Raw genomic sequence first — 72,089 nt, forward strand, 5'->3', positions numbered from 1 at the left:
CACCGTCACCCTAACCATCATCCTAGCCCTAACCCTCAACAACACACTAACCCTCACCCTCACCTGAACCCGCACCCTCACCTACACCCTCACCCTCACCCTAAGGAGAACACTCACACTAACCCTAACCCTAACCCTCACCTTAACATTAACTTAACCCTAAACCAGACCTTATCCCTACCCCTCACCCTAAACCTAAAGCTAACCCTGAACCTCACCCTAAACCTAATCCTAACCCTTATCCTCACCCTAATCTTAATCCAAACCCTCACACTCACTCTAACTTTCACCGTCACCCTAAACCTAAAGCTAACCCTCAGCCTAACCCTAACCTTAACCCTAAATCTCACCCTAACCATAACCCTCACCCTAAACCTAATGTTCACCCACACCATAACCCTCATCCTCACCAGAACACTCAGCCTCACACCAACCCTCACCCTCGCCCTAAACATCACCTTAACTCTAACCCTCACACTAACGTTAAGAGTAACAATCACCTAACCCTAATCCTCACCCTAACCCTAACTCTAAGCCTCACCCTCACTCTAACCTTAACCATAACCATAACCATAACCTTCATCCTAACCCTAATCCTAACCGTCACCCTCACCCTCAGACTACCCCTAAACTTAATCCTAAACTTAACACTAATACTCACTCTCACACTCACGCTAAACATAACCCTAACCCTAAACCTCACCCGCACCCTCACCCCCACCCTCACCTTCCAACTAACCCTAACAATGATCTTAATCCTAACCTTAAACCTAAGCCTAACCCTCACCCTAACACTAACACTAACCTTAACACTCACACTAAACCTAACCCTCAACCTAATCCTAAACCTACTCCTGAGCTTAACCCTCACCCTAAACCTAAACCTAACCCTAAGCCTCTCCCTATCCCTAACCATAACCTTAACCCTCACCCTCAACATTGATCTCACCCTAAGCCTAAACCTAAACTTAAACCTCACACTAACCCTAACCCTCACCCTAAACCTAGCACTCAACCTGACCATAACCCTCACCCTAACCGTCACCCTAACCCTAACCCTCACCCTAAACCTCACACTAACATTAATGCTAACCCTCACAATAACCCTCACCCTAACCCTAACCCTAAACCTCACCCTCACCCTCACCCTCAGCCTAACCCTTACCCTAACTCTAACCCTAAACCTTAGCCTAAACCTAAAGATCACAGTAACCCTAACCCTCACCCAACCCCTCACCCTACCCCTAACCATAACACTCATCCTAACCCTAACCCTAACCCTAAACTCAGGCTCACCCTAACCCTCACCTTAACCCAAACCCTCAACCTCACCCTCACCCTCAGTATAACCCTCATCCTAACACTAATGCTTACCCTCACCCTAACTCTAACCCTAACCCAAACTTAACCCTCACCCTAACTCTAACCCTAACCCAACCCCAACCCTCACCGTCACCCTTACCCTCACCCTAACCCTAATCCTCACCCTAACTCTAACCCTCACCCTCACCCAAACCCTCAACCTAACCCTCACCCTAAGGCGAACACTCACCCTATCCCTAACCCTAACACTCACTTAAGCCTTAACACTAAACTTAACCCTTAACCTCACCCTCAGCCTAACCCTCACCCTAAACCTAAACCTAACCCTCAACCTCACCCTAACCCTAACCCTAACCCTTACCGTCACCCTAACAATAAACCTAACCCTCACCCTATTCGTAAACCTCACCCTAATCCTAAGCCTCACTCTAACCCTAACCCTAACACCCACTGTCACCCTAACCCTCAACCTAATCCTAACCCTCACCCACACCATAACCATCATCCTCACCCGAACACTCACCCTCACACTAAACCTCACCCTCACGCTAAATATCACCTTAACCCTAACCATCACCCTACCATTAAACCTAACCCTCACCCTAACCCTAAACCTCACACTCACCCTAAACCCAACCCAAAACCTAACATTAATCCTAATCCAAACCCTAACCCTCACCTTCACCCTAACATTAAGCCTCACCCTAAACCTAACCCTAACCGTCACCCTCAAACTACCCCTAACCCTCACCCTAACCCTAACCCTAATCACCACGCTTAACCTCACCCTAATTCTAACCCTAACCCTAAACCTCAAACTAACACTAACCCTAACCCTAACCCTATCCCTCACCATAAACCTAAGCCTAAACCTAACCCTCACTCTCAACCTAGACCTCACCCTAAATCTATTCCTAACCCTAACCCTCACCCTAACCTTAACCTTTAACCTAACCCAAACCCTCACACTCATATTGCCCCTAAATCTCACCCAAACCCTAACCCTAACATTAACCCTAACCTTCACCCTAACCGTCAACTTAACCCTAAGCTTAACCCTAACCCTAACCCTCACCATCATTCTAACCCTCACCCTAAGTCTAATCGTAAAACTAAACCTAACCCTCACACTAACCCACACCATCACCGTCACCCTTACCCTTTCCCTAACCCTTAGACTCATCCTAAACCTAACCCTCACCCTAACCCTAACACTAAGCCTCACCCTAAACCTAACCCTCAACCTCACCCTCAACCTCAGCCTAAACCTAACCCTAACCTTAATCCTAACCCTATCCCTCACCCTCACCCTAACTCTAACCATAACCCTAACCCTAAACCTCACCCTAACTCTAACAATACCTCACCCTCACCCTAGCCCTCACTCTCACCCTAACCCTACCCCTAACCCTAACCCTCACCCTAAACCTAACCCTCACCCTAACCCTAAATCTAAGCCTAAACCTAACCCTCACCCTAAACCTAGCCCTCATCCTAAAGCTATTCCTAACCCTAACCCTCACCCTAACCCTAACCTTCAAACTAACCCTAAACCTCAACCTCAAATTCCCCCTAACCCTCACCCTATCCCTAACCCTAAAATTAACCGTAAACCTCACCCTAACAAAAACCGTCATCCTCACCCTCACCCTCACCCATATTCTAACCCTAACCCCAACCCTAATCCTAACCCTAACCCTCACCCTCACCATAACTGTAACCCTAACCCACCCCTAACCCTCACCCTAACTCTAACCCTAACCCAAACCCATACCTCAGCTTCACCCTAAGTCTAACCTTCAAGCACACCCCAACCTCAAACTCAATCAAACTATCACCCTCACCCTCATCTTAAATCTCACCCTAAACCGAACCCTCACACTAACCCTAACACTAACCTTCACCAAAACCCTAAACCTCAACATCACCCTCACCCTCACCCTAAGCCGAACACTTACCCTAATCCTAACCCTAAACCTAAGCCTCAATCTAACCCTAATCTTAACTCTAAACCATAACCTAACCCTAAATCTCACACTTACACTAACCCTAACCCTCAACCTCACCCTAACCCTAATCCTAACCCTAACCCTCACCCTAATCCTAACCCAAACCCTCACCCTTACCCTAACACTCACTGTCACAATAACCCTCAACCTAAACCTAACCCTCACCCACACCCTAACCATCATGCTCATCCGAATACTCACCCTCATATTAACCCTGACTCTCGCCCTAAACATCACCTTAACCCTAACCCTCACCATAACATTAACCCTAACCCTCACCCTATCCCTAAACCTTACCCTCACCCTCACCTTCACACTCAGCCTAAACCTAAACCCAACATTAATCCTAATATTAAAACTTACCCTCACCCTCACCCTAACCATAACGCTCACCCTAAACCTAACACTAACACTCATCCACACCATAACCCTCATCCTCACCCGAACACTCACCGTCACACTAACCCTCACCCTCGCCCTAAACATCACATTAACGCTAATCCTCACCCTAACATTAAACATAAACCTCACCCTAACCCTAAACCTCACCCACACCCTCATCCTCACCCTAAACGTAACCCTAAACCTAATATTAATCCTAATCCAAACCCTAACCCTCACCCTCACTTTAACATTAAAGCACACCCTAACTCTAACCCTAACCCTCACCTTCACCCTAACCCTAACCATCAACCTAACCCTAACGCTAACCCTCACCCTAACCCTAACCCTCACCCTAACCCTAACCCTAACCCTCACCCTCACCCTAACCCTAACCCTCACCCTCAACCTAACCCTAGCTCTAACCCTAACCACAAATCTCACCCTAAACTTAACCCTAACCCTCACCCTCACCCTCACCCGAAGCCTACACCGAAGCCTAACACTAATACTAAGACCTAACCCTCACCCTCACACGAACCCTAACCCTAACCCTAACCTCACCTACACCCTAACCCTCACCGTAAACCTAACCCTCACCCTAACCGTAACCAACACCCAAACCCTAATCCTCACCCAAACATGCACCCTCACCCTAAAGCTAACGTAATCCTCACCCCACCCTAAAAATCACCCTAAACCTAACACTCACCCTAACCCTAATCCTAACCCTAACCCTCACACTAATCCTAACCCAAACCCTCACCCTTACCCTAACTCTCACCATCACAATAACCCTCAACCTAACCCTAACCCTCACCCTAACACTCAACCTCATCCTAATCCTCAGCCTATCCCTAACCCTTACCTAACCAAAACCCTCAACCTCATCCTCAACTTCACCCTAAACCTCACCCTCACCCTAGCCCTAAACCTAACCCTAACCCTAACCCTAACCATCACCCTCAACCTCACCCTAATCCTAATCCTAACCCTAACTCTCTATCTAACCCTCACCCTAACCCTAACCCCAACCCTAACCCACACCCTATGCCTAACGCTAACCCTAAAACTAACCTCAACCTCACCATAAATCTCACCCTAACCCTTACCCTCACTCTAATACTAACTGGAACCCTAACCCTAACCCTCACACTAAACCAAACTCTCCCCCTAACCCTAACCCTTACATTCACCCTAACCCTAATACTAACCCTAACGCTAAGCCTAACCCTAAACCTCAACCTAACCCTGAACCTATCCCTCACCCTCACCCTCACCCTAACTCTAACCCTAACCCTAACTCTAACCCTAACCCTAAACCTCACCCTAAACGTAAATCTAACTCTCACCCACTCCCTCAACATAAGTCTAAAACTAACCATATCATTAATCCTAAACCTAACCCTCACCCTCACCCTAACCCTAAAACTAACCCTAACCCTCACCCTCACCGTAACCCTCACCATAAATCTAACACTCACTCTATCCCTAACCAACACCCACACCCTAAACCTCACCCAAACATGTACCCTCACACTATTGCTAACGTAATACTGACCCCCCCCAAACATCACCCTAAACATAACCCTCACCCTAACCCTAACCCTAACCCTTATCTAACCCTAACACTCACTCTAACACTCACCCTCACACTAAACCTCAACATAAGCCTAACCCTAATCCTAACCAAAACCCTCACCCTCACGCTAATCCTAAACCTAACCCTAAACCTCAACCTAACCCTCACCCTCACCCTAACCCCAAACCTAACCCCACCCTAATCCTAACGTTAACCCTAACCCTAACCACAAACTCACCCTAAATCTCACCCTATACCTTACCCTCACCCTAACACTAACCCTAACCCTAACCCTAACCTTCACAGTAAAACTATCCCTCACCCTAACCGTAACCCTTACCTTCAACCTCACCCTAACTCTCACCCTAACTCTTACCCTCGCCCTCACCCTAATTCTAACCCTAACCCTAACCCTCACATTAATCCTAACCATGCCCTAACCCTAATCCTATACCTAACCGAAAACCTCACCCCAACGTCACCCTCACCCTCAGCCGAACTCTAACTCTAACCCTAACCCTAACACTCACACTGTACATAAGACTCACCCTAATCCTAAACCTTACCTTCAACCTCACCCCACCCTCACACTAGCCTTCACCCTAAGCCTAACCCTAAACCTGACCCTCATCCTAACACTAAACCTCACCCTAACCCTATCACTCACCCTGACCCTAACCCTCACACTAACCCTTACCCTCAGCCTAACCCTCACCCTAACCCTCAAAATAACCCTCACACTAACACTAATCCTAAACCCAACCCTCACGATAACCCTCACACGAACCCTAATCCTAATCCTCAACCTCACCCTCATCTTCACCCTAAAATTACCCTCACCCAAACCCTAAACTAAACCCTAACTCTAACTCTAAACCTAACCCTCACACTAACCCTAACCCTCACCCTAGCCCTCACCCTATTCCTAACCCTAACACTCATCCTAACCCTAGTCCTAACCCTCATCCTCACCCTCACTCTAACCCTAAGTCTAAACCTCACCCTAACCAAAACCCTCACCCTCACCCTAAGTCTAACCCTAAACCTAACCCTAATCCTAACCCTAACCATCACCCTCATCCTAACTCTAACCCTAACCCAACCTTAACTCTCACCCAAACTCTATCCCTAACCCAAACCCAACAATCACCCTATCCCTGATGCTAAACCACACCCTAACCCTGACCCTCAACCGAACTCTCACGCTCACCCTCACCCTCACCCTAAAGCGAACCCTCGCCCTAAGCCTAACCCTAACCCTAACCGTAACAATAAACTTAACCCTAAACCTCAACCTAACCCTAAGCCACACCCTAAACCTAAACCTAACCCTCAACCTCACCCTAAACATAATCCTAACCCTAACCCTAACCCTAACCCAAAACCTAACCCTCACACTAAACCTAACCCTCACCCTAAACCTAACCCTTAACTTCACCCTCACCGTAACCCTCAAGCTAACCCTTACCCTCACGCTAAACCTAACTCTAACTCTAATTCTAACCCTCACACTAAACCTAACCCTCAACCTAACCCTAATCCTAATCTTAACTGTAACCCACACCCCACCCTGAACCTCACCCTCAGCCTAACCCTAATCCTAACTCTAATCCTAAACCTAACACCACCCTCAGTCTCACTCTAAACCTAAACCTAACCCTCACCCTTACCCTCAACCTAACCCTAAACCTAACCCTAACAATAACCCTAACCCTCAGACTAAACCTAACCTTCACCCTAACCCTAAACAGCACACTTATCCAAACCCTCACCCTCACCCTCACCCGAAACCTAACCCTAAACTTTACTCTAACCCTCACCCTAATCCTAAACCTAACCCTAACCCTCACCCTAACCCTAATCCTAACCCTAAACCTAACGCTAACCCTCACCCTAAACCTAAGCCTAAACTTAACACGCACCCTCACCCTAGACCTCACCGTAACCCTATTCCTAACCATAACCCTCAACCTAATCTTAACTTTCAACCTAACATTAACCCTAACCCTCACCCTAACCCTCACCCTAACCCTAAGCTTAACCCTAACCCTAACCCTAACCCTCATCCCAACACTAACAATAACACTAACTTTAACCCTAACCCTCATCCTAACCCTAACCCTAACTCTAACCCTAACCCTCACCCTCACCCTCACCCTCACACTCAGCCTAACCCTAACTCTAATCCTAATCCTAACACTAACCCTCACTCTCACCCTCACCCTAAATCTAACCCTAACCCAAAACTTCACCCTCATGCTCACCCTCACCCTCACTCTAACCCTAACAGTAAACAACCCTAACCCTAAACCTAACCTTCATCCTAACCCTAACTCTCACCCTAATCCTAACCCTCACCCTGACCCTAACCGTCACCCTAACCCTAACCCTAAACCTCACCCTCACTCTAACCCTCACCTGAACCCTTACCCTCACCCTAAGCTCAACCCTAACCCTTAACCTAACAGTACACCTCACCCTCAAAAAACCCTAATGGTACAACTCAGCCTAACCCTCACCTGAACCCTAACGCTAATCCCAACCTTCACCCTAACCCTCACTCTAACCCTAAAAATCACCCACACCCTAACCTCACCCTCACGAGAACACCCACCCTAACCCTCACTCTAACCTTCCCCCTAACCCTAACACTAACCCTAACCCTCACCCAACGCCTCACCCTAACACTAACCCTTACCTTATACTTCACCCTAAACCACACCCTAACCCTTACCCTCACCCTAAACCTCAGCCTAACCCTTACCCTAACCGTAAACCTCACCCTACACCTCACCCTAACCCTAATGCTAACCCTAACCCTAACCCTAACCCTCACCTTAACCCTAACCCTCAACCTAACCCTAACCCTGATCCTCATCCTAACCCTAACACTAACCGTAACCCTCACCCTAACTCTCACCCTAGCCCTAACTCTAACCCTCACCCTCATCCTCAGCCTAACCCTAACCTTAATCCTATTACAAAACCTAACCCTCACACTAACCCTCACCCTAAAGCTAACCTTAACCCTAACACTCCCCCTCCCCATCAAACTCACCCTCACCCTAACCCTAACAATAACCCTAACCCATCCCTAATCCTCATCTTAACGCTAACCCTAACCCTCACCCTAAACCTCAGCTTCACCTGAAACATCACCCAAACCCTAACTCTGATCCTTACCCTAACCCTAACCCTAACCCAAACACTAACCCTAACCTACACCATAACCCTAATCCTCACCCTAAACATAACAATAACCCTTCCATAAACCTAAACCTCACTCTCTCCCTCACATTCACTCTAACCCTCATCCTCAACCTAGCCCTTACCCTAACCCTCAGCCTAAACTTAACCCTATCCCTAAACCTAAGCCTCACACTCAACCTCAAACACAAGCTCACCCTAAACCTAATCCTAAACCTAACCCTCACCCTCAACCTCACCCTAACCCTAACCCTCATCTTAACCCTAACCCTAACCCTAACTCTAACACTGACCTTAACCCTAACTCTATCCTTAACCCTAACTCCCATCCTAACCCTCACCCTAACCCTAACACTAACCCTCACCTTCACCCTCAGCCTAACACTAACCCTAATCCTAATCATAAACCTAACAATCACACTCAACCTCACGCTAAACATTACCCTAACCCTCACCCTAACCCTACCCCTCATCCTCACCTTCACCCAAACCCTTAGACTCACCCTAACCCTAACCCTAACCCAAAACTCAAACTAACCCTAACCCTCACTGTAACTCTAACTTTGCCCCTCACCCTAAGTCTCATCCTAACCCGAACCCGACCCCTCACCCTAACCCTAACCCTAACCCTCACCCTCTAGTTAACCATCCCCCTCACCCTAACCCTCACCATAACACTAACCCTCAGCCACACCCTAACCCTCACCTTCACCCGAACTCTCACCCTAACCTAACCCTCACCCTCAACCTAAACATCAGCCTAAACCTAACTCTGAGCCTAACCCTAACCCTAACGTTCACCCTGACCCAAACCCTCACCCTAACAGTCATTGTCACCCTAAACATAACACTAACCCTTCCTTAACCCAAAACCTCACACTCTACCTCGCCCTCACCCTAACCCTCACACTCAACCTAGACCTCACACTAACCCTAATCCTAACCTTAATGCTAACACTAAACCTAACCCTCACACTCACCCTCAAACTCAAGTTCACCCTAACCCTAATCCTAACCCTAATCCTAAGCCTAAACCTCACCCTCACCCTCACCCAAATCCTAACCCTCACCTCAACCTTAACACTCACCCTAACCCTAACCCTGACCCTCACCCTAACCCTAACCCTAACCCTCATCCTAACCCTCACCCTAACCCTAACACTAACCCTCACCCTCACCCTCAGCCTAACGTTAACCCTAATACAAATTCTAACCCGAAACCTCACTCTCACCCTCACCCTAAACCTAAACCTAACCCTAAACCTCACCCTCACCCTCTCCCGCACACTCACCCTAACCCAAAGAATAGCACAGCCCTAAGCTTAACTCTAACACTAACCCTCCCCCTAACCCTAATCCTCACACTGAAGCTAACCCTACACCCCAGCCCCAACCTCACCTTAACCCTAACCCTAAACCCAATCCTCTCCCTATCCCTAACTCTAACCCTCAAACTCAATCAAGCCCTCAACCTAAGCCTAACCCTAAACCTAACCCTCACCCTAACCCTAACCCTCACCCTAACCCTACCCTCACCCTGACCCTAACCCTCACCCTAAACCCTAACCCTCAACCTAACCTTCACCCAAACCGTAACCCTAAACCTAAACCTCACCCTACGCCTCACCTTTATCCTGACCCTAAAATTAACCCTCACCCTCATGCTAATCCTCACCCTAACTCTTACCCTGACCCCATCCCTCACCCTAACCCTAAACCTCAACATAAACCTCAAACTCTCCTTCACTCTCACCCGAGCCCTCACCCTCAACCTAGCCCTCACCTGACACTACCCCTAACCTTAACACTATCCCTAAATCTAACACTCATACTCAACCTCACCCTCAAGCTCACCCTAACCCTAACCCTAAACCTAATCCTAACCCTAAACCTCACCCTCACTCTCACTCTAAACCTAAACCTTACCTTAACCCTAACCCTCATCCTAACTCCAACCCTGACCCTCACCCTAACACTAACCCTAACCCTCACCATAACCCTCACTCTAACTCTAACACTAACCCTCACCCTCACCCTTAGCCTAACCCTAACCCTAATCCTAACCCTAACCCTAAAATTCACTCTCACCCTCACCCTAAAACTAACGCTAAACCTAACAATCCCCCTCACCCATCCCCTCCCCCTCAACTTAACCCTGACACTAACCCTAACCCTACAACTCATCCTAAACCTAACCCTAACCCTATCCCTCCCCCTCACCCCCACCCTCACCCTCAGCCTAACCCTAACTCTAATCCTAATCCTAACCCTAACCCTCACTCTCACCCTCACCCTAAATCTAACCCTAACCCTAAACCTCACCCTCAAGCTCACCTTCACCCTCACTCTAAACCTAACAATATCCCGAACACTAACCCTAACCCTAACCCTCGCCCTAAGACTAATCCTAACCCTAACTCTAACCCTCACACTGAACCTAACCCTACCCTCAGGCTAAACCTCACCCTAAACCTAACCCTAACCCTAATCCTCTCCCTAATCCTTACCCTGAACCTATCCCTCACCTACAACTTAACCCTCACCCTAACCCTAAACATCACTCTCACCCTAATCATCACCCTAAAACTAACCCTCATAAAAAAACCTTACCCTAACCCTCACGCTAATTTTAAACCTCACCCTAACACTCAACCTTACCCTAATCCTTATCTAACCGAAAACCTCACCCTCATCCTCACCCTCACCCTAACCCTCACCCTCACCCTAGCCGTCAACCTAACACTAACCCTAACCCTAACCATCAGCCTTAGCCTCACTCTAACCCTAAACCTAACATTAACCCTCACCCTAACCCTCACCCTCACCCTCACCCTGACCGTCAAACTCACCCACACCACAATCCTAACCCTAACCCTAACCCTAAACCTCACCCTCAACCGAACCTTCACCCTAACCCTTACCCTCACCCTAAACCTCACACTAACCCTCACCCTCAACCTAACCCTATCCCTCACCCTCAACATCTCCCTCACACTCATTCTCAGCCTAAAGCTATCCCTAACCCTCACGCTCACCCTAAAACTCACCTCCACCCTCACCCTAACCCTAACCCTCACCCTAAACCTAACCCTCATCCTAACCTTAAACCTAACCTTCACCCTCAACCTCACCCTAACCCTAACCCTAAGTCTAACCCTCAGCCTAACTCTAATGCTAATCCTAAAACTCACCCTAACCCGAACCATCACCCGAAACGTTACCCTCACCCTAACGTTAAACCTAACCCTAACCCTAATCCTCACACTAAACCTAAACTCATCCTAACTGAAACACTCACCCTCAACCTAAACCTCACACTAACCCTAACCCTCAAGATAACCCTATCCCTAACCTTCACCCTAACCATAACCATCATCCTCAACCTCAGCCTAACCCTAAAAATAACCCTAAACCTAACCCTCATCCTAACCCTAATCCTAACCCTAATACTAACCCTCCACCTCCCGCTCACCCTCACCCTCAGCCTAAACCTAACCCTAATCCAAATACTAAGGCTAACCCTCACACTCACCCTAACCCTCACCGTAACCCTTACCCTTAACCTAACCCTCACCCTAACACTTATGATAACCCTACACCTCACGCTAACCCTCAAATTAACTCTAATCCTAAACCTAAACCTCACCCTCACCCTAAACCTCACCATCACCGTAACCCTCATCCTATCCACAACCTTAACCCTAACCCTCATTACAAACCTAACCCTCACGCAAACTCTAACCTTATCCCTCAGCCTAAACCTCACCCTATCCATAACCCTAACCCTTACCCTCACCCTCACACTAGCCTTCACCCTAACACTAACACTAACCCTAAACCTCACCCTAACTGTCACCCTCACCCTAACAGTAACCCTCACTCTCACCCTCAACCTAGCCCTCACCCTAAACCTAATCCTAACCCAAACCCCAACCCTCACACTAATCCTAACCCTCACCCTAACCCTAACCCTCACTCTCACCCTAAACCTAACCCTAACCTTCACACAATCCCTAACCCTAATCCTTACCTCAACCTAACCCTAAATCTAACCCTAACCCTAACCTTCACACTAACCCTAACCCTCATCGTAACCCTAACCCTAACACTCAACCTCACCCTGACAATCACCCTAACCTTCACCCTAAGCCTAACACTAACCCTAACCCTAACCCTCACACTAAACCTAACCCTCACACTAGCCCTAATCCTACCCCTCAGTCTAACCCTCACCCTAACCCTAAACCTAAACATAAACCTCACCCTATCCCTATCCCTAAACCTAACCCTCACCCTCACCCTAGCCCTCACCCTAACCCTAACCCTAACCCTAAACCTCACCCTAACCCTCTCCCTCACCATAACACTAACCCTCACGCTCACGCTCAACCTCACACTACACTTAAACCTAACACTAATCCTAACCCTAAACCTCACCCTCAACCTCAAACTAACTCTAACCCTAAACCTAAACCTAACCCTCACCCTAAACTTAACGCTAAACCTAACCCTCACTCTCAACCTAACGCTCATCCTCACCATAGACCACACCCTAAACCTCACCCTAACACTCACACTAACCCAAACCCTCACCCTAAACATAACTCTCACCCTCACCCTAACCCTAACCCTCACCCTAACCCTCACACTAACACGAACCCTAACCCTAACCCTCACCCTATCCCCCACCCTGACCCTTACACTAACCCTCATCCTCAGACTACACCTAAACCTAACCCTCACCCTCAACCTCAAACTAACTCTAACCCTAACCCTCACTCTAAGACTAACCCTAACACTCACATTAAACCTAACCCTCACGCTAACCCTAACATTATCCCTCAGCCTAACCCTCACCCTAACCCTAACCCTAACCCTAAACCTCACCCTAACCATAAACCTAACCCTTACCCTCACCCTCAAACTAGCCCTCACCCTAACACTAACACTAACCCTAAACCTCAACCTGTCACCCTCACCCTAACAGTAACCCTCAATCTCACCCTCAACCTAGCCCTCACCCTAAAACTAATCCTAAGCCTAACACCAATCCTAAAACTACTCCTAACCCTCACCCTAACCCTAATCCTAACCCTCACCCTAACACTAACCTTAACCCTAACTCTAATCCTCACCCTCAGACTAACCCTCACTGTCACCCTAACCCTCACCATCACCCTAATCCTCACCCTAACACTAAGAATCACCCACAGCATAACCCTCACACAAAACCTCACCCTCACCCTAAACCTAGCCCTCGCCCTAACTCTAACCCTAAATTTAACCCTAATCCTAACCCTAAACCTAACCCTAACCATCACCCTCACCCTCACCCTAACCCTGACCCTAACCCTAACACTAACCCTAACCCTCCCCCTCACCCTAAACCTCAACCTAAACATTACACTCAACCTAACCCTCAAACGAACCCTAACCCTTACCCTAACACTAACCCTACCCCTCCCCCTCCCCCTCACCCAAACCCTAAAGCTAACGCTAACCCTCACCCTAACCCTAAGCCTAACCCTAATCCTCACCGTAACCCTTACCCTTACCCAAACCCTCACACTCACGCTAACACTCACCCTCACCCAAAACATCATGCTAAACGTAACCCTCACCCTAACCCTAACCCTAACCCTCACCCTAAATCTAACGCTCCCTCTAACCCTCAAACTCAATCTAATCCTCACCCTAACCATAACCCTAACCCTTGCCTAACCCAAACCCTCACCCTCAAACTAACCCAAACCCTCAACATAGCACTCACCCTAACCCTAACCCTAACTCTATCCCTCATCCTCATACTCACCCTCACCCTCAGCCTACCCCTAACCCTAAACCTAATCCTAACCCTAAACTTCAACCTCGCCCTCAACCTCACCCTAAACCTAAACCTAACCCTAACCATAACCATAATCCTAACCCTAAACCTCACCCTAATCCTAAACCTAACCCTAACCCTACCCCTCACACTCACCGTAACACTCACCCTAACCCTTAACCAAACCCTAATCCTCACCCTCACCATCACACTAACACTCACCCTAACCCTAAACTTCACCCACAACTTACCCCTCATCCTAACCCTAACACTAACCTTCACCCTAAGCATAACCCTCACAATCACCCTAAACCTAAGCCTTACCCTAACCCTAACACTGATCCTAAGCCTAACCCTCACCCTAAACCGAACCCTAAACCGAACCCTCACACTCACCCTAACCCTAACCCTAAACCTAATCCTCACCCTAACCCTAACCCTAAGCCTAACCCTCACCATCACCCTAAATCTAACCCTAAACCTCACCCTAAATCTCACCTTAACCCTCACCCTAACCCTAACGCTAACCCTAAACCTCGCCCTCATCCTAACCCTCACCCTCACCCTTAACCTCAACCTAATCCTAATCCTATCCCTAAACCTAACCCTCACACTAAAATAACCCTCACCCTAAGCATAACCCTACCCCTCACGCTAACCCTCAACATATCCCTAACCCTAACATTAACCCCAACCCTATCCCTTACCTAACCGAAACCCTCATGCTCACCCTCACCCTAACCCAAAGCTCACCCAAACCCTAACACTTACTCACCCTAACCCAAAGCTCACTCAAACCCTAACACTTACCCTCACCCTAACCATCACCCAAACGCTAATCCTCTCGCTAACCCTAAACCTAAACCTTATATTAACGAAACCCTCACCCTCACCCTCACCCTTAACCTAACCCTAAACATCACCCAAAAACTCACCCTAACCCTAAACCTAACCCTAACCCTCATCCTGTCCATAACACTCACCCTCACTATAACCCAAAACATAACCCTAAACCTCACCCTAAGCCTAAACCTAACACTCATCCTCACCCTAAAACTCACCCTCACCCTAACCCTAACCCTAACCCTAAACCTCACACTAACCCTTACCCTACCCCTGACCCTAATCTTCACCCTACCCCTCACCCTAACCCTGAACCTCACCCTCATCCTAAATGTTTCCCTAACCCTAACCCTACCCTAACCCTGACCCTCACCCTAACCCTAACCCTCACCCTCACCCTCACCCTAACCCTAACCCTACACCTCACCCTAACACTCATCTAACCCTAACCCTAACACTCATCGTAACACTAACCCTAACCCTAAACCTCACTATCTCCCTCACCCTCAGCCAAAACCTAACCCTCACCCTACCCCTTACCCTCACTCTACCATAAGCCTAACCCTAACCCTAACACTCACCCTAACCCTAACTCTAAACCTAACACTAACCCTAACCCTCATCCTAACCCTAACCCTAAGCCTAACATTCACCCTCACCCTAACCCTAAACCTAACCCTCACCCTTACCCAAACCCTCACACTCATCATCACCCTCACCCTCAGTCTAACCCTAACCCTAACACTAATTCTAACCTTAACCCTCACCCTCACCTTAACTTTAACCCTAACCCAACCCTAACCCTGACCCTAACTCTAACCCTAACCCAAACCCAAAACTCACTGTCACCCTAATCCTCACCCTAACCTTAACCCTCAACATCACCCTCACCCTCGCTCTAATCCGAAAGATCACCCTAACTCTAACCATAACCCTAATGCTCACCCTAAACCTACCTTAACCCTAACGCTCATCCTAACCCTAACCCTAACCCTCAACCTCACCCTAACCTTAATCCTAACCATAAGCATCACCCTAATCCTAACCCAAACCCTCTCCCTCACCCTAACCCTCACTGTCACCCTAACCCTCACCCTAAACCTAACCCTCACATACAAACTGACATACAAACCCTGACATACAAAGATTCACCAGAATCCTCAGCCTCACACTAACCCTCAACCTAGTCCTAAAGATCACCATAACCCTAAGCCTCACCCTAACGTTAACACTAAACTCAGCCTAACATTACCCTAACGCTCACCTAACCCTAAACCTCACCCTCACCCTCACCCTAAGCCTAACCCTAAACCGAACAATAATTCTAATCCTAAACCTAAGCCTCACCCTCAACCTATCCCTAACCCTAACCCTAACCATAACCCTCACCATAACCCTAACCCTAATCCTCACCCTCAGCATAACCCTCACTGTCACCCTAAACATCAACCTAACCATAAGCCTCACACTAACCCTAAACCTAACCCTCACCCTAAAACTTACCCTGAACCTAACCCTCAACTTCACACTACCATTAACCCTAACCCTAACCCACACACTAACCCTAACATTACCCCTCACGCTAACACTCAAGCTATCTCTAACCCTAACCCTAACCCTCAACCTAAACATCACCCTAACCCTAAACCTCACCCTAACACTCACTCTAATCCTAACCCTAAACTTAACCCTCACTCTCACCCTCTCCCTCACCCTAACCCTTACCCTGACACTATCCCTCACCCTAAACCTCACCATAACCCTAACCCTAATCCTAAGCCTCACCATCACCCTAACCCTAACCCTAACCCTCACCATCACCCTAACCCTCCCTACACCTAACCCTAACCTTAACCAAAACCCCCAACGTAACCCTAACCCTAACCCTCAAATAAAACCTAACCCTCATATTAATCCTTGCCCTCACCCTAATCCTCTGGCTAACCCTAAACCTAACCCTTACTTAACAGAAGCCCTCACCCTCAGCCTCACACTAACTCTAACCCTAACACTACCCCTCAGCTTACCCCTCACCCTAACCCTAACCCTCACCCTCAACCTGACCCCAATCCTTACCCTAACCCTTAGCCTAACCCTCTCCCTCACCCTAACCCTCACCCTAACACTTACCCTCATACTAAACCAAAACCTAACCCTCACCCTAACTCTCACACTAACCCTAACACTCACCCTAACCCTAACCCTAAAACTAAACCTAAAGCTCACCCTAACCTTCACCCTAACAATAACCGTAACCCTAACCCTAACCCTAACCCTCACCCTACCACTCACCCTGACCCTAAAATTAAACCTAAACCTCACACTCACCCTCAACCTCACCCTAAACCTTATCCTCACACTACTCTAACACTAACCCTAACCCTAACCCTCACCCTCAACCTAACCTTAAACCTCACCCTAACCCTCACCCTAATGATTAACCTGCACCTTAACCCTAGACCTCACCCGCACCCAAACCCTAACCGTAACCATCACCCTAAAACTCCCCCTAACCCTAGCCCTAACCCTAACACTCACACTAAACCTAACCATCACCCTAACCCTAAACCCCACCCTAAACCTTATCCTCACCCTAGCCCTCACCCTAACACTAACCCTAACCCTAACCCTCATGCTAACCCTAACATTCACCCTAACCCTAACCCTCACTCTGAACTTAACCCTCAGCCTAACCCTAAACCTATTCCTAACCCTAAACCTTACCCTCACCCTAACCGTAACCCTAACCCCAACACTCACCCTATGCGTCACCATAACCCTAACCCTAACCCTAACCCTCACCCTGAACCTAACACTCACCCTAATCCTTACCTTCACACTAACCCTCAACCTAACCCTAACTCTAACCCTAACTCTCACCTCAAACCTCACGCTAACAGTAACCCTCACCCTAACCCTCACTCTAACCCTAACCCTAAACTTAACCCTCCCCCTCCCCCTCTCCCTCACCCTAACCCTTACCCTGAACCTATCCCTCACCCTAACCCTAACCCTAAGCCTAACCCTAACCCTCACCCTAAACCTAACGCTACCCCTCACGCTAAAACTCAACCTATCCCTAACCCTAACTCTAACCCTCACCCTAACCCTAACCCTAACCCACAACCTAAACCAAACACTCACCCTAATCTTCCCCCTCCCCCTAATCCTATTGCTAACACTAAACCTAACCCTTACTTAACCGAAACCCTCACCCTCAGCCTCACTGTTACTCTAACCCTAACCCTACCCCTCAGCTGAACCCTCACCCTAAACCTAAACCTAACCCTCAACCTGACCCAAATCTTTACCCTAACCCTTAGCCTAACCCTCACCCTCACCCTAACCCTCACCCTAATCCTTACCCTCACCCTAAACCAAAATCTAACCCTAACCCTAACTCTCACACTAACCCTAAAACTCACCCTAAACCTAACCCTAATACTAAACCTAAACCTTACCCTAACCCTCTCCCTAACAATAATCGTAACCCTAACCCTAAACCTAACCCTCACCCTTACCGTAACCCTCACCCTAACCCTTATCCTCACCATAATCTAACCCTAATCCTAACCCTAACCATCACCCTAACCCTAACACTCACCCAAACCTTGAGCCTAACACTAACCCTAACCCTCAGCCTAAACCTCACCCTCACCCTAGCCCTAACCCTACCCCTAATCCTCACCCTACACCTCAACCTAACCCTAATTCTAAACCTAACCCTCACCCTAAGACTCACCCTAACCCTTAACCTCCCCCTACCCCTCAACCTAACCCTAACCCTAACTCTAACACAAACACTCTCCCTAACCCTAACCCTAACCTTAAACCTCACCCTCACCCTAACTTTAACCTTCACCCTCACCTTCACGCTCAACCTAATACTAAACCTACCCCGCTCCCTAGCCCTCATCCTAACCCTAACCCTATGCCTAACACTAACCGTAACACTAACACTAACCCTTACCTCACCCTCACCCTCACCTGAAGCCTACCCCTAACCCTCAAACTCAACGTAATCCTCACCCTAACCATAAACCTAACCCTTACCTAACCCAAACCCTCACCCTCACCCTAACCCAAACCCTCAACATAGCCCTCACACTAACCCTACGCCTAACAGTATCACTCACCCTCATACTCACCCTTACCCTCAGTCTACCCCTAACCCTAAACCTAAACCCAACCCTAAACTTCAAGCTCACCATCAACCTTAACCTAAACCTAACCATAACCCTAACAATAACCATAATCCTTAACCTAACCCTTACCCTACCCCTCAGCCTAACCCTAACCCTAACCCTCACACTCACCCTAACACTCACCCTAACCCTTAACCTAACCCTAATACTCACTCTCACCTTCACACTAACACTCACCCTAACCCTAACCATCACCCACACCTTAAACCTCACCCTAACCCTAACCCTTACCCTAACCCTAAGGCTAACCTTCACCCTAACCATAAACCTCACCCTCACCCTAAACCTAAGCCTAACCCTAACCCTAACACGGATCCTAAGCCTAATCCTCACCCTAAACCTAAACCTAAACCTCACCCTCACACGCACCCTAAACCTAACCATAACCCTAATCCTCACCCTAACACAAACCCTAACCCTAACCCTCACCCTCACCATAATCCTAAACCTAACCCACTCCCTAAACCTCACCCTATCCCTAACACTAACCCTAAACCTGACCCTCATCCTAACACTCACCCTAACCCTTAACCTCACCCTAATCCTAATCCTATCCCTAAACCTAACCCTCACACTAAACCTAACCCTCACCCTAACCATATCCCTACCCCTCACGCAAAACATCAACCAATCCCTAACCCTAACCCTAACCTTATCCCTTACCTAACCGAGACCCTCATGCTCACCCTCACCCTAACCCAACCCTCACCCTAACCCTAACACTTACGCTCACCCTAACCCTCACCCAAACACTAATCCTCTCCCTAACCCTAAACCTAAACCTTCCATTAACGAAACCCTCACCCTAACCCTCACCGTTAACCTAACCCTAACCCTAACTCTCACCCTCACACTAACACTCACACTAAACCTTAACCTCATACTAACCCTAAACCTAACCATAATGCTAACCCTCACACTAACCCAAACACTCACCATAACACTAAACCTAACCCTAAATGTCACCCTCACACTAACACTAAACCTAACCCTCATCCTCACCCTAACACTCACTCTCACTCTAACCCTAACCCTAACCCTAAACCTCACACTAACCCTAACCCTTACACTATACCTTAGCCTACCCCTGACCCTACCCCTCACCTTACGCCTCACCCTAACTCTAATCCTAACCATAACCCTCACCCTCACCCTAACACTCAACCTAACACTTACCATCACCCTAACCCTCACCCTCATCCTAAACCTTTCCCTAACCCTAACCCTACCCTAACTCTGACCCTCACCCTAACCCTAACGCTTGCTCTCAACCTCACCCTAACCCTAACCCTACACCTCACCCTAACACTCATCTAAGCCTAACCCTAACACTCATCGTAACCCTAACCCTAACCCTAACCCTCACCCTAATCCTAATTCTACACCTAACACTAACCTTAACCCTCACTTAACCCCCACCCTAAAACTAACCCTAAACCTAACTGTAACCATCACCCAACCCCTCACCCTAAACGTAACCCTAACCGTAAATCTCACCCTCACCCAAACACTCACCCTAACCCTTACCCTCGCCCTAACCATCAACCTCACCCTAATCCTAACCCAAAACCTAACCCTCATACTCACCCTACGCATAACCATAACCATAATCCTCATCCTAACCCTCAACCTAACCCTAATGCTATCTCCAATCCGCACTCTCACCCTAAACCACACCTTAAACTTTACCCTCACCGTAACCCTAACCCTATCCCTAATACTCACCCTATCCCTAACCATACCCCTTACCCTTACCCTCACCCTAATCATAACCCTAACCCAACCCCTCAACCTAACCCTTACCCTAACACGAACCCTAACCCACACCCTCACCCTAACCCTCACCGTCAGCCTAACCTTCACCCTAAGCCTAAGTCTGACCCACACCGTAACCCTCACCTAAACCTCACCCTCACCGTAATCCTAGCCCTTACCCTAACTCTAACCCTAACCTTAACCTTAATCCTAAACCTAACCCTCACCCTCACCCTCAGCCTCACCTTAACACTAATGCTACCGCTAAACCTAACCCTAAGCCTCACCCTCAACCTCATCCTAACCCTAACCCTAACCCTCACCCAAACCCTCACCCTAACGCTAACCTGCACATTAACCCTCACCCTAACCCTCACCCTAAACCTACCACTAACTAAAAACCTCACCCTCAATCTAACCTTCACCCTAACCCTCACACTAAACTTAACCCTTACCCTAACCCTAAGGCTAACCTTCACCCTAAACATAACCCTCACCCTCACCCTAACCCTACCCCTCACCTTACTCCTCACACAAACCCTAACTCTAACCCTAACCCTCACTCTAACCCTATACTTAACCCTCATCCTCACCCTAACCCTTAACCTCATCCAAACCATCACACTCACGCTAACCCTCACCCTCACCCAAAACATCACGCTAACCCTAACCCTCACCCTAACCCTAACCCTAACCCTCACCCTAACACTATCCCTCCCCCTAACCCTCAAACTCAACCTAATCCTCATACTAACCATAACCCAACCCTTACCTAACCCAATCACTCACCCTCTCCCTAAATCTCACCCTCAACAAAGCCCTCACCCTAACCCTAACCCTAACCCAATCCCTCACCCTCATACTTACCCTCACCCTCAGCCTACCGCTAACCCTATACCTAATCCTAACCCTAAACTTCACCCTCACCCTCACCCTCAACCTCATACTAATCCTCAACCTCACCCTAAATATCGGCCTAAACCTCACCCTCACCCTAACCCTAGCCCTAAGCTTCACCCTAAACCCAACCCTCACCCTCACCCTAACCCTAAGCCTAACCCTAACCCTAACACTAATCTTAAGCCTAACCCTCACCCTCACCCTCACCCTAACCCTAAACCTATCCCTCACTCTAACCCTAACCCTAAACCTCACCCTCACACTAAACCTAACCCTACCCCTCAACCTAACACTCACCCTAACCCTAATGCTAACCCTAAACCACACCCTCATCCTAACACTCACCCTAACCCTTAGCCTCACCCAAATCCTAATCCTATCTCTAAACCTAATGCTTAAACTAACCCAACCCTCACCCTAACTATAACCCTTCTCCTCAAGCTAACCCTCAACCTATCCCAAACCCTAAGCCTTACACTAACCCTATCCCTTAGCTAACCGAAACCCTCATGCTCACCCTTACCCTAAACCAAACCCTCACCCTAACCCTAACACTTACCCTCATCCTAACCCTCACCCAAACCCTAAACCTAACCCGCACTAACCCTAAACCTAACACTTAAGTAAACGAAAACCTCAACCTCAACCTCAACCTCACCCTAACCCTAACCCTAACCCTCACCCTCACCCTCACCCTAACACTCACACTAAACCTTACCCTAACACTAACCCTAAACCTCACCCTAATGCTAACCCTCACACTAACCCTAACACTCACCCTAACCCTAAACCTAACACTAACCATAAACGTCACCCTAACCTCACCCTAACCATCACACTCACCCTCAGCTTCACCCTGGAACTAACCCTAACTCTCATCCTCAACCTCACTCAACCTTCAGCCTAACCCTAACCCAAACCCTAATCCTACCCTTAACCCACAACCTTACCCTCACCATCAACCTCACCCTAACACTAACCCTAATGCTAACACTAATCCTCACGCTCAGCCTAAACCTCACCCTAACCCATACCCTCAGCCTAAACCTAAACCTAACCCTAACCCTCACCCTAACCCTCATCCTAAATCTAACCCTAACCCTAACCCTAACCCTCACCCTAACCCTCACCTAACCCTAACCGTAACCCTCACCCTAACCCTAACCCTAACCCTCACACTCTCCCTCACCCACACCCTAACCCTAACCCTTTCCATCAGCATAACCATCATTCTAACACTAACCCTAACGCTAAATGTTACCCTAAACATAAACCTAAACCTAAACCTCACCCTCACACTCAACCTCAGCCTAACCCTAAACTTAACCCTAATCCATACATTAAACCTAACCCTCACCCTCTCTCTAATTCTAACCCTAAACCTAACCCTCAACCTAACCCTAACCCTCACCCTAACCCAAACCCTAACCCTCATCCTTACCGTAACCATAACCCTAACATTCACCCTAACGTTCAACCAACCCTAACGTTAACCCAAGCCCTCAGCCTCACCTTAAACCTCACCCTTAACCTAACCCTAACCCTCACACTAATCCTAACCCTCAACCTACCTCTAACGATAACCCTCTCCCTAACTCTCACCCTAACCGTAACACTAACTCTAACCCTCACACTAACCCTCATCCTCACCCTAACCCTTACCCTCACCCAAACCCTCACACTCACGCTAACCCTCACCTTCAAGGAAAACATCACGCTAACATTAAATCTCACCTTAACCCTAACCATAACCCTCCCTCTAACCCTCAAACTCAACCTAATCCTCACCCTAACAATAACCATAACCCTTACCTAACCCAAACCCTCACCCTCACCCTAACTCTCACCCTCAACATAGCCCTCACCCTAACCCTAAACCTAATCCTATCCCTCAACCTCATACACACCCTCACCCTCAGCCTACCGCTAACCCTATAACTAATCCTAACACTAAACTATACTCTCACTCTCACCCTCACCCTAACCCTAACACTAACCTTTACCATAACCCTAGCCCTAACCCTCACCCTACCCCTCACCCTACCGCTACCCCTAACCCTAACCCTCACCCTAAAACTCACCCTAACCCTCATCCTCACTGTCACCCTAACACTCACCCTAACCCTAAACATCACCCAAACCCTAACCCTAACCCTCACCCGAAACGGAACCCTCAACCTAACTCTCAACCTCACCCTAAACATCACCCTAACCCTCCCACTAAACCTAACCCTAAACTTCACCCTAAACCTAACCCTCACCCTCACCCTACCCCTAAGCCTAAGCCTAACACTAACACTAATCCTAAGCCAAATCCTCACCCTCACCCTCACCCTAACCCTAACCCTAAACATAACCCTCACACTAAACCTAAAATTCACTCTAACCCTAAACATCAATTTCACCCTAACCCTCACCCTAACCCGAATCCTCACCCTCATCCTAAGACTCACCCACACCCTAACCCTCATCGAAAACCTCACATTCACCCTAACCCTACCCTCACACTAACTCTAACCCTAACCTTCATCCTAATCCTAACGCTCACCTAACCCTAACCCTAACCCTAAACCTAACTCTAACACTAAACGTAAACCTAAAATTAACCCTAATCCTAACCCTAACTGTAACCCTCACCCCACCCTCAAACTCAGCCTCAGCCTAACCCTAACCCTATTTCTAAACATAACCCCCACCATCAGGCTCACCCTAAACCTAACCCTAACCCTCACCCTCACATGAACCAGAAACCAAACAATAACCCTAAAAATAACCCTAACCTAACCCTCACACTAAACCTAAACTTCACCCTAACCCTAACCATCACCCTCACCCTAACCCTCACCCTCACCCGAACCCTCAACCTAACCCTAAACCTAACCCTCACCCTCACCCTAACACTAACCCTAACCCTAAATCTCACACAAACCCTAACCCTAATCCTAACCCTCACCCTTACCCTCACCCTAGCCCTCACCCTAACCTAAACCTTCAACCAAACCTAACCCTCACCCTCAAACTCCCCCTAACACTAATCCTAACCATAACCCTAACATTAAACCTAACCCTTACCCTAACACTCAACATAACCCTAAGCTTATTTCTAAGACTAAGCCTAACCCTCACCCTAACCCTCACCCCAACCCTCACCGTCAACCTCACACTAAACCTTTCCCTAACCCTTAGACTCACCCTAAATCTAACCCTAAACCTAACCCTCACCCTAACCCTAACCCAAACCCTCACCCTAACCCTAACCCTCAACCTCACCTTCAACCTCAGAATAAACCTAACCCTCAACCTAATCCTAAACCTATCCCTCACACTCACCCTCACCCAAAATCTAACCCTAAACCTAACCCGAACACACACCCTAACTCTAACAGTAAAACTAAACCTCACCCTCACCCTAGCCCTCAACCTAACCCTAACCCTATCCCTAACCCTAACCCTCAACCTAAGCCTAACCCTAACCCTCACTCTAAACCTAAACCTCACCCTCACCCTAGCCCTCACCCTACACCTATTCCTAACCCTAACCCTCACACTAACCCTAACCTTCAAACTAAAACTAACCTTCACACTCAAAATCCCCCTAACCCTCACCCTAACCCTAACCCTAACATTAACCCTAACCCTCACTGTAACCCTCAACATAACCCTAAGCTTAACCATAAGCCTAACCCTAACCCTCAATCTAACCCTCACCCAAACCCTCCCCCTCAACCTCCCCCTCACCCTCACCCTCACCCTAACCCAAAACCTAGGCCTAAACCTTAATATCACCTTAATCCTCACCCTAAACCTAATGTTAACCCCAACGTTCACCCTGACCCTAACCCTCTCACGAACCCTTACCCTCTCCCTATCCCTAACCTTAACCCTCACACTAAACCTAAACCTCACGCTAACCGTAACTCTCACCCTCAAGCTAAACCTCAAACTAACCCTAACCCCCAATGTAACCCTAACAGTAACCCTCAACATAATCCTTACTCTCACACTCAGCCTAACCCAAACCCTAACACTAATCCTAAACCTAACCCTCACCCTCAACCTCACCCTCACCATCACCCTCACCTTCACCCTATCCCTAAACATAACCATAACCCTCATCCTAACCCTAAGCCTTACCCTCAACATAATCCTAACCCTAAACCTTACCCTCAACCTAACCCTCACCATAACCATTACCCTCACCCTAACGGAAAACCTAACCCTAACCCTAAACCTAACCCTCACACTAACCCTAACCCTCACCCTACTCCTCACCCTACCCATCACCCTAACCCACATCCTAAACCTAACCGTAAGCCTAACCCTCACCCTCACCCTAACCCTAAACCTAACATTCGCCCTAACCCAAACATTCACACTCATCCTCACCCTCACCCTCAGTCTAACCCTAACCCTAACCCTAATCCTAAACTTAACCCTCACCCTCACCTTAACATTAACCCTAACCCAACCCTAAACCTCACCCTACCTTAACCCTAACCCTAAGGCTCACCCTAAACTTACCTTAACCCTAAACCTCACCCTAAACCTAACCCTCACCCTAATCCTAACCCTAACCATCAACCTCACCCTAACCTTAAGCCTAACCCTAACCCTCAACCTAATCCTAACCCAAACCCTCACCCTCACCCTAACCCTAACCGTCACCCTAACCCTCACCCTAAACCTAACCCCGACATACAAACTAACCCACACACTCACCTGAATCCTCAGCCTCACACTAACCCTCACCCTAGCCCTTAACATCACCTTAATACTAACCCTCACACTAACATTAGCCCTAACGCTCACCCTAACATTAACCCTAACCCTCTAATAAACCTAAACCTCACCCTCATGCTCACCCTCAACCTAAGCCTAAACCTAAACCTAACAATAATCGTAATCCAAACCCTAAGCCTCACCCTCACCCTAAACCTAACCCTAACCCTAACCATAACCCTCATCCTGACCCTAATCCTAACCATCACCCTCACCCTCACCCTCACCCTCAGACTAACCCTAACCCTATTCCTAATCCTAACCCGAACCCTCACTCACACCCTCACCCTAAATCTAACCCTAACTCTAAACTTCACCCACACCCTCACCCTCACACTCACATTCACCATAACCCTAACAATAACCTTAATCCTAAACTTAACCATAAGCCTAACCCTCACATTAACCTTCACACTAAACCTAACCTTCAACCTAACCCTAAACCTGCACCTCAGCCTATACCTCAATCTAAACCTGGCCTTAACACTAATCCTCTACCTATCCCTAACCATAACCCTAAAGCTCACCCTCAACCTAGCCCTCAGCCTAAGCCAAAATCCTAAACCTAAATCTCACCCTAAACCTCACCCTCACCCTAAACCTCACCCTAACCCTTACCTTCACCCTAACCCTCACAGAAACACTAACACTCACCCTAACCCTAAACACAACCCTAACCATAACCCTCACCGAAACCTAACCCTAACCCTCAACCTCACCCTCACCCTCAACCTAACCCTTACCCTCACCGTAACCCTAAACCTAACCCTAAACCTAACCCTCACACTAGCCCTAACCATCACCTACACCTCACCCTACCCCTCACACTCACCCTAACCGAAACACTCACCCTAACCCTCACCGTCAGTTTAACCATCACCCTAAACCTAACCCTCACCCTAACCCAAACCCTCAACCTCAGTCTAACCCTAAACCTAACCCTAATCCTAAACCTAAAGCTCATCCTCACCCTAACTCTAACCGTAACCCAAACTTAACCCTCACCCTAACTCTAACCCTAACCCAACCTCAAACCTCACCGTCACCCTAACCATCACCCTAACCCTAACCCTCAACCACACCCTAACCCGAACACGAACCCGAACCTGAATCCTCACCCACATCGTCACCCTCACTCTAAGGCGAACACTCACCCTAACCCTAACCCTTAACACTAAACTTAACCCTAAAACACACCCTAACCCTAACCCTCACGCTAAACCTAAACCTAAACCTCAACCTCACACTAACCCTAATCCTAACCCTTAACCTCACCCTAATCCTAATACAAAACCTCACACTCACCCTAACCCTCCCCGTCACCCTAACCCTATCCCTAACCCTCACCCTAAAACTAACCTTAACCCTAAACCTCACCTTAACCCTAACCCTCACCCTAACACTAAACCTAACACTCACCGTCACCCTCCCCCTCCCCCTAAACTTAATGTTCACCTACACCCTAACCCTCATCCTCACCCGAACACTCAGCCTCACACTAAACCTCACCCTAAACATCACCTTAAACCTAACCCTCACACTAACCGTAACTCTAAGCCTAACCCTCATCCTAACCCTAACCCTAAACCTAACCATAACCTTCATCCTAACCCTCAACTAACCCTAAACCTCACCATGAGCCTCACCCTCATCCTAAGCCTAACTCTAAACCTAACATTAATCCTAATCTTAACCCTAACCCTCACCCTCACCCTAACCCTAACCCTAACCCTCACCCTAACCCTAACTCTAAGCCTAACCCTCAACCTAACCCTAACCCTAAACCTAACCATAACCTTCATCCTAACCCTAATCCTAATCCTAATCCTAACCATCTCACTCACCCTCACCTTCACCCTCATACTAACCCTAACCCTAATCCTAATCCTAACACTAACCGGCACTCTCACACTCACCCTAAACCTAACACTAACCCTAAACCTAACCCACACCCTCACCCTCACCCTCAACTTCACGCTAACCCTAACAATAACCTTAATCCTAACCTTAACCCTAAGTCTAACCCTCTCACTAACACTAACCCTAACCTTAACCTTCACACTAAGGCTAACCCTCAACCTAACCCTAAACCTACCCCTCAGCCTAACCTTCACCCTAACCCTATCCCTAACCCTGTTACTCTCCCTTTCCCTATCCATAACCCTACCCCTCACCCTCAACTTAACCCTCACCCTAAGCCTAACCCTAAACCTAACCCTCACACTAACCCTAACACTCACCCTAAACCTAACACTCAACCTGACCGTCACCGTTACCCTAAACCTCAACCTAACCCTTACCCTCAATTTAACCCTCATCCTAACCCTAACCTTAACCCTCACAATAATCCTTACCCTAAGCCAAACCCTCAACATCACCCTCACCCTCATCCTAACCCTTACCCTCACTCTATCCCTAAACCTAACCCTAAACTTAATCCTAAACCTAACACTCACACTAAACCTAACCCTCACCCTACCCCTCAACCTACTCCTAACCCTAACCCTCATCCTAACCCTAATCCTAACCCTAACCTCACCCTCACCCCAACCATCACAATAACGCTCACCCTAACCCAAACCCTCACCCTCAACCTAACCCTCAGTCTAACACTTAACCTAACCATAATCCTAACCCTAACGCTCACCCTCACCCTAACTCTAACCCTAACCCAAACTTAACCCTCACACTAACTCTAACGCTAACCCAATCCCAACCCTCACCGTCACTCTTACCCTCACCCTAACCCTAACCCTCACCCTAACTCTAACACTCACCTTCACCTGAACCCTAACCTCCACCCACACCCTAAGTCGAACACTCACCCTAACCTTAACCCTAACCCTCACTTTAACACAAAACTTAACCCTAAACCTCACCCTAACTCTCACCCTCACAGTAAACCTAAACCTAACCCTCAAACTCACCCTAACCCTAATCCTAACCCTTACACTCACCCTAATGCTAACCCAAACTCTCACCCTCACACTAACCCTCACAGTCACCCTAACCCTAACCCTAACCCTCACCCTAACCCTAAATTTAACCCTAATCCTCACCCTAACCTTAACCCTCACTGTAACCCTTAACCTAACCCTCACTGTCACGTTAAGCCTCACCCACACCCTAAACCTCATCCTCACCCAAACACTCACCCTCACACTAAACCTCACCCTTGTCCTAAACATCACCTTAATGCTAACCTTCATCCTAACATTAAACCTAATCCTCACCCTAAACCTAAAACTCACCCTGACCCTCATCCTCACCCTAAACCTAACCCTAAACCTAATATTAATCCTAATCCAACCTTAACTCTCACCCTCACCCTATCATTAACCCTCACCCTAATCCTAACCCTAACCCTCCCCCTAACCCTAAACCTAACCCTCAGCCTCACCCTAACCCCAACCCTCACCGTCACCCTAACCCTAGCTCTAACCCTAACCCTAAACCTCACCCTAACACTCAACCTCACCCTAATCCTCACCCAAACCCTAAACCTTACCTTACCGAAACCCTCACCCTCATCTTCACCTTCACCGTAAACCTCACCCTTACCCTAGCCCTCAACCTGACCTTAACCCTAACCTTAACCATCACCCTCACCCTCACCCTAACCCTAAACCTAACCCTAACCCTCACCCTAAACCCACCCTAACCCATCACCCCACCCTAAACCCAATCCTAACACACACCCTAATCCTTAGGCTAAACCTAACCCTACTCCTAACCCTAACCCTAAACCTCACCCTAATACTAACCCTAACCCTCACCCTCACCTTAACCCTCACCATCACCCTCACCTTAGCCCTCACCCTGAACATTAGACTCACCCTAAACCTAACCCTAACCCTAACCCTCAAACTAACTCTAAACCTCACACTAACACTAACCCTACCTCTCACAATAACCCTCATCAGAACCCTAACCCTAACCCTAACCCTCAGCCTAACCAAAACACTCAATCTCACCCTCACCCTCAGCCTAATCCTAACCCTAAACCTAATCCTATACCTATCCCTCACCCTCAACCTCACCCTAATTATAACCCTAACCCTAACCGTCACACTAACCCTAACAGTAACACTAAACCTAAACCTCACCCCAGCCCTCACCCTAACCCTAACCCTACCCCTAACCGTAACCTTCATCCTAACCCTAACCCTAACCCAAACCCTAAGCCTAAGCCTAAACCTAACCCTCTCCCTCACCCTAAACTTCAACCTAACCTAACCTTCAGCCTCAAACTCCCCCTAAACCTCCCCCTAACCCTAACCCTAACATTAAATCTAACCCTCACCCTAACCCTCACCATAACCCTACCCCTAAACCTAAGCCTAAACCTAACCCTCACCCTAACCCTCACCCTAACCCTAACCCTCACCCTCACGCTAAACCTCTCCCTCACCCTCACCCTCAAACTCACCCTCACTTTAACCCTAAACCTAACACTCACCCAACCATAACACTCACCCTAACTCCAACAATAACCCTCACCCTCACACTAACCTTAACCCAAGCCCTAAACCTTGACATCACCCTAACCCTCACGCTAACCCTAATGCTAAACCTAACCCTCAGCCTAACCCTAACCCTCATCCGAACGTTTACCCTCACCCTCACCCTAAACCTAACCGTAACCCTCACACTAAACCTAAACCTCAGGCTAACCTTACCCCTCACCCTCACCCTAAACCTCACACGAACCCTAACGCTCATTCTAAACCTCAACATAACACTCACCCTCACCTTCAGCCTAACCCTAACCCTAAACATAATCCTCACCCTAACCCTAACCCTGACACTAACCTTAACCCTAACCCTCACCCTCACACTCATCATAACCCTAACCCTAATCCTAAAACTAACCCTCACAGTAACTTTAACCCTCACTCTAAACCTAACCCTAACCCTAATTCTAACCCTCCCCCTCCCCCTCCCCCTCAGACTAACCCTTACCCTAATCCTAATCCTAACACTAACCCTCAGTCTCACACTCACCCTAAACATAACCCTAAACCTAAACTCACCCACACCCTCACATTCACCCTCACCATTAACCTAACCCTAACAATAACCTTAATCCTAACCTTAACCCTCAGCCTAACCCTCACCCTAACACTAACCCTAACCATAACCCTCACAGTAAACTTAACACTGAACCAAACCCTAGAACTACCCCTCAGGCTAACCCTCACTCTAACCCTAAACCTAATCTTCTCCATATCCCTAACTCTAACCCTAACCCTCACCCTCAACCTAGCCCTCACCCTAACCCTAACCCTTAACCTAAACCTCACACTCACCCTAACCCTCAACTTACCCCTAACACTCACTCTGACCCTAAACCTTATCCTAATCTTAACCCTAATGGTAACCCTCACCATAACCCTTACCCTAACTGTAACCCTAACCCTAACACTCAGCCTACGCCTCACCCTAACTCTAAGTCTAACCCTCACCCTCACCCTAACACTCACCCTAAACTTTGCCCTCACCCTAACCCTCATACTAACCCTAACCCTCACCCTATCCCTCACCCTAACCCTCATTCTAACCCTAAACCTAACGCTAAACCGAACCCTCACCCTTACCCTAACTCTCACCCTCACCCTATCCCTCACACTAACCCTCATCCTAACCCTAATCCTAACGCTAAACCTAACCCTCACCCTCACCCTAACCCTAACCCTCACGCTCACCCTAACTCTAACCCTAACCCAAACGTAACACTCACCCTAACTCTAACCGCAACCCAATCCCAACCCTCACCATCACCGTAACCCTCACCCTAAACCCAACCCTCATCCACACCCTAACCCTCAACCTAACCCTCACCCTGACCCTCACCCTAAACATCACCCTAATCCGAACCCTCACCCTAACCCTAAAGCTAACCCTCATCCTAACTCTAACCCTCACCCTCACCCTCACCTTCACCGTAAGCCAAACCCTCCCTCTAAACCTAACAATAACACTCAGCCTAACCCTAATCTTAACTCTAAACCTCATCCAAACCCTAACCCTAAACCTCAACCTCAACCTAACCCTAACCCTAGCCATAACCCTAAACATCATCCTAACCCTCATCCTAACCCTAAAGCTAACCCTAACCTCACACTATCCCTTACCCTCATGCTAATCCTAACCCTAAATCTAACAGTAAACCTCACACTAAACCTCATCCTCACCTTAACACTAACTCTACGACTCAGCCTAACCCTCACCCTCACCCTTACCCACACCCTAACCCTCCCCCTAACCATAACCATCACCCACACCCTAACCTTCACCTTCACCAGAATCCCCACCCTAAACCTCACCCTAACCTTCACCCGAACCCGAACCCTAAACCTAAACCTCACCCAACGCCTAACCCTAACACTAACCCTTACTGAAACCCTCACCCTAATCCTAAACCTAAACCCTAACCGTCACCCTAACCCTCGTGCTAACCCTAACCCTAAACCTAACCCTCACACTCACCCTCAAGCTCGCCCTAACCATAATCCTAACACTAACCCTCACCCTCACCCTAACCCTAACCCTCACCCTCACCCTAACCCTAACTTTCACCTTAAACCTAACCCTAAAACTAACCCTCACACTCAAGCTCACCCTTAACCTAATCCTAACCCTAATCCTAAGCCTAACAATCACCCTCATAGTCACCTTAAGCCTAACCCTCACCTTAACCCTAACCTTCACCCTTACCCTACTCCAGACCCTCACCCTAACCCTCACCCTAACCCTAACACTAACCTTCAGCCTCACCCTCAGCCTAACCCTTACCCTAATCCTAATCCTAAACCTAACCCTCACACTCACCCTGACCTTATACATAACCCTTACCCTAACCCTCCCCCTCCCCCTCAAAGTCACCCTCACCCTAACCCTAACAATAAAGCTAGTCCTAATCCTAACCCTCAACCTAACACTCACCCTAACCCTCACCCTCAACCTCACCCTCACCCAAACCCTTAGATTCACCCTAACCCTAACCCAAAACCAACCCTCAAACTAACCCTAAGCCTCATCCTAACCCTAACCGTCACCCTCTTGCTAACCCTGTCACTCTAACCCTCACCCTAATCCTAACCCTCACCCACAACCTAACACTCAACTTCACCCTAACTCTCACCCTAACCTAACCCTCACCCTCACGCTAAACATCACACTAACCATAACTCTGAGCCTAACCCTAACCCTAACCCTCACCCTAACCCAAACCCTCACCCTAAGCGTCACTGTCACCCTAATCCTCACCCTAAATATAACTCTAAAACTTCCTTAACCCAAACCCTCACACTCTCCCTCACCCTCACCCTAACCCTCACCCTCAACCTAGCCCTCACCTTAACCCTAACCCTAACCTTACGCCTAACCCTAAACCTAACCCTTACCCTCACGCTCACACTCAAGTTCACTGTAACCCTAATCCTAACCCTAATCCTAACCCTAACCTTCACCCTCACCCTCACCCTAACCCTAACCCTCACCTTAACCGTAACCCTCACCCTAACCTTAACCATGACCCTGACCTTAACCCTAAACCTAACCCTCATCCTAACCCTCACCCTAAACCTAACAGTAACCCTCACTCTCACCCTCAGCCTAACCTTAACCCTAATACAAATCCTATCCCTAACTCTCACTCTCACCCTCACCCTAAACCTAACCCTAACACTAAACCCCACCCTCGCCCTAACCCTCACCCTAATGCTTACCCTGACCCCATCCCTCACCCTAACCCTAATCCTCAACCTAACACTCAAGCTAACCCTCAGTCTACTCTAAACTTCACCATAACCCTCACCCTAATCCTAACCCTCATCCTAAAACTAACCCTCAACCTAAACTTTAACCTAACCGTAACACTAACCTTAACCCTAAACCTCACACTGAACCTAACCCTACACCTCAAACTAACCCTCACCCTAACCCTAACCCTAACCCTAGTACTCTCCCTATCCCTAACCCTATCCGTAAACCTAACCCACACCCTAACTCTCACCTTCACCCGAACTCTGATCCTAACCTCACCCAAACATTTACCCTCACCCTAATGCTAACGTAATCCTCACCCCCACCCTAAACAGCACCCTAAACCAAGCCCTCTCCCTAACAGTCACCGTAACCTTATTCCTCACCCTAAAAGTAACACTAACCCTTCCCTAACACAAACACTCACCCTCTCCCTCACCATCACCCTAACCCTCACCCTCAACCTAGCCCTCACCCTAACCCTAACCCTAACCTTAACACTATCCCTAAACTTAACCCTCACCCTCACCCTCACCCACAAGCTCACCCTAACCCTAAACCTAAACCTAATCCTAAAACTCACCTTCACCCTCATCCTAACGCTAAACCTAAACCTAACACTCACCCTAACCCAAACTCTCACCCTAACCCTAACCCTCAGCCTGAACCTATACCTCACACTAACCCTTACCCTCAACCTTTCCCTCACTGTCAACCTAACCCTCACCCTAAACCTAACCATCACTCTCATCCTAATCATCACCCTAAACCTAACCTTCACCCTAACCCTAACCCTAACCCTCATCCTAACACTCACCCCCCACCCCAATCCTCACCTTAACCCTAACCCTTACCTAAGTGAAACATTCACCCTCATCCTCACACTCAACCTCACCCTAAACCTCACCCTCACCCTAGCCCTCACCCTAACCCTAACCCTAACACTAACCATCACCCTCAACCTCACTCTAACCCTAAACCTAACCCTAACCCTCACCCTAACCCTCACACTCACCCTCACCCTAAACCTCACACTAACCCTCACCCTCAACCTAACCCTATCCGTCACCCTCAACTTCACCCTCACCCTCACCCTCAGTCTAAACCTAACCCTAACCCTAATCTTAAACCTAACCCTCACCCTCACATTCACCCTAAACCTCACCCTCACACACACCCTAACCCTAACCCTACACCTAACCATAACCCTAAACCTCACCCTAACCTTAAACCTAAACTTCACCCTCACCCTCACCCTAATCCTAACCCTAAGCCTAACCGTCACCCTAACTCTAATGCTAACCCTTAAACTCACTGTCACCATAACCCTCACCCGAAACGTTACCCTCACCCTAACGATAACCCTAACCTTAACCCTAACCCTAACCCTCACATTAATCTAAACTCACCCAAACGAAACCCTCACACTCACCTTAAACCTCACACTAACCCTAACCCTCAAGCTAACCCTAAACCTAACCCTCAACATAACCCTCATTCTAAACCGTAGCCTAACCCTAAAAATAACTCTAACCCTAACCCTCATCCTAACACTAATCCTAACCCTAGTACTAATCCTCCCCCTCCCGCTCACCCTCACCCTCAGCCTAAACCTAACCCTAATCCAAATCCTAACACTAACCCTCAGCCTCACCCTAACCCTCATCCTAACCCCTAAACTTAACATAACCCTCACCCTGACCCTTACCATAACCCTAAACCTGACGCTAACCCTCATCATAGCTCTAATCCAAAACCTAAACCTCACCCTCACCCTAATCCTCACTGTCACCCTCACCCTCATGCTATCCACAACCCTAAACCTAACCTTCATTCTAAACCTAACACTCACCCAGACTCTAACACTAACCCTCACCCTAACCCTAACACTCAACCTACACCTCACCCTACCCCTCACCCAAACCATCACCCTAACCCTAAACCTAACCCTATCCCTAATCCTCACCGCAGTCTTACCCTAACCCTAAACCAAATCCTCACCCTATCCTCACCCTAACACTCACCCTGACCCTCACTCTGACCCTAACCCTCACTCAAATCCTTACCCTCACCCTCACACTAACCCTAAACCTACACCTCATGCTAACCCTCAGCCTAACCCTAACCCTAACCCTAAACCTAACCCTCACCATAACCCTCATCCTAATCCTAACACTAACCCTCACCCTCACCCTAAGTCTCACCATAATCCTTACCCTCACCCTAACCCTAAACCCAATCCTAACCCGAAGCTTCACACTCACCCTCAGCCGAAAACTTACCCTCACCTTAACCCTAACCCTAACGCTCACCCTAAACTTACCTTAACCCAAACCCTCACCCTAAACTTAACCCTCACCCTAACGCTAACCCTAGCCCTCAACCTCTCCCTAACCTTAATCCTAACCCTAACCCTCAACCTAATCCTAAACTTAATCCTCAAACTAATCCTAACCCTAACCCTCACCCTCACCCTGACCCTCAACATCACCCTAACCCTCAACCTAAACCTAACGATCACCTAAACCTAAACCTCACCCTCACCCTCACCCTAAGCCTAACCCTAAACCTAACATTAATCCTAATCCTAACCCTAACCCTCACACTTACCCTAAACCTAACACTCACACTATCCATAATCCTAAGCCTCACCCTCACCCTCACCATAACCCTAACCCTAACCATAACCCTCCTCTAACCCTAATCCTAAACCTAAACCTAACCATCATCCTCACCCTCACCCTCAGCCTAACGCTAACAATAATCCAAATCCTAACCCTAACCCTCACACTCACCCTCACCCTAAACCTAACCCTAATCCTAAATCTCACCCATACCCTCACCCTCACCCTCACCTTCACCTAAACCTAACAATAATCTTATTCCTAAACTTAACCCTAAGCCTAACCCTCATCCTAACATTAACCCTCACCCTAACGCTAAAACTCATACTGACCTTCACCCTCACCCTAACCCTCACCCTAACTCTTACCCTCACTCTAACCCTCACCCTAACCCTAACACTCACACTGATCTTCACCCTCGCGGTAACCCTCACCCTAAACCTTACCCTCACTCTAACCCTCACCCTAAACCTAAATCTAACCCTCAAAATAGCCCTCACCCTAGCCCTAACCATAAAACCAAACTTCACGATAAGCCTCACCCGAAAACTAACCTTAACCCTCAACCTCACCCTTATCCTCACCCTAACCCTTACCCTCACCCTAACCCTAAACTAAACCCTACACCTAACCCTAAACCTAACCCTCACACCAACCATAAGCCTCACCCTAGCCCTCACCCTATCCTAACCATCCTCCTAATCCTAACCCTCAACCTCACCCTAACCCTAAGCCTAAACCTCACCCTAACGCAAACACTCAACCTCACCCTCACCCTCAGTCTAACCGTAAACCTAACCCTAATCCTAACGCTAACACTCAACCTCACCCTAACTCTAACCCTAACCCAAACTCAACCCTCACTGTCACCCTATCCCTGACCTTAAACCTAACCCTAAACCACACCCTTAACCTGATCCTCACCTGAACCCTCACCCTCACCCTAAGTCGAACCCTCACCCTAACCCTAACCCTAACCCTCACCGTAACACTAAACTTAACCCTAAACCTCACGCTAACCCTAACCTTCAACCTAAACCTAAACCTAACGCTAAATCTCACACTAACCTTAATCGTCAACCTAGCCCTCACCATAATCCTAACCCAAACCGTCCCCCTCACCCTAACCCTGACCGTCACCCTAACCCTAACCCTAACCCTTACCTTCACCCTCACCCTAACCCTCACCCTAACCCTTACCCTCACGCTAAACCTAACTCTAACCCTAACCCTAACCCTCACACTAAACTTAACCCTCAACCTAACCCTAATCCTAACCCTAACCGTAACCCTCACTCCACCCTCAACCTCACCCTCAGCATAACCCTAACCCTAACGCTGATCCTAAACCTAACCCCACCCTCCATCTCACCCTAAACCTAACCATTACCCTCACCCTTACCCTCACCCTAACACTAACCCTAACCCTAACAATAACCCTAACCCTAACCCTCAGACTAACCTTCACCCTAACCCTAAACAGCACACTCAAACTAACCCTCACCCTCACCCTCACCCTCACCCTAACCCTAACCCTAAACCTCACCCTAACCCTCGCCCTAATCCTAAGCCTAACCCTAACCCTCACCCTAACACTAACCCTAAACCTAACCCTAAACCTTACCCTAAACCTAAGGCTAAACCTAACCCTCACCCTCACCCTAGCCCTCACCCTAACACTATTCCTATCCCTAACCCTCACCCTAACCTTAAACTTCAACCTAACCCTAACCCATACCCTTCAACTCCCCCTTTCGCTCACCTAAGCCTAACCCTAACATTAACCCTATCCCTCAACCTAGCCCTCACCATAACCCAAAGCTTAATCCTAACCCTAATCCTAACCCTCACCGTAAAAATAACCCTAACCCTCACCCTCACCCTAACACTCACGGTCACCCTCACTCTATCCCTTACCCTAACACTTAGGCTCACCCTAAACCTAAACCTAAACATAAACCTCACTCTAACCATAACCCTAACGGTCAGCCTAACCCTAACCCTCAACCTCACCCTAACCCTCATTGTAAACCTAACCCTAACCCTAAACTCACTATCCCTCACCCTCACCCTCACCCTAACTCTAATCATAACCCTAACCCTAACCCTCACCCTAACTCTAACGCTAAAACTAAACCTGACCCTTAACCTAGCCCTCACCCTATCCCTAACCCTACCCATAATCCTAAACCTCAACTTAAACCTAACCCTAACCCTCACCCTAAACCTAACCCTCACCCTCACCCTAGCTCTCACCCTATCACTATTCCTAACCCTAACCCTCACCCTAACTCTAACCTTCAGCTTAACCCTAACCTTCAAACTCCCCCTAACCTCCCTCTAACCCTAACTTTAACCCTAAAACTCACCATATGCCTCACCATAACCCTAAGCTTAACCCTATCCCTAACCCTAACACTCCCTCTCCTCTTCCCCCTCCGCCTCTGCCTTAGACTAACCCGAACCCTAATCCTAATCCTAACACTAACCCTCTAACTCATCCTCACCCTAAACCTAAACCTTACAATAAACCTCACCCACACCCTAACCCTCACCCTCACAGTCAACCTAACTCTAACAATAACCTTAATCCTAACCTTAACCCTAAGCCTAAACCTCACACTAACACTAACCCTAACCCTAATCCTCACACTAAACCTAAGCCTCAACCTGACCCTAAACCTACCCCTCAGTATAACTCTCACCCTAACCCTAACCCTATTCTTCTCCATATCCCTAAATCTAACCCTAACCCTCACCCTCACCCTAGCCCTCACTCTAACCCTAATCCTAAACCTAAACCTCACCCTCATCCTAACCCTAACACTCACTCTGAACTTAACCCTCATGCAAAGTTTAAACCGAATCGTAACCCTCACCATAACCCTCACCCTAACCATAAACCTAACCCTAACACTCAGCCTACGCCTCACCCTAAGTGTAACCCTAACCCTCACCCTCACCCTAACCCTCACCCTAACCTTTACCCTCAACCTAACCCTCACACTAACCCTAACCCTCACCCTAGCCCTCACCCTACCACTCACCCTATCAATGATCCTAAATTTAAACCTAAACCTTAACCTAATTATCACCCTCAGTCTAGTCCTAAACCTAAACTTAATCCTCACCCCTTCCCTAACACTCACCCTGACCCTCACCCTCACCCTAACCCTCACCCTAACACATACCCTCACGCTAAACCTCACCCTAACCCTAACCCTAACACTAACCCTCACGCTAAGCCTCACACTAACCCTAACCCTCAATCTAACCCTCACCATAGCCCTCAACCTAACCCTAACCCTAACACTCACCCTAACCCTAACCTTCACCCTAACACTTACCCTCACACTAACCCTAAACCTAAACTTTTCCCTAAACCTAAACCTAACCCTCACACTAACCCTAACCCTAAAGCTAAACCTAACACTCACCCTCACCCTAAACCTTACCCTAACCCTCAACCAAACACAAACCCTCACCCTCACCCTTATTCTAACCCTAAACCCTACCCTAATCCTAACCCTAACCCTCACTCTCACCCTAACTCTAACCCTAACCCAACCCTTGCCCTCATCCTAACCCTAACACTAACCCAAACCCAAACCTCAGCGTCACCCTAAGCCTAATCCTCAACAACACCACAACCTCACCCTTAACCGAACCCTCACACTCACCCTCATATTAAACCTCAACCTAAAGCAAACCCTCACCCTAACCCTAACTCTAACCCTCACCCTAACCCTAAACCCCAACCTCACACTCACCCTCACCCCAAGCCGAACACTCACCCTAAACCTAACCTTAACCCTAAACCTCAACTTAACCCTCATCCTCAACCTCAGCCTAACCCTAAAAAAAAACCCTAACCCTAACCCTCATCCTAACCCTAATCCTCACCCTAATACTAGCCCTCCAACTCGCGCTCACCCTCAACCTCATCCTAAACCTAACCCTAATCCAAAACCTATCCCTAACCCTCACCCTCACCCTAACCCTCACCCTAAAACTTACCCTTAACCTAACCCTCACCCTAACCCTTACCATACCACTAACACTCACCCAAACCCTCACCTTAACTCTAATCCTAAACCTAACCCTCACCCTGACCCTAACCGTCACCGTCACACTCAACCTCATCCTATCCACAACCCTACCCCTAACCCTCACTCTAAACCTAACACTCACCCAGATCTTAACACTAACCCTCACCCTAACCCTAAACCTCAGCCTACCCCTCACCCTACCCCTCATCTGAACCATCATCCTAAACCTAACCCTAAACCTAAAACTAATCCTCACCCTCAGTCTAACCCTAACCCTAAACCTAATCCTCACCCTATCCCTAACTCTCACCCTGACCCTCACCCTCACCCTAATCCTTACGCTCACCCTAACCCTCACCCTCACCCTAACCCTAAAACTAAACCTCACGCTAAACCTAAGTGAAACCCTAACCCTAACCCTAAATCTAACCCTCAACATAACCCTCACCCTAATCCTAACCCTAAACCTCACCCTCATCCTAACCCTAACCCTCACCTACTCCTCAGCCTACCCCGCACTCTAACCCTCATCCAAACCTTAACCATAAGCCTAACCCTCACCCTAACCCTAAAGCTAACCCTCACCCTAACCCAAACCCTCACACTCATCTTCACACTCACCCTCAATCTAAACCTAACCCCAACCCTAATCCTAACCTTAACCCTCACCCTCACCCTAACTCTAACCCTAACCCAACACTAACCCTCACCCTATCTCAAACCATAACCCTACCCCAACTCTCACCTTCACACTAATCCTCACCCTATCCCTAACCCTCAACCACACCCTATCCCGAACCCTCACTCGAACCCTCACACTCACCCTCACCCTAAACATCACCCTAAACCGAACCCTCACCCTAACCCTAACACTAACCCTCACCCTAACCCTAAACCCCAACCTCACCCTCACCCTCACCCTCACCCTAAGCCGAACACTCACCCTAACACTAACCCGAACCCTAACCCTCACCCTAACCCTAACACTAACCCTAACCATCAGCCAAACCCTAACCCTCACCCTAACCCTAAACCTAACTCTCACCGTCACCCTAACCTTAATCCTAACCCTAACCCTCACCCTAATCCTAACCCAAACCTCACCCTCAACCTAACCCTCACCATCACCCTAAACCTAACCCTAAACCTAACCCTCAACCACACCCTAACCCCACAATCACCCAATTACTCAGCCTCACACTAACCCTCACCCTGGCCCTAAACATCACCTTAATCCTAACCCTCACCCTAATGTTAACCCTAACCCTCACCTAACGCTAGAACTCACCCTCACACTCACCCTAAGCCTAAGCCTAACCCTAACATTAATCCTAATCCTAACCCTAACCCTCACCCTCATCCTAACCCTAACACTCACCCTAACCCTAAGCCTAAGCCTCACCATCACCATCACCCTAACATTAACCCAAACCATAACCCTCATCCTAACCCTAAACCTAATCCTAACCATCATCCGCACCCTCACCCTCACCCTCAGCCTAACCCTAACCCTAATGGTAATCCTAATCCTAACCCTCACACTCACCCTCACCCTCACCCTCAGCCTAACCCTAACCCTAATGGTAATCCTAATCCTAACCCTCACACTCACCCTCACCCTAAACATAACCCTAACACTAAACCTCAACCATACCCTCACCCTCACCCTCAACTTCACCCTAACCCTAACAATAACCTTAATCTTAACCTGAACCCTAAGCCTAACCCTCACCCTAACAATAACCCTAATCTTAACCCTCACACTAAACCTAACCGGAAACCTACCCCTCAGCCTAAACCTCACCCTATCCTTAACCATAACCCTAACCCTCATGCTCAGCCTAGCCCTCACCCGAAGCCTAACCCTAAACCTAATCCTCATCCTAACCCTAACCCTCACCCTAACCATAACACTCACCCTGACCCTCACCCTCGCCCTAACCCTAAACCTAACCCTCATCCTAATCCTAACCCTCACCCTAACAATAACACTGATCCTGACCCTGACCGTCACCCTCACGCTAAACCTAAACCCAACCCTCACCATAACCCTCACCGGAACCCTAACCCTAACCCTCAACCTCACCCTAATCCTCACCCTAAAACTTACCCTCACCCTAACCCTAAACTAACCCCTAACCCTAACCCTAAACATAACCCTCAAACTAACCCTAACCCTCACTGTAGCCCTCACCCTACACCTACCACTAAACATCATCCTAACCCTAACCATAACGCTAACCCTCACCCTCACCCTAACCCTAAGCCTAAATCTCACCTTAACCCAAACCCTCACCCTCACCCTCACCCTCATTCTAACCCTAAACCTAACCCTAATCCTAACCCTAAATCTCACCCTCGCCCTAACCCAAACCCAAACCTCACAGTCACCTTCAGCATAACCCTAACACTAACGCTAATCCTAAACCTAACCCCCACTCTCAGTCTGACCCTAAACCTAACCCTAACACTAACCCTGACCCTAACCCTAACCCTCACCCTAACCCTCACCATCACCCTCACCCTAACCCTTACCCTAACCCTTAGACACACCCTAAACCTAACCCTAACCCTAAACCTCACGCTAACCCTAAAACTATCCCTCACCCTAACCCTAACCCTCAACCTCACCCTCACCCTCAGCCTAAACCTAACACTAACCCTAATCGTAACCCTATCCCTCACCCTCACCCTCACCCTAACTCTAACCCTAACCCTAACCCTCACCCTCACCCTAATTCTAACGCTAAAATTAACCTGATCCTCACCCTAGCCCTCACACTAACAGTAACCCTACTCATAACCCTAACCCTAACCTGAACCCTAACCCTAAACCTTACCCTAAACCTAAACCTAAACCTAGCCGTCACCCTCACCCTAGCCCTCACCCTAACAGTATTCCTAACCATAACCCTCACCCTAAACCTAACCTTCAACCTAACCCTAATCCTCATCCTGAAACTCCCCCTAACCTCACCCTAACCCTATCATTAAACTTAACCCTCTCCATAAGCCTCACCATAACCCTAAGCTTAACCCTTATCCTGACCCTAACCTTCCCCCTCCCCCTCGCCCTCCCCCTCACCCTCAGACCAATCCTAACCCTAATCGTAATCCTAACATTAACCCTCATTCTCACCCTCACCCTAAACCTAACCCTGACCCTAAACCTCACCCACACCCTCACCCTCACACTCACCTTCAACCTACCCCTAACAATAACCTTAATCCTAACCTTAACCCTAAGCCTAACCCTCACCCTAACACTAACCCTAACCCTAACCCTCACACTAAACCCAACCCTCCACCTAACCATAAATCTACCCCTCTAACCCTCACACTAACCCTAAACCTAATCTTCTCCATATCACTAAATCTAACCCTAACCCTCACCCTCACCGTGGCCCTCAGCCTAACCCTAAGCCTAAACCTAAACCTCACCCTCACACTAACCCTCAGCCTAACCCTAACCCTCACTCTGACCTAACCCTCATCCAAAGCTTAACCCTAATCGTAATCCTCACCATAACCCTCACCCTAACAGTAATCCTAACACGAACACTCAGCCTACGCATCACCCTAACTCTAACACTAACACTCACACTCACACTAACCCTCACCCTAACCTTTTCCCCCACCCTAACCCTAACACTAACCCTAACCCTCACACTAGCCCTCACCCTACCCCTCACCCTATCAATGATCCTAACACTAAACCTAACCCTAAACCTAACTATCACCATCTGTCTAACAATAAACCTAAACCTAATCCTAACCCCTTCCCTAACACTCACCCTGACCCTGAACCTCACCCTAAGCCTTACCCTCATGCTAACCTTCACCCTAAACCTAACCCTAACCCTAACCCTCACGGTAACCCTCACAATAACCCTAACCCTAAACCTGACCCTCACCAATACCCTCACCCTAACCCTAACCCTAAAACTCACCCTAACCCTAAGCTTCACCCTAAGCCTTACCCTCACCCTAACCCTAAACCTAATCGTTTCCCTAAACCTAAACCTAACCCTCACACTAACGCTAAACTTTACCCCACCCCTCAACCTATCCCTAACACTAACCCTCATTCTAACACTAACCCTAACGCTAAACCTAACCCTCAACCTCACACTAACCCTTACCCTAACCCTCACCCTAACCCAAACCCTCACCCTCACCCTCACCCTTATTCTAACCCTAACCCCAACCCTAATCCTAACCCTAACCCTCACCCTCACCCTAACTCTAACCCTAACCCACCCCTAACCCTCACCCTAACTGTAACCCTAACCCAACCCCAAACCTCACCTTCACACTAATCCTCACCCTATCCCTAACCCTCGACCACACCCTATCCCGAACCCTCAACCGAACTCTCACACTCACCCTCACCCTAAACATCACCCTAAACCGAACCCTCACCCTAACCCTAACACTAACCCTCACCCTAACGCTAAATCCCAACCTCACCCTCACCCTCACCTTTAGCAGAACACTCACCCAAACGCTAACCCGAACCCTAACCCTCACCCTAACCCTAACACTAACCCTAACCATCACCCAAAACCTATCCCTCACCCTAACCCTAAACCTAACCCTCACTGTCACACTTACCTTAATCCTAACCCTAACCCTCACCCTAATCCTAACCCAAACCCTCACCCTCACCCTAACCCTCACCATCACTCTATCCCTCACCCTAAACCTAACCCTCAACCACACCCTAACCCTCACAATCACCCAATTACTCAGCCTCACACTAACCCTCACCCTGGCCCTAAACATCCCCTTAACCCTAACCTTAACCCTCACACTGAACCTAACCCGACACCTCAGCCTAAACCTGACCCTAACCCTAATCCTAACCCTAATACTCTCCCTATCCCTAACCCTAAACCTAAACCTCAACCCCAATCTAGACCTCACCCTAACCCTCACCCTGACCTAACCCTCAAACTAACCCTAACCCTCACCCTAACCTTAACTCTCACCCTGACCGTAAACCTCACCCTAACTCTAACCCAAACCCTCATCCTATCACTCACCATAACCGTAACCCTAAACCTAACCCTCAACCTACGTCTCAACCTTACCCTAAACCTAACCTTCACCCTCACCCTCACCCTAACCCTCACCCTAACCATTACCTGACCCTATTCCACACCCTAATTCTAACCCTCACCCTAACCTTAAACCTCACTATAAATCTCCCACTAACCCTAACCCTCACCCTCACACTATCCCTCAACCTAACCCTTAACCTCAACCTCACCCCTAACTCTAACCTAATCCTAACCTAATCCTAACTCTAACCCTAACACTAACAGTAACCCTAAACTACAACCTAACCCTCACCTTCACCTGCACTCTCGCCCTAACCTAACCCTCACCCTCACCTTAAACATCACCCTAACCCTAACTCTAACCCTAACCCTAATCCTAACCCTCACCCTAACCCAAACCCTCACCCTAACCATCACCGTAACCCTAATCCTCACCCTAATCATAACTCTAACCCTTCCCTAACCCAAACACTCACCCTCTACCTCACCCACACCCTAACCCTAAACCTCAACCTAGCCCTCACCCTAACCCTAACCCTAACTTTAACCCTAAACCTAAATCCAACCCTTACACTCACCCTCAACCTCAAGCTCACCCTAACCATAAACCTAACCCTAATCCTAACCCTAAACCTCCTCCTCACCCTCACCCTAACCCTAACACTCACCTTATCCCTAAACCTCACCCTAACCCTAATCCTGACCCTCACCCTAACACTAACACTCACACTGAACCTAACCCTACCCATCAGCCTAAACCTCATCCTAACTCTAACCCTAACCCTAATCCTCTCCCTATAACTAAAACCAACCCTAACCCTCAACATAAATCTAGTCCTCACCCTAATGCTAACCCTAAACCTAACCCTCACCCTAACCCTAACCCTCACCCTGACCCTCAACCTCACCTTAACCCTAAACCTAACCCTCACCCTCACCCTAAAACTCACCTGAACACTTACCCTCACCCTAACCTTAACCCTAACCCTAAACCTCACAGTAAACCTCACCCTCAACTTAACTCTAACACTACAACTCAGCCCAGCCCTCACCCTCACACTAACGCTAATTCCAACCCTCACCCTAAACCTCACCCTAACCCTAAACATCACCCACACACTAACCCTCACACTAACCTTCACCCTAAACCTAAACCTAACTCTAACCCTCACCCAACGCCTCACCCTAACACCAACCTTACCCTTACCTTCACCCAAACCCTCACCCTAAACCTTACCCTCACCCTAATCCTCTCGCTAACCCTTACCCTAACCGTAAACCTCACCCTAACACTCACCCTAACCCTAACCCTAACCCTAACCTTAACCCTAACCCTCAACTTAACCGTAACCCTCAACCATTCCCTAACCCTGACAGTCACCCTAACCCTAACACTAACCCTAACCCTCACCATAACCCTCACCCTAGCCCTAACAATAACCCTCACCCTCAGCCTAAACTTAAACCTAATCATAAACCTAACCCTCACCCTAACCCTAACTCTGATCCTATCCCTTACCCTAACCCTAACCCGAACCCAAACAGTCACCCTAACCTTCACCATAACCCTAATCCTCACCCTAAACATAACCCTAAACCTTCCCTAACCCAAAACCTCACTTTCTCCCTCACCTTCACCCTAAACCTCACCCCTAAACTAGCCCTTACGCTAACCCTAACCTTAAACTTAACCCTAACCCTAAAGCTAAGCCTAACCCTCAAACCCACCCTCACACACAAGCTCACCCTAAACCTAATCCTGAACCTAACCCTCACCCTCAGCCTCACCCTAACCATAACCCTCACCTTAACGCTAACCCTCACCCTAACCCTAAAACTAATCCTCTTCGTTTCCCTAACCATAACCCGAACCCTCACCCTCACACTAGCCCTCACCCTAAGCCTAACCCTAAACCTAACCCTCATCCTAACCCTAACCCTCACCCTAACCCTGACACTCACCCTGACGCTCACTCTCATCCTAACGCTCACCCTAATCCTTACCCTTACCCTCACCCGAGCCCTCACCATAACCCTAACCCTAACCCTCAAAATAACCCGCACCCTAACCCTAAACCTTAAACCAACCCTCATCATAAACTTTACCCGAACCCTAACCCTAACCCTTAACCTCACGCTAATCCTCAACCTAACCCTCACCCTCACCCTAACCCTAAACTAAACCCAAACAATAACCCTAAACCTAATGGTCACACTAATCCTAACCCTCATCCTAGCCCTCACCCAACCCCTAACCCTAACCCTCATCCTAACCCTAACCCTAAGCCTAAACCTCACCCTCACCCTAACCCTAAGCCTAAACCTCACCCTAACCCAAACCCTCAACCTCAGTCTAACCCTAAACCTAACCCTAATCCTAACCCTAACCTTCACCATCACCCTAACTCTAACCCAAACCCAACCTTAACCCTCACTCTAACTCTAAACCTAACCCAAACCAAAACCTCACCATCATCCTATGCCTCACCCTAACCCTAAACCTAAACCACACACTAAACCTGACCCTCACATGAACCCTCACACTCACCCTCTCCCTCACCCTAAGGTGAACCCTCACCCTCACCCTAACCCTCACCCTAAACCTCACCCTAAACCTAATCCTAACCCAAACCCTGATCCTCACCCTAACCCTCACCGTCACCCTAACCTAAACCCTAAAACTAAACCTAACCCAAACTCTAACCCTCACACTAAACCTAATCCTCAACCTAACCCTAACCCTTAACTTCAACCTCGCCCTAACCCTCAACCTAACCGTTACCCTCACGCTAACACTAACTCTTACCCTAATCCTAACACTCACACTAAACCTAACCCTCACCCTAACCCTAATCCTAACCATAACCTTAACCCTCACCCCAATCTCAACCTCAGCCTAACCTAACCCTAACCCTAATCGTAAACCTAACCCCTACTCAGTCTCACCCTAATACTAACCCTAACCCTAACCTCACCCTGACCCTAAACCCAACCCTAACCCTCACCCTAAACTTAAGCCTAAACCTAACGCTCACCCTGATCCTAGCCCTCACCATAAACCTATTCCTAACCCTAAACTTCACCCTAACCTTAACCTTCAACCTAACCCTAACGCTCATCCTTAAACTCCCCCTAACCCTCACCCTAACGGTAACACAAACATTAATCCTAACCCTCACCCTAACCCTCACCATAACCCTAAGCTTAACCCTAACCCTAACCCTAACACTCAACGTAACCCTCACCCTAACACTAACCCTGACCCTAAAACTAACCCTCACCCTAACCCTCACCCTGACCCTAACACTAACCCTCACCCTAACCCTCACCCTCACCCTCTCCCCCACCCTAACTCTTACCATAACTTTAAGTCTCAACTTAAACCTAACCCTAACCCTAAAGCTCACCCTAGCCCTAACCCTCAGACTCACCCTAACCCTAACCCTCAACCTCACCCTCAACCTAAGCGTAAACCTAACCCTAACCCTAATCCTAAACCTATCCTTCACCCTCACCTTCACCCTAACTCTAACACTAAACCTAACCCTCACACTAACTCTAACACTAAAACTAAACGTGACCCTAACCCTAGCCCTCACCCTAACCGTAACCCTACCCCTAAACTTAACCCTCACCTTAACCCTAACCTTAACCCTCACCCTAAACCTAAGCCTAAACCTAACCCTCATCCTCACCCTAGCCCTCACCCTAACCCTATTCCTAACCCTAACCCTCACCCTAACCCTAACCTTCAACCTAACCCTAACCCTCACCCTCAAACTCCCCGTAACCTCACCCTAACCCTAACATTAAACCTAACCCTCTCCATAACCCTCAACATAACCCTAAGCTTAACCCTAATCCTTACCTTAACCCTCACCCTCTCCCTCACCCTCACCCTAACCCTAAACCTATCCCTAGCCCTAAACCTTCACATCACCCTCACCCTCACCCTAAACCTAATGCTGGCCCTAACCCTTACCTTCACGCTAACCCTCACCCGAACCCTTACCCGAACCCTCACCCTAAACCTCACACTAACCCTAAACCTCAATCTAAACCTAAACTTAACCATGAACATAACACTGACCCTCATTCTCAGCCAAACATTAACCCTAACACTAATCCTAAACCTAACCCTCAACCTCACCCTCACCCTAACCCTCACCCTAACCATCACCCTCAAACTCACCCTATCTCTAACCCTAAACATAACCCTCACCATAACTCTAAACTTCACGCTAACCTTAACCATAACCCTCACCCTCACCCTCATCCTAACCCTAAGCCTAAACCTAAACCTAACCCTCACACTTATTCTATCCCTCACCCTCACACTAACCATAAACCTCCCCCTCACCCTCAACTTCACCATAACCCTCAGCCTAACCCTATCCCTAATCCTAATCTTAACCCTAACCCTCACTCTCACCCTCACCCTAAACCTAATCCTAACCTTAAACCTCCCCCTCCCCTACCCCTGCCCCTCCCTCTAGCCCTAACAATAACGTCACCCTAACCCTCATCCTAACCCTAATCCTAACCCTAATCCTAACCCTCCCCCTCTCCCTCCCGCATCCCTACGCCTAACCCGAATCCTAATCCTAAACCTAATGCTAACCCTCACACTCACACTCACCCTAAACCTAAACCTAACCATAAACCTCACCCTCACCCTCACCCTCACCCTTATGATAACAATAACCTTAACCTTAAGCCTAACCCTCACCCTAACACTAACCCTAACCTTACCCCTCACACTAAACCTAACTCTCAACCTAACCCTAAACCTACCCCTCAGTCTAACACTCACCCTAACCCTAAGGCTAACCCAAAGACTCTCCATATCCCGAACTCTAACCTTAATCCTCACCCTCACCCTAGCCTTCAAACTAATCCTCACCCTAAACCTAAACCTCACCCTAAGCCTAACACTCACCCTAACCCTAACACTCACTCTGATCCTAACCCTCATCCTAACCATAACCCTTACCCTCACCCTCGCCATAATCCTCACCCAAACCATAACCCTAACCCTAACACTCACCCTATGCCTCAACCTCACCCTACCCTAACTCTCACCCTCAGCATAACACTCACCCTAAATTTTACCCTCACCCTAACCCTCACCCTGACCCTAACCCTAACCCTAACCATCATGCTAACACTCACCTTAACTCTAATCCTTATCCTAACCCACACCCTCACCCTCGCCCTAATCCTCACACTCACCCTAAACCTCACCCTATCCCTAACCCTAACCCTTAACCTCACTCTAAACCTAACACTCACCCTGACCCTTACACTAACCCTCACACAAACCCTAACCATCACCCACACCCTAAACTTGACCCTCACCAGAACCCCCACCCTAACCCTCACCCTAACCTTCACCCTAACCCTAACCATCAGCCACACCCTAAACTTCACCCTCACAATAAACCCCACCCTAACCCTCACCCTAACCTTCACCCTAATCATAAACCTAAACCTAAACCTGACCCTCACATAACGCCTCACCCTAACACTAACCCTTAATTTAACCCTAACCCTCAACCTAACCCTAACCCTAACCGTAAACCTCACCCTAACCCTCAGCCTAATCCTAAACCTAACCCTAAACCTCACCCTAACTCTCACACTAACCCTAACACTAAACCTAACCTTCCCACTCACCCTCACACTCAAACTCACCCTAAACCTAATCCTAAACCTTATCCTTAGCCTAACCCTCACCGTCACCCTCACCCTAACCCTAACCATCACCTTAATCCTAACCCTTACTCTAACCCTAACCCTCACCCTAACCCTAACCCTAACCCTCAACCTAACCTTCACCCTAAACCTAACACTAACGCTCACCCTCACCCTTTGTCTAACCCTAACCCTAATCCTAACCCTAAAGCTAACCCTCACACTAACCCTCACCCTAAACCTAAACCTAAATCTAACCCTCCTCCCACTCAAACTCACCTTCACCCTAACCCTAACAATAACCCTAACCCTAACCCTAACGTTAATCCTAGCCCTAAAACTATCCCTCTCCCTAACCCTCACCCTTACCCTAAACATCATCTTAAACCTAACTCTGATCCTAACCCGAACCCTAACCCTAACCCTAACACAAACCCTCAACATAACCTTCAAGGTAAGCCTAATCCTAACCCTAAATATCACACTAACCCTTCCCTAACACAAACCCTCACCCTCACCCTCACCCTCACCCTAAACCTCAGCCTCAACCTGGCCCTCACCCTAACCCTAACCCTAAACTTAACCCTAACCCTAAACCTAACCCTCACTCTCACCCTCACACTCAAGCTCACACTAAACCTAACCCTCACCCTAACCCTAAACTAACCCTCAGCCTCACGCTCCGCCTAACACTAACCCTTATCCTAATCCTAAACCTAACCTTCACCCTCACCCTCACCCTAACCCTAACCCTAACCCTCACCCTCATACCCACCCTCACCCTAACCCTAACAATAACCCTATCACTAATCCTAACCCTCACCCTAACCCTAACCCTCACCCTCACCCTCACCCAAAACCTTAGACTCACCCTAACCCTAATCCTAACCCAACCCCCAAACTAAACCTAACACTCACCCTATCCCTAACCCTACCGCTCACCCTAACCCTAACCCTCACCCTAACCCTAACCCTAACCCTCACCCTCTCACTAACCCTCCCCGTCACTCTAAACCGCACCCGAACCCTAACCCTCACACACAACCTAACCCAAACCCTCACCCTAAGCGTCACTGTCACCCTAATCCTCACCCTAAACATAAAACTAACCCTTCTTAACCCAAACCCTCACTCTCTCCCTCAGCCTCAACCTAACCCTCACCCACAACCTAGCACTCACCCTAAACCTAACCCTAACCTTACCCCTAACCCTAAACCTAACCCTCACCCTCACACTCACACTAAAGTTCACCCAAACCCTAATCCTAACCCTAACCCTCACCCTCACCCTCACCCTATCCCTAAACCTCAACTTAACCCTAACCCTCACCTAACCCAAACCCTGACCCTCAATCTATCCCTCACCCAAACATTAACACTAATCCTCACACTCACCCTCAGCCTAAACCTAATCTTAATCCTAATCCTAACCCTAACTCTCACTCTCTCCCTCCCCCTAAACCTATCCCTAACCCTAAACCCCACCCTCACCCTCACCCTCACCCTCACTCTAACACTAATCCTAACCCTAACCTTCACACTGAACCTAACCCTACACCTCAGTCTAACCTTCACCCAAACCCTAATCCTCTATCTATCCCTAACCCTAACCCTATCCCTCAACCCCAATCTAGCCCTCACCCTATCCCTCACCCTGATCATAACCCTCACCCTAAACCTAACCCTCACCCTAACCCTAAACCTCCCCCTGACCCTAACACTAACCGTAACCCTAACCCTAACCCTCACCCTAACACTCACCCTAAACCTAACCTTAAACCTAACCCTCACACAACGCCTCAAACTTTCCCTAAAACTAACCTTAAACCTCACCCTCAACCGAAACCTAAACCTAACACTTACCCTTACCATATCCCTCACCCTAACACTAATTCTAACCCTAACCCTCACGCTAACCCACAACCTAACCCTAAACCTCACCATAACTCTCAACCTAACCCTAAATATCACCCTCACACTAAACTTCAACCTAACCCTTAACCTCACCATAACCCTGAACTTAACCCTAACACTCACACTAACCCTAAACCTCACCCTAACCCTAAACCTACCCCTCAACCTAAGCCTCATCCAAACCCTAACCCTAACACTCACCCTAACACTAACCCTAGAACACACCCTAACCCACACCCTAACACACACCCTAACCCTCACCTTCACCGGAACTCTCACCCTAAGCTAACGCTCACCCTCACCTTAAACCTCACCCTATCCCTCAGCCTAACCCTAACCCACACCCTAACACAAATCCTAACCCTAACACTCACCCTCAACCTCACCCTAACCCTAACCCTCACCTTAACCCTAACCCTAACCCTAACCCTCAGCCTAAACCTCACCATAACCCTAACCCTAATCCTCTCCCTATACCTAACCCTAAACCTAATCCTCAACATCATTCTAGCTCTCACCATAACGCTAAGCCTAAACCTAAACCTCACCCTAACCCGAACACGAACCCTAACCCTGACACTATCCCTCAACAGAACCCTAACCCTAACCCTCACCCTAACCCTCACCGGAACCCTTAACCTCACCCTAACCCTAACACTAAACCTAACACTAAACCTCACAGGAAATCTCAACCTCAACTTAACCCTAACCTTACAACTCAGCCTAATGCTCACCCTCACCCTAACCCTTAACCTAACCCTCACCCTAACCCTAACCATCATCCACATCCTAAACTTCACCCTCACCAGAACCCCCACCCTAACACTAAACCTTACCCTAACCTTCACCCTAAGCCTTACCCTAAAATTTACCCTCACCCTAACCCTCAACTTAACCCTAAGCCTAACCGTAAACCTCACCCTAAACCGCACCCTAACCCTAACCATAACCCTAAACCTCACCCTAACCCTCACCCTAACCCTAACTCTAAACCTAAACCTAACCCTAACCCTAACCCAAACACTCACCGTAATCCTCACCCTAAACATAACACTAACCCTTTTTTAACCCAAACCCTCACACTCTCCCTCACCCTCACCCTAACCCTTACCCTCAAACTAGCCCTCACCCTCACCCTATCCCTATCCTTAACCCTAACATTAAAGCTAACCCTCACACTCACACTTACACTCAAGCTCACCCTAAAACTAATCCTAAAACTAATCCCAAGTGTAACCCTCACCCTCACCCTAACCCTAAACCTCACCTTAACCCTAACCCTCACCCTAAACCTAACCCTGACCCTCACCCTAACACTAACACTAACCCTCACCTTAACCCTCACCCGAAACCTAACAATAATGCTCACCCTCACCCTCAACCTACCCCTAACCATAATCCTAATTCTAATCCTAACCCACACACTCACCCTCACCTTATAGCTAACCCATATACTAAGCCTCCCCCTCCACCTCAAACTCACCCTGAACCTCAACCTAACCCTAACCCTAAGCCTCCCCCTCCACCTCAAACTCACCCTCAACCTCACCCTAACCCTAACCCTCACCCAAAACTTACCCCTCACCCTAACCCTTAGACTAACCCTAACCCTCACCCTAACCCTAACACTCACCCTCTTGCTAACCCTAACCCTCACCCTAACATTGACCCTAAACCTAACCCTCACACAGAACCTAACCCTACACCTCAGCTTAAAACTGACACTCACCCTAACCCTAACACTAAGCCTCTCCCTAGCCCTAACCCTAAACCTAACCCTCAAACTCAATCTAGCCCTCACCCTAACCCTAACACTAAACCTAACTCTCATCCTAACCCTAACTCTCACCCTAACCCTAACCCTCACACTGACCCTAACCCTCACCCTAACCCTAACCCTAACCATAAACCTCACCCTAACACTAACCCTAACCCTAAACATAACCCTCACACTAACACTCACCCTAACACTCAAGCTAACCCTAACACTAAATCTCAACCTAACCCTCACCCTAACCCATAACCTCACCCTAACCCTAACCCTAACCCTAACTCTCACATTAAACCTAACTTTCACCCTAACCCTAACCCTAAACCTCACCCTAACCCTAACCCTAAGCCTAACCCTCATCCTCACCCTAGACCTCACCCTAAAACCAATCTTAACCCTAATCCTATCATTAATCCTATTTCTCACCCTAAACCTGACCCTTACCCTAACTCTAACCCTAACCCTCACCCTAAACCTAACAATAACGCTCACCCTCAACCTCAGCCTAACCCTAAACCTAATCCTAATCCTAAACCTAACCCTCACACTCACCCTCACCCTATACCTATCCCTTACCCTAACCCTCCCCCTCCCCCTCAAACTCACCCTCACCCTAACCCTAATCCTAACCCTCAACGTAACCCTCTTCCTAAACCTAACCCTCACTCTCACCCTCATCCAAAACCTTAGACTCACCCTAACCCTAACCCTAACCTAACCCTCAAACTAACCATAACCTTCACCCTAACCGTAACCCTATGCCTCACCCTAAGATTCATCCTAACCCTAACCCTAACCCTAAGACTAACCCTAACCCTAACCCTCAGACTGACCCTAACCCTCACCCTAATGCTAACACTAACAATAAACCTGACCCTAAACCACACCCTAAACCTAAGCCTAAACCTAACCCTAACTCTCACATTAAACCTAACTTTCACCCTAACCCTTACCCTAAACCTAAACCTAAACCTCACCCTAACCTTAACCATAAGTCTAACCCTCACCCTCACCCTAGACCTCACCCTAAACGTAATCCTAACCCTAACCCTAACATTAATCCTAACTCTCACCCTAACCCTGACCCTTACAATAACTCTCACCTTAACCCTTACCCTAAACCTAACCATAACTCTCACCCTCACCCTCAGCCTAACCATAACACTAATCCTAATCCTAAACCTAACCCTAACACTCACCCTCACCCTATACCTAACCCTTACCCTAAACCTCCCCTTTCCCCTCAAACTCACCCTCACCCTAACCCTAACCCTAACCCTCACCATTACTCTCACCCTAAACCTAACCCTCAACCTCACCCTCATCCAAACCCTTAGACTCACCCTAACCCTAACCCTATCCCTACCCTCAAACTAACCCTAAACCTCAACCTAACCCTAACCCTACCCCTCACGCTAAGCTTCATCTTAACCCTAACCCTAACCCTAACACTAAACCTAACCTTAACCCTAACCCTCACACTGAACCTAACCCTACCCTTCAGCCTAAACCTCACCCCAAACCTAACCCTAATCCTCTCCCTATACCTAACCCTAAACCGAACCCTCAACATCAATCTAGCCCTCACACTAACGCTAAGCCTAAACCTAAACCTCACCCTAACTGTAAACCTCATCCTGAACCTAACGCTCTCCCTAACCCTAACCCTAACCCTAAATCGAACCCAAACCCTAAGCCTAACCCAACCCTTAACCTCACCCTAACCCTATCCCTAAACCTCACAGTAAATCTCACCCTCGCCTTAACTCTAACCATACAACTCAGCCTAATACTCACCCTCACCCTAACCCTAACCCCAACCCTCACCCTAACCCTCACCCTAACATTAACCATCACCCACACCCTAACTTTCACCCTCACCAGAACACCGAACCTAACCCTCACCCTAAACTTCACCCTAACCCTAACCCTAATCCTAACCCTCAGCCAATGCCTCACCCTAACACTAACCCTCACCCTAACCTTCACCCTAACCCTTACCCTAAACCTTTTCCTCACCCTGACCCTCAACTTAACATTAAGCCTAACCGTAAACCTCACACTGAACCTCAACCTAACCCTAACCCTAAACCTCACCCTAAACCTCACCCTAACCCCAACCCTAACCCTCACACTCACCCTCACACTCAAGTTCACCCTAACCCTAATCCGAACCGTAATCCTCACCCTCACCCTCACCCTAACCCTAACCCTCACATTAACCCTAAGCCTCACCATAACCCTAACCCCTGACCCTCACCCTAACCCGAACCCAAACCCTAACCCTAACCCTCACCCTAACCCTCACCCTCACCCTAACACTAACCCTCACCCTCACTCTCAGCTTAAGCCTAAAACTAACCTAATCCTAAACCTAACGCTCACACTAACCCTGACCCTAAAGCTAACCCAAACTCTAACCCTCACCCTCCCCATGAAACTCACCCTCATCCTAACCCTAACAATAACCCTAACCCTAATCCTCATCCTAACCCAAACCCTAACCCTCACCCTAACCCTCACCGACACCCTAAACATCACCCTCACGCTAACTCTGATCCAAACCCTAACCCTAAAGCTAACCCTTACCCAAACACTCACCCTAACCTTCACCGTAACCCTAATCCTCACCCTAAACATAACACTAACCCTTCAGTAACCCAAATCCTCACCCTCTCCCTCACCCTCACCCTAAACCTCACCCTTAACCTAGCCCTCAACCTAACCCTAACCCTAACCTTAACCCTAACACTAAACCTAACCCTCACACTCACCCTCACACTCAAGCTCACCCTAAACCTAATCCTAAACGTAAACCTAAGCCTAACACTCACCCTCACCCTCACCCTAACCCTAACCTCACCTTAACCCTAACCCTGACCGTAACCCTAACCTTAACCCTTACCCTAACACTCACCTGAACCCGAACCCTAAATCTAACAATAATGCTCACCCTAACCCTCACCCTACCCTAAGCCTAATCCTAATCCTAAACCTAACCCTCACACTCACCCTCACCCTATACCTTACCCTGACCCTAAGCCTCCCCCTCCACCGCAAACTCACCCTTACCCTCACCCTAACCCTAACCCTCACCGTAACTGTCACCCTAACCCTAACCCTCAACCGCACCTTTAGACTTACCCTAACCCTAACCCTAACCCAACCCTCAAATTAACCCTAACCCTCACCCTAACCATAACCCTACCCCTCATCCTAAGCCTCATCCTAACCCTAACCCTAACCCTCATCCTAACCCTAACCCTAACCCTCAACTTCTCGCTATCCGTCCCCTTCACCCTAACCCTCACCCTAACCATAAGCCAAATTCTAACCCTCAACTTCACCCGAACTCTCACCCTAACCTAACACTCACCCTCAGCATAAACATCACCCTAACCCTAACTTTGAGCCTAACCATAACCTTAACTCTCACCCTAAACCAAACGTTCACCCTAACGATTACTGCCATCCTAATCCTCACCCTAAATATAACACTAACCCTTCCTTAACCCAAACCCTCACACTCTCCCTCACCTTCACCCTAACCCTCACCCTCAACTTAGCCCGCACCCTAACCCTAACCCTAACCTAAGCCTAAACCTAACCATCAGCCTGACCCTCACACTAAAGTTCACCCTAAACCTAATCCTAAACCTAATCCTAACCCTAACCCTCATCCTCACCCTCACCCTAACCCTAATACTGACACTCAACCTAACGCTAACCCTAAACCTAACCCTCAACCTAACCCTCACCCTAACCCTAAAACAAACTCTCACCCTCACCCTCAGTCGAACCCTAACCCTAATACAAATCCTAACCCTAATCCTCACACTCACCCTCACCCTAAACCTAAACCTAACCCTAAACCTCACCCTCACCCTCTCCCTCACCGTCACCGTAACCCTAACAATAAACTTAACACTAACCCTAACACTAACCCTAACTCTCACCTTAAAACTAAGTGTAACCCTAACCCTCACACTGAACCTAACTCTAAACCTCAGCCTAACCCTAAACCTAACCCTAACCTCACTGTCACCCTAGCCCTCACCTTAACACTAACCCTAAATCTAAACCTCACCCTAATCCTAACCCTAACCCACACACTGACGCTAAACCTCACCCTAATCCTAACTCTAACCCTCCACCTAACCCTCACCCTAACCATAACCCTAACCCTAACACTCATCCTACGCCTCACCCTTAACCTAACCCTAACCTTAACCCTTACCCTCACCCTAACCATCACCATAACCCTTACCCTCACCCTATCCCTCACCCTAACCCTAACCCTAACCCTAAACCTAACGCTAATCCTCACCCTAACCCTAAACTTCACCATAACCCTCACCGTATTCCTAACACTCATCCTAACACTAACCCTCACCTTAACGCTTAACCCCACCCTAACCCTAATCCTAACCCTAACACTCACACTCACCCTAAACCTCACCCTAAACCTTACCCTGAACCTATTCCTCACCCTCACCCTAACTCTAACCCTAATATTCACTCTAACCCACACCCTAATCCTAACCCTCACCATAACCCTCACTCTAACCCTAAACCTAACCCTCATCGTCAAACTAACCCTCAACCTAAACCTTAACCACACCCTAAGCCTAAGCCTAACCCTAACCCTCACACTAACCCTAACCCTAACCCTCACCCTAACCATAACCCTACCCCTCACAATAACCGTCATCCTAACCCTAACCCTCACCCTAACACTAACCCTCACCCTAACCCTAACCCCTCACCCTAACCCTAACCCTAAACCTCACCCTAACCCTAAACCTAACCCTCACCCTAACACTAACCCTAACCCTAAACCTTACCCTCACCCTAATCCTCAGCCTCAACCTTACCCTCACCTTCAACCTAAAGCTAACCTTAATCATCTCCCTATCCATAACTCTAAACATAACCCTCAACATCAATCTAGCCCTCACCCTAACGCTAACCCCAAACCTAAAACCCACCCTAACTCTAACTCTCAAACGAACCCTAACCATCACCCTGACCATAACCCTCACCCTAACCCTAAACCTAACCCTCACCCTAACCTTAATCCTAACCCTAACCATCACCATTCGCCTCACCCTTACCCTAACACTAACCCTAACGCTCACCCTCACCCTAACCCTTATCCTGAACCTATCCCTCACCCTAACCCTAACCCTAACCCTCACCCTAATCCTAACACTCACCATAACCCTCACCATAACCCTAAACCTAAACTTCACCCTCACACTAACCCTCACCCTAACCCTTAACCTCACACTATGCCTAACCCTAACCCTACCCCTAACCCTCAAACTAACCATAACACTCAGCTTAACCATAATCCTACCTCTCACAATAACCCTCATCCTAACTCTAACCCTAACACTCACCGTCACCCTAACCTAACCCTTCCCCTAACCCTCACCCTCACCCAAACCCTCACCCTCACACTCACCCACACCCTAAATCTAACGCTAACCCAACCCTAACCCTCAACCTAACTCTAACCCTAACCTAAGCCTAACCCTCAACCTCACCCTAAACCTCACCATAACGCTTATCCTCACTCTAAACCTGACCCTAACGTTACACCTAACCCTCACTCTCATCCTAACCCTAACCCTAACCCTAACCCTAAAACTCACCCTAACCCTCACCTTAACCCTAACCCTAACCCTCACACCAAACCTAACCCTAACACTCACCCTAACCCTTAACCTCACCCTAAGACTAACCCTAACCTACAACTAACCCACACACTAACCATAAACCTCACTCTAACCATAACCCTACCCCTCAAAATAACCCTCATTGTAACCCTAACCCTAACCCTAACCCTAACACTCACCCTCACACTAACCCTAAACCTTCCCCTAACCCTCACCCTAACCCAAACCCTCACCCTCACACTCACTCTCACTCTAACTCTAACCTTAACCCAACCCTAACCTTCAACCTAACTCTAACCCTAACCCAAGCCTAAGCCTCAACCTCACTCTAAACCTCACCCTAACCCTTATCCTCACTCTAAACCTGACCCTAACCAAACCCTAACCAAACCCTAACCATAACCCTAAAACGCACCCTAAACCTAACCCTAACCCTCACACCAAACCTAACCCTAACCCTCATCCAACCCTAACCCTCAGCCTAACCCAACCCTCCCCCTCAAACTCACCCTCACCATAACCCTACCAATAACCCTAACCCTAACCCTAAGCCTGACCCTCACGCTAACCCTCACCCTCACCCTCATCCAAACCTTTAGATTCACCCTAACCCTAAACCAAACCCAACCCTCAAACTAAACCTAAAACCTCACCCTAACCATTACCCTGAACCTAAGCCTCATCCTAACACTAACCCTAACCCTCACCCTCACCCTAACCCTAACCCTCACTGTGTCGCTAACCTTCCCCATCACCCTAACCCTAACCCACACCCACATCCTAACCCTCACCTTCACCCGAACTCTCACACTAACCTAACCCTCACCCTCACCCTAAACATCACCCTAAGCCTATCTCTGAGCCTAATCCTAATCCTAACCCTCACCCTAAACCAAACCCTCACCCTAAACCAAACCCTCACCCTAACCGTCACTGTCACCCTAATCCTAAACCTAAACATAACTAACCCTTCCATAAACCAAACCCTCACCCTCACCCTAACCCTCAACCTCAACCTAGCCCTCACCCTAACACTAACCCTAAACTTACTCCTAAAACAAAACCTAACCCTCACACACACCCTCACACTCAAGTTCACCCGAACCTTATCCTAACCCTAATCCTAACCCTAAACCTCACCCTCACTCTGACTCTAAACCTAATCCTCACTTTAACCCTAACCCTCACCTTAACCCTAATACAAATCCTAACCCTAACCCTCACTCGCACCCTCACCCTAAACCTAATCCTAACCCTAAAACTCACCCACACACTCACCCTCACCCTCACACTGACCCTCACCCTAACAATAAACCTAACCCTAAACCTAAATCTAACTCTAACCCTCACCCTAACACTAACCCTAACCCTAAAACTCAAACTGAAACTAAACCTACACCTCAGCCTAACCCTCACCCTTACCCTAACCCTAACCTAATCCTCTCCCTATCCCTAACCCTAAACCTAACACTCAACCTCATTCTAGCCCTCACCCTAACCCTAACCCTCATCCTCTTGCTAACCCTCCCCGTCACCCTAATCCTCACCCTAAACCTAAACCTAACCCTCACCCTAACCCTCACCCTAACACTAACCCTAAACCTTACACTACCACTCACACTAACCCTAAACCTAAGCCTACTCCTCAGCCTAACCCTCACCCTAACTCTAACCCTCACCCTCAACCTGATCCTAACCCTTACCCTAATCCTTACCGTAACCCTCAACCTCACCCTATCCCTCAACCTAACCCTTACCCTCACCCTAACACAAAACCAAACGCTAACACTAACTCTCACCCTGATCCTAAACCTAACACTAAAGCTAAACCTCATCCCAACCCTCACCCTAACCATAATCCTAACCCAAATCCTTACACTACTACTCACCCTAACCCTAACAATAATCCTAACCCTCACCCTCACCCTAACCCTCACACTAAACCATATCTCACACTACCCTAATCCTAACCCTAACACTAACGCTCACCCTAACCCTAACACTCACACAAACCCTAACCCTAAAACTAACCCTAACCCTCACCCTAACCCTCAAACTCACCCTAACCCTAACCCTAACCCAGCCCTCACCCTATATCTCAACTTCACCCTAACCTTAACACTAACCCTAACCCTCACCCTAACCCTCAACATAACCCATAACCTAACCATAACCCTTACCCTCACCCTAACTCTCCTTATCCCTAACCCTAACCCTAACCCTTACCATCACGCTAATCCTAACCTTCATCCTCACCTTCACCCTCACCCTAATCCTAACCCTAGCCCTCACCCTAACCCTCATCCTAACCCTAACCCTAAGCCAAACATGAACTCTGGCACTAAACCTAACCCTTACCCTCAACCTCACCCTCACCCTCAGCCTAACCCTAATAATCTCCCTACCCTCTTCCTAACCCTAACCCTACCTCTAAACCTCACTCACCCTAACAATCACCCTAACACTTACCGTAACCTTAAACCTTTCCCTCACCTTAACCCTAACCCTAACCCTCACCATAAACCTCACCCTAAATCTCAGCCTCAACCTAACCCGCACCCTCAACCAAACCCTCACCCTAACCCTAACCCTAAACCTCACCCTCATCCTAATATTCACCCTAAAGCTTGCCTTCACCGTAACCCTAACCTTAATCCTAACCCTAAACTCACCCTAACACTCACCCTAAACCTAAGCCTAACCCTAAGTCTAAAACTAACCCTAACCCTAAACCTCACACTAACCCTGAACCTCACCCTAACCATAAATCTCAACCTAACCCTAACCCTAACCCTAACCCTAAAACTATCCCTCACCCTTATGCTAAACCTCACACTAACCGTAAGCCTCACCCTCAACCTCACCCTCACCCTGAGCCTAACCGTAACCCTAACACTAATTCTAAACCTAACCTTCAGCCTAACCCTAACCCTAATCTTAACCCCAACCCTCACCCTCAAGCTAACCCTAAACCTAACCCTAACCTTAACCCTAACCAAACCCTAAACCTAAACCACACTCTAACCGAAAACTCACACTAACCCTCACCCTAACCCTCAACCGAAACCTCACCCTAAACCTAACCCTCACCTAACCTACACCCTCATCCTAATCCTCACCCTAATCCTAACCCTAATGCTTACCCTAACACTAAGCTCAAACTCAACATCACCTTCACCCTCACACTAACTCTCACCTTCACCCTAGCCCCTACCGCAAACCTAACCCTAACCCTAACCCTAACGCTCACCCTCAGCCTACAATAACCGTAACCCTAATCCTAACCCAAACCCTCAACCTCATCTTAACCCTACCCCTATCCCTAATCCTTACCCTAACCCTCAAACTAACCCTAACCCTAAACCAAACAGTAACCCTATCCCTCACACTAAACCTCACACCAACCCTTACACTCAAGCTAACCCTACTCCTAAACCTAAACCTAATCCTCACAATAACACTAACACTTACCCTAATCTTAACCCTACTCCTCACCCTAAACCTCACCATAACCCTAACCCTAACCATAACCCTCACTCTAACCCTAAGCCTAACCCTCAGACTCACCATATCCCTCACCGTCACCCTAAACCTCACACTAACCCTAAACCTCACCCACAGAATAACCCTCACCGTCACACTCACCCTCACCCTAACCCTAATCCTAAACCTAACCCTAATCCTCAGCCTCACCCTCACCCTATCCCTCACCCTCAACCTAAACATCACCCTAACCCTAACCCTCACCCTAACCCTAACCCTAACCCTCACCCTAACCCAAACCCTCAAACTAATCCTCACCCTCATCCAAATTGCCACCCTAACCCTAACCCTTACCTAACCCAAAACCTCACCCTCAACCTAATCCTCACCCTAACACTCATCCTCACCCTAGCCCTCACCCTAACCCTAACCCTAACCCTAACCCTTACCTTCAAACTAACCCTAAACTTAACACTCATCGAAAGCCTAACCCTCACACTCACCCTAAACCTAACACTAACCCTAACCCTCACCATCACCCTAAACCTAACTCTATCCCTCACCCAAATCATCACCATAATCCTAACCCTAACCCTCATCTTCACCTAACTCTCACCCTAATCCTTACACTCATCCTAAGTCAAACCCTACCCCTAATCCTAACCCTCACACTAACCCTAAACCTCACCCTAACCCTCAACATAAACCTAACCCTCACCCTAAAAATCACCCTATCCTTCACCCTTTTCCTAATCCTCGCCCTAAACCTAACCCTAACCCTAAGCTCAACCTCAACCCTACCTTCACCCTCACACTAACTCTCACCCTCAACCTAGCCTTCAGCCTAAACCTAAGCCAAACCCTAACCCTAACCCTCACCCTCAAGCTCACCCTCAGCCTACAATAACCCTAACCCTAATCCTAAACCTAACACTCAACCTCACCCTAACCCTACCCCTAACCCTAAACCTCACCCTAACCCTCAACCTAACCCTAACAATAAATCTAACAGTAACCCTAACCCTCACCCTCACCCTCACTCTCAACCTAACCCTAACCCTAATCCTAATACTAACCTTAACCCCCACACTCACCCTCACCCTAAACCTAACCCAAACCCTAAAACTCACCATCACCCTCACTGACAGCCTCACCCTCAGACTAACACTAACCCTAGAAATAACCCTAACCCTGACCCTAACCCTAAACCTAACTCTCATCCTAACCTAACCATAAACCTCACCGTCACCCGAACCCTAACAAAAACCTAAACTTAACCCTAAACCTAACCCTAACACTAACCTTCACCCTCACACTCAGGCTAACTCTAGCCGTCACTCTCACCCTAAACCTAACCGTATCCCTAACCCTCACCGTAACCGTCACCCAAACCATAATGCTAACACTAACCCTTATTCTTACCCTAACCCTAACCTGAACAATAACCCTAAGCCTCACACTAACCCTACCCCTCAGCTTAACTCTCACCCTAACCCTATCCCTAACCCTAAGTCTCACCCTATCCCTAACCCTAACACTCTCCCTCAACCGAGCCCTCACACTAAATCTAACCCTAACCCTAACCCACACCCGAAAACTCAACAGAACCCTAAACTTCACCCTAACACTAAACATCACCCTAACCCTAACCCTAACCCTAACCCTAAACCTAACCTTTACCCTTACCCTAACCGTAACCGTAACCCTAACCCTAATCCAAATCCTAAACCTAACCCACACTCTCACCCTCACCTTAAACCTAACCCTAACCCGAAACCTCACCCTTCCCCTCCTCCTCCCCTCATTCTCACCCTCACCCTAACCCTAAAAATAACACTAACCCTAAACCTATCCCTAACCCTCACTCTAAACCTAACCCTAAAACTAATCCTATCCCTAAACCGTCCCCTCCCGCTCCCCGTCCCCCTCTGGCTAACCCTAACCCTAATCCTAATCCTAACCCTAATTCTCACTCTCACCCTCACCCTAAACCTCAACCTAACCCTAAACCTCACCCTCACCCTCACCCTCACCCTAACCCTTACAATAACCATTAACCTAACCCTAAACCTTACCCTAACCCTCACACTAACACTAACTTTAACCCTAACCTCAACCCTAAACCTAATCCTAACACTCACCCTAACACTAAACCTCACCCTAACCCTAACCCTTAACCTGAACCTGACCCTTACCCTAACAGTAACACTCAAACTAACACACACCCTCACTCTAAACCTCACCCTTCCCCTTACCTTCAACCTAACCCTCACACTAACCCTTACCCTCAACCTCACCCTCACACTCACCCTAAGCCGAACCCTAAAACTAACACTAATCCTAAACTTAAATCTCATCCTCACCCTCTTCCTAACGCTAACTCTAACCCTAACCCTCACCCTCAACCTAACACTTACCCTCACCCTAACCCTTACCCTCATCATAACTCTAATCCTCACCCTAATTCTAACGCTCATTCTAATCCTCACACTAACCCTAAACCTCTCCCCAAGCAAAACCCTAACCCTCACCCTCACCCTCACCTTCACCCTAACCCTAACCCTAATCCTAAACCTAACCCTAACCCCATATTCACACTCACCCTAAACCTAAGCCGAACCCTAAAAATCTCCCTCACCCTCACTGTCAGCCTCAAACTCAGCCTAATCCTAACCCTAACAATAACCCTAAGCCTGACCCTAAACCTAACCCTAACTCTCACCCTAACCTTAACCCTAACCATCACCCTCACCCTACCCTTAACATAACCCTAACCTTAACCCTAAACCTAACCCTCACCCTAACACTTCAAGCTACCCCTAACCCTCACTCTCACCCTAACCCTAACCCTCATCGTAACCCTCACCAAAAACGTAATGCTAACCCTAACCCTTACTATCACCATAAACCTAACCTTAACAATAAACCTCAACCTCACACTAACCCTACCCCTCAGCCTAACACCCACCTAACCCTAACCCTAACCCTAAGTCTCACCCTATCCCTAACGCTAACCCTCACCCTCAAACTAGCCCTCACCCTAAATCTAATCCTAACCCTAACCCTCACCCGAACTCTCACCCGAAACCTAACAATCACCCTCACCCTAAACATCACCCTAAACCTAACCCTCAACCGAACCCTAATCCTATCACTTACCCTAAACCTAAACCTCACCCTATCTCTAACCCTAAGCCTAACGCTCACCTGAACCCTCACCCTAATCTTAACCCTCACACTAAACCTAATCCTCACCCTCACCTTAACACTAACCCTAACCCTAAACCTAACCCTCCCCTCACTCTCACCCTCACGCTAACCCCAACAATAACACTTAACCTAACCCTATCCCTAACCCTCACCCTAAACCTAACCCTAAGCCTAACCCTATCCCTAAACGCCCCCTCCTCATTAGCCTAACCCTAACTGTAATCCTAACTCTAATTCTCACTTTCACCCTCAACCAAAACCTAACCCTAACCCTAAACCTCACCCTCACCCTCACCCTAACCCTAACAATAACCCTTAATGTAACACTAAACCTTACACTAACCCTCACCCAAACACTAACTCTAACCCTAATCTCAACCCTAAACCTAAACCTAACCCTTAACCTAAACAAAACCTTCACCCTAACACTAACCCTCAACCTGACCCTGACCCTGACCCTAACCCTAACCCTAAACCTAACACTCACCCTCACTCTAACCCTCACCCCTACCCTTATCTTCACCATAACCCTCACCCTAACCCTAACCCTAAACCTAAGCTTCACCCTAACCCTCAACCTAACCCGAAACCTCACCCTCATGCTAACCCTACCGTAACCCACACCCTCAGCCTAACCTTCACACCAAACCTTACCCTCACCCTAATCCTAACCCAAAACCTTACCCTAACCCTCACACTAACCCTAAACCTCACCGTAACTGTAACCCTACCCCTCACCCTAAAACTCATTCTAAACCTAAGCCTAACCCTATCCTTCACCCTAACCCAAACCCTCACCCTCACCCTAACCCTTACCATCAACCTAAACCTCACCCTAACACTAACCCTCACGGACACCCTAATCCTCACCTTCACACACTCACCCTAACCCTAAACCTTACCCTCAGCATAAACATCAAACAACTCTAACCCCCAACCTAACCCTAACACTAACCCTCATCCTAACCCTCACCCTCAACCTCACCCTCACACTCACCCTAAGTCTAACCCTAAACCTAACACTAGTCCTAAACCTAAATCTCACCCTCACCCTAATGCTAACCCTAACCCTAACCCTTACCTTAACCCTCACCCTCACCCTAGCCCTCACCCTAAACCTAACCTTAACCCTCAAGCTAACCCTTACCCTCCCCTTAATCCTAACCCTCACCCTAACCCTAAAACTCACCCTAACCCTTACACTCTCCCTAAACCTAACACCAACCCTAACCCTAACCCTCACACTAACCATAACAGTAACCTTAACCCTAACCCTAACCCACACCCTCAACCTCAATCTCACCCTAACCTTCAGCCTCACCCTCACCCTCACCCTAAACGTTAACCTCACCCTAAACCTAACCCTAACCCTAACTCTCACACTAAACCTAACCCTCACACTAACCATAAACCTACCCCTCACCCTAACACTCATCCTAACTCTAACCATAACACTAACCCTCACGCTAACCTTAACCCTAACCCTAACCCTCACCCTCACACAAAACCTCACCCTCACCCTCACCCTCACCCTCAGTCTAACCGTAAACCTAACCATAATCCTAACACTAACCCTAACCCAAATCCTAAACCTGACCCTCCACCTCAGCCTAATCCTGACCCTAACTCTAACCCTTACCCAACCATAACCCTCACCGAACCCTAAACCTCACCCTCACACAAACCCTAACCCTAACCCTAATTTTCACCCTCAACCTAACTTTAAACCTAACCCTAACCCTAACCCCAACCCTCACCCTAACCCTAAGTCTAACCCTTATCCTCACCCTCACCCTAATCCTCACACTAAACCTTAAACTCACCCTAACCCTAACCCTAACCCTAACACTCACACTAATCCTAAGCCTAAACCTAAACCTTAACATCACCCTAACCCTCACCCTAAACCTGACCCTAACCGTAACCCTACCCCTCACCCTAACACTACCCTACCTCTAACCTTAACCCTATCCCTCAAGTTAACCCTAAATGTAACCTAACCCTAACCCTCACACTAAACCAATCCCTCACCCACATTCTCAAACTAACCCTCAGTCTAAGTCTAACCCTAACCCTAATCCTAAACATAACACTCAACCTAACCCTCACCCTAACTCTAACCCTTCACCAACCCTAAACCTCACACTATCTCTATCCCTCACTGAACCCCAAACCTCACCCTCACACTTACCTTAACATTAACCCTAACCCTCACGCTTACTCTAACCTTAAACCTAGCCCTCACCCTCACCCTAACACCCACCCTAACCCTAAGGCTTACACTAAACCTCACCTTCACCCTAAACATCACCCTAACACTTACGCTCACCCTAACCCTAACCCTAACCCTAACCCTAACCCTAACCTTAACACTCACACTAATCTTAACTCTAACCCTAACCCTAACCCTACCTCTCACCCTACACTGAAACCTAATCCTAACCATAACCGTAAATCTCACACTAACCCTAAACCTCACCCTAAACCTCACCCTAACCCTAACCCTCACCCTAACCCTTACCCTCACACTAACCCTAACCTTAACACTAACCCTAACCCTCAGACTAAACCTAACCCTCACCCTAAACGTAACCCTACCCCTCAGCCTAACCCTCAATTTAACCCTCACCCTAACACTCAAGATAATCCTAACCCTCACTCTCACCCTAACCCTCAGCCTAACACTTACTCTCACCCTAACCCTAACACTAACCCTCACCCTCATCCTCAGCCTAACCCTAACCCTAACCTTAATCCTAAAATCCTAACCCTAATGCTCACAGTCACCCTTGCACTAACACTAACCCTAACCCTAACGCTAACCCTCACCCTTATCCTCACCCTCACCCTAACCCTCAGCCTCACCTTCACCCGCACCCTAACCCTAACCCTAACCCTCAACCTAAACCTAAGCCTCAATGTAACCCTAACCCTAACCCTTACTGTCACACTTACCCTATCCTTAACCTTAACCCTAACCCTCACCCTAACCCTCACCCTAACTGAAATGCTAACCCTAACCCTCAACCTCAACCTAAACCTCACCCTAACACTTACCCTCACCTTAACCATAACCTTAACCCTAACCCTAAACCTCAGACTAAACCTAACCCTCACTATAACCCTAACCCTACCCCTCAGCCTAACAATAAACCTAACCCTAAACCTAACCCTAATTCTCACCCTATCGCTAATCCTAACCCTAACCCTCACCCGAACCCTAGCCCTCACTCTAACTCTAACCATAACCATAACCCTCACCCTCACCCTCAACCTAACCCTCACCCTCACCCTAAACATCCCCCTAAACCTAACCCTTACCCGAACCCTAACACTAAACCTCACCCTAACGATAAACCTCACCCTAAACATAACCCTACCCCTCACCATAACATTCATCTTAGCACTAACCCTAACCCTAAACCTTACCCTCACCCTAACGCTAAACCTAACTCTACCCTCACCCTAACCCAAACCCTCACCCTCAACCTCACCCTAACCATCAGTCTAAACCTAATCCTAACCCTAATCCTAACCCTAACCCTAACCCTAACACTACTCCTAAACCTAAACTTCACCCTCACCCTCACCATAAATCTAACCCTTACCCAACCCTAAACCTAACTCTAACCATCACCGAATCCTAACCCTCAACCTCACAATCACCCAAACCCTAATCCTAACCCTCACTCTCACCCTAAGACTAAAACTAATCCTAACACTCACCCTAACCCTAAGGCTAACCCTAACACTCACCCTCACCCTAACCCTTAGACTCATCCTACTCCTAACCCTAACCCTTACCTTCACCCTAAACCTAACCCCAACTATGACCCTAAACCTCACATTCACCCTAACCCTAACCCTAACCCTAACCCAAAACTTAACCCTCACCCTCACCCTAGCCCTCACCCTAACCCTAACTCTAAGCCTCACCCTAACTCTCAACCTATCCCTTATCCTCACGCTAACCCTTACCCTCACCCTAACCCTAACCCCAACTATAACCCTAACCCTCACACTAA

Source organism: Dipodomys merriami, unplaced genomic scaffold (genome assembly GCF_024711535.1).
Source record: "Dipodomys merriami isolate MVZ:Mamm:240054 unplaced genomic scaffold, mDipMer1.0.p SCAF_58, whole genome shotgun sequence".
Taxonomy (NCBI): domain Eukaryota; kingdom Metazoa; phylum Chordata; class Mammalia; order Rodentia; family Heteromyidae; genus Dipodomys; species Dipodomys merriami.